Source organism: Gossypium hirsutum, chromosome D10 (genome assembly GCF_007990345.1).
Source record: "Gossypium hirsutum isolate 1008001.06 chromosome D10, Gossypium_hirsutum_v2.1, whole genome shotgun sequence".
Classification (NCBI taxonomy): domain Eukaryota; kingdom Viridiplantae; phylum Streptophyta; class Magnoliopsida; order Malvales; family Malvaceae; genus Gossypium; species Gossypium hirsutum.
The window spans coordinates 37,197,569-37,269,657 of NC_053446.1; the positions used below are offsets into that span (position 1 = coordinate 37,197,569).

The 72,089-nt window shown below is 35.2% G+C and overlaps 1 non-coding gene across 1 annotated transcript; it reads right to left on the bottom strand.

The window, feature by feature from the left end:
* Positions 1 to 18,983: 18,983 nt before the first annotated feature.
* On the bottom strand, positions 18,984 to 19,090 carry LOC121222761 (small nucleolar RNA R71). Its single transcript, XR_005920132.1, has one exon. It is a non-coding gene; the product is annotated as a small nucleolar RNA R71 (small nucleolar RNA).
* Between the last annotated feature and the right edge of the window lie 52,999 nt (positions 19,091 to 72,089).

Here is a 72,089-nt window from a genome sequence, read left to right on the forward strand (position 1 = left end):
TTTTTGATAAAACCAAACTCTTTGATTGCATCATTAAAACGAAGATTCCAACTTCGAGAAGCTTGCTTTAATCCATAAATGGATCTTTGTAGCTTACATACCTTTCCAGCATCCTTTGAATTGTCAAACCTTCAGGTTGTGTCATGTACACATCCTCTTCAAGTTTCCCATTAAGGAAAGCTGTTTTGACATCCATCTGCCAGATTTCATAGTCATGAAATGCAGCTATAGCAAGCAAGATCCTGATGGATTTAAACATAGCTACAGGAGAAAAAGTTTCATCATAGTCAACACCATGAACTTGGCGAAACCCTTTAGCAACTAATCGCCCCTTGTATGTTTGTACATTACCATCCATGTCTGTTTTCTTTTTGAAAACCCACTTGCACCCTATGGGCTTAACCCCTTTGGGTGGGTCAACCAAAGTCCATACTTGGTTTTCGTACATGGAATCCATCTCAGATCTCATGGCTTCAAGCCATTTCTTAGAGTCTGGGCTCGTCACCGCTTCTTGATAAGTCCTAGGCTCATCTTGATCTATAATTAGAACGTCACCATACGTTGTAATGAGAAATCCATATCTCTCGGGTGCTTGGCGTTCTCTTAAAGATCTACGTGGTGGTTGTGTTTCTACAGCAATTACTTGTTCCTCAATCCCTTGTGGAACTTGCTGTTGTTCTATCTCTGGTTCAGTGGTATTTTGCGATTCTTGAACTTCATCAAGTTCAATCTTTTTCCCACTTCCTTTTCTAGAAACAAATTCTCTCTCTAGAAAGACACCAGTCCGAGCAACAAGTATTTTGTTCTCAGTGGGATTAAAGAAATAATATCCCTTGGTTTCTTTTGGATACCCCACAAAAACACATTTTTCAGATTTGGGTTCAAGCTTAGTAGACGTCTGACGTTTAACATAAGCTTCGTAACCCCAAATTTTCATAAAAGAAATACTGGGACGTTTCCCAGTCCACATCTCATATGATGTCTTTTGAACCAATTTAGATGGAACACGATTTAGTGTGAAAGCAGCTGTCTCAAGTACATGTCCCCAAAAGGAAGTCGACAGATCAGCATAACTCATCATGGATCGAACCATGTCTAACAAAGTTCGATTTCTTCTTTCAGAAACTCCATTCCATTGAGGAGTACCAGGAGGAGTAAGTTGTGAGACAATCCCACATTGCTTCAAAAGATCATCAAACTCTAAGCTCATATACCCCCCACCTCGATCAGATCAAAGTGTCTTGATAGTTTTTCCTAGTTGATTTTGTACTTCATTTTTGAATTCCTTGAACTTTTCAAGGGATTCAGACTTATGGCGCATGAGATAGACATACACATATCTACTGAAATCATCAGTGAAAGTAATGAAGTAGTGAAATCCTCCTCTAGCCTGTGTGTTTATTGGCCCACATACATCAGAATGTATTAAGCCCAATAAATCACTAGCTCGTTCACTTTTACCAGTAAAAGGAGATTTAGTCATTTTTCCCAATAAGTAAGATTCACATACATCAATTTGTTCAAAAACAAATGAATCCAAGAGACCATCTTTATGTAGCTTGGATATGCGTTCCTCACTTATGTGGCCCAAACGACAATGCCATAGATAAGTTTGATTTGAGTAATTTATTTTTGGTCTTTTAGTATTTATGTTTTAGATGGGATTTGTTTGATCTAAAATATAGTGGCCATTAATCAATTGTGCCGAACCATAGTAAACATTATTGAGATAAAAGGAACAACAATTATTCTTAATAATTATCTCAAAACCAATTTTGTCTAAACAAGAAATTGAAATAATGTTTTAGTCAAACTGAGCACATAATAACAATCCTCTAAACATAAACCAAGTCCACTAGGCAAAGATAAATTATATATTCCTACAGCTAATGCAACAACTTTTGCTCCATTTCCAACTCGTAGGTCCACATCTCCTCTAGCCAAATTCTTACTCCTTTGCAGTCCCTATACAGAAGTACAAATGTGAGAACCACAACCAGTATCTAATACCCATGAAGTAGTAGTTGATAAATTAATATCAATAACATAAATACCTGAAGCAGACGTTCCACTTATTTTGGCCTTCTTGACATCCTCAAGATAGATAGGGCAGTTCCACTTCCAATGTCCAGTCACACCACAATGAAAACAGTTTCCTTCCTTAGCCACCCCTCCTTTAGGTTTCAATGCAGCCTTAACTTTTCCAGGCTTGGGCCTACCTTTTCCCTTGGGATTTGTTTGAACTTTGGCTTTTGTAACACCCCGAACCCGAGGCCGTCGCCGGAGTCGAACACGAGGTGTTAACAGACTTCAAACCACTTAAAAAAAATTTCCCAGACAAGCTGCCAGTCTGCGTACTAGTCGCTTTAAAAATCATATCTTGAGTTCTGAAACTCGAAATCCAGATCCATAAATTTTCCCTAAAACTAGACTCATATGCCCATCTAAATATTTTTTTCTAGAATTTTTGGTCTGGCCAATTAGTACAGTTTATTAGTCAAAGTCTCCCATGTTACAGGGATCGACTACACTGACCTTTGCGCATTACGACATGGATATCTCCCTGCACAGAGCTTCAATACTGATGCCGTTTGTTTCTATAGAAATTAGACTCAGAGAGGAATCTATAAATATATGGCATGACTCCTAATTATCTCTGGTTAATTTATAATGAATTTCCAAAGTCGGAACAGGGAATCCAGAAATAGTTCTGGCCCTGTCTCACGAGAACCTAAATATCTCTTAACATACTATCCATATGATCGTTTCGTTACTTTCCTATGAAAATAGATTCATCAAGGTTCCTTTACATAATTTATTCATTATTTAATTCCAATCCTACTATTTTTAGTGATTTTCCCAAAATCTACATCACTGCTGCTGCCAGCATCTGCCTTTAAGGTAGACTTTACCTATTTCATAGTTTCCATGATTCAACTAGCCCTTTTTGCATAAATAGCACAAATTATGATAGTGATTAACCATTCCATACCAAATGATTATAACATTATGCTCAAACATATATAAGCCATTTTCGCATGGCTATATACATTAACCAAAATATTCTTCCGCCACTAGTCTATTTTATACATGCCATGAGATAGTTCAAAACATAGCAGTACCAAACAGTGGGTAGTGATAGTGTGACTAGTTGCTGACGATCCCCGAGCCTGTAGCTTCGCAATGAGATCTATAAAACAGAGTAAACGGAGTAAGCATTACAATGCTTAGTAAGTTTTAAGCAGTGTCAACAGATAACAATCAAATTATAACGTAGTTGTTCGTATTTTTATTTCACTCTTCCTTCGGGCATACCATCCCTTTACCGAATATGCACATCTCATCATATACAATAGGCAGATAAACTTTCACATAAAAGTGAGCTCATGTGACATAGATATATCGTATGATTTCACATCACCTCTCACACTGATCCGATGTCACATAATCATAGGAATAGTCTCATAGATTGCTCTCGTATGCATCACATAACTACCTTATGATTTAGTGCAAATCAAGCTCACATATAAACTTGGAGTACATACCTGTCTAACCTTTCGCATTGAATATATTTATAAGCAATTCTTATTACGAAGTCTTACCCGGACATAATCTCCACACGAAATTATCGGGTCTTACCCGGATATAGTACGAGCACGAAGCTTACGGACATTAATCAGTGATAATATTCTCGCATAAAGCCTGCGGGGTTTTAACCCGGATATAGTACTGACACAAATGCCCTTCGGGACTTATCACATTTATGCACTTTCACATCCATCACGTTGGCCACTCGGCCCCGTCACATATATACACTTTCACATTCATCACATCGGCCATTAGGCCTTATTACATATATACACTTTCACATTCATCACATCGGCCATTAGGCCTTATCACATATATACACTTTCACATTCATCACATCGGCTATTAGGCCTTATCACACATATACACTTTCACATTCATCACATCGGCTATTAGGCCTTATCAGGCCTTATCACACATATACACTTTCACATTCATCACATCGGCTATTAGGCCTTATCACACATATACACTTTCACATTCATCACATCGGCTATTAGGCCTTATCACACATATACACTTTCACATTCATCACATCGGCCATTAGGCCTTACTATCATTTCATATTCGAATACTCATAAACTTACAATATCACGATTTAGAATTCAAGTATGGGTTTAATCAATAGCTTATGAGCAACTAAAACAAGTTTATCAAGGTTCACAACATAATCTCAAATTCAGCACAAGCTGTTTTTCCTGAGCAATAGTCACTAAATTATTTATAACTGGAGCTACAAAACTCCAAATCACTTTCCGTTAATTTTTCCTGAATATAGACTCGTATATCTTCCATCCATAAAATTTCAAGAATTTTAGTTTTGGCCAATCGATACCAGATTTTTCTTAAAGTTTCCCCTGTTTCACTGTTTGACTAATCTGACCACTCTTCACTACGAATCAAATTTCTCATTTTACTGAATTCAAATGTGTTGTATTTGATTTCATTTGAAACTAGACTCATTAAGGAGTCTAAGCATATAAATTTTATCTTATAACCATTTTTGTACAATTTATAATGATTTTCTAAAAACAGAACAGAGGATTACAGTGTCATTCTGCGCTGTCTCACACAACTTTAAGTATCTCATTATCGGAAATTCCTTTGCTTACACGGTTTCTTTTATAAGAAACTAGACTCATTAAGCTTTAATTTCATGTCTCATTCAGCCTCTAATTCAAATCCATAAATTTATGGTGATTTTCTAAAGTCACGTTACTGCTGCTGTCCTAAGCAGACTATTTCAAATTACCCTTGAATTCCCAAGCTCAAACACTTAAGAACTTACCATTTGAGCTTAGAACATATCATGGCCACATCATATCTTATTAAATCAACTCATCATGTCCTATTATAATTGAATTTACTCAACGTTTAATCACTTAAAACTTACCTCGGATGTGGTCGAACAATTTCGGCGGCTATTCGATCACTTTTTCCTTTCCCTTGTTGGACGCCTCTCCTTTAGAGTCTGGAGCTTAAACAAATAAATTAACTCATTTAACCGCTTTGCTACATATATTGGTATCCACATTTTAATGATTTTATGACATACAAAACGACATGGTAAAATTTTCATCTTGCTACTTTATGTTCTTAGCTATTCGGCTAATAACCTCATGCAATTACCATACTATCAATAATCTAATCACACATGCATATGCATACTTGGACATTCGGTAATCATCTTTGCTAATTTTAAACTCAACATCACATAAGCTCCCAAGTGATGGCCGAATGCTTCATTTGTTACCCAACTAACCATTCAACAACCTCAACCTCATTACCACCCTTTTATGCCTAACTATAGCCGAATGTGCAACATTAATCTATCATTTCTATCTCATTTAACACTTAACATTTACCACATATCGATTCACCAAACTCTCCATCTATTCATGCTCTCATATTCGGTCACCCATACCCATACTAACCATATAACTAATTAATCCTAGGGTTAAACACAAGTGCAATATTGAAGCACCATGGCCGAACCTTCATGAAGTTGCTAAGACCCCTCATTTCTACTCCTCACACACTCTCACATCCAAACTTTTTTATTAAACACTCAAGCTCAATCATCTTCATGCCTCATCACCACAACATCAAAACACCAACCAAGAAAGACAACACCCATGGCAGAATATCATCTCCATCACATAGCAAGATTTAGACCATGGGCTAGGTAGAACTCAAACTAACAACTAAAACATGCATGCATCTCATGGAACATCATCAAACATACCTTAGTCTAGTTACATGCATGGCCAAATCTCTTCAACCTTTCTTCTTCCTTCCTCCTTCAAATTTTCGGCCAAGGTGTTAAAGGATGAACACCCTTTCTTTTCTTTTTTTTTCTTTGTCTAGTTACGGCAAATGGAGGGGGGGGATGGATGAGACAACTTTGTTTTCATCACCCCTCCCTTTTCATTACTTAATTACTAACCCTTTATTTATTCTTTCTAACATAACACACTAAGCCAACATGTTCCCAACATGTTTCCACCCATAGCATGGCCGGCCACTAGCTCAAATTTTGGGTAATTTGACATGCAAACCCATCATTTTCATAACATGCATTAATAGGCCACTTCACATTTGCCTAGCACATTTCTAAATTTTCTCACATAAGTCCTATTTAATAAAATTCACTTACAATTAACAAAATTCAAACATGAAATTTTCACACATGCATATATACATATAATAGACATAAAATATTATATTCAATTATTTCTGCAACTCGGTTTAGCGATCCCGAAACCACTTCCTGACTAGGGTCAAATTAGGGGTGTCACAGCCTTTCCCTTGCCCTTATTATTACGGACCATCAGTATAGGCTTGGTTCCAACCTTTTTCATGTTGCCTTCAGCAGTTCGTAACATACTGAGCAACTGTGGCAGAGTCTTATCAATTTCATTCATATTGAAATTGAGGACAAACTGGCTATAGCTATCCGGCAACGATTGCAGAATAACATCAGTGGCCAACTCTTGGCTCAATGGAAACCCAAGCTTAGATAGGCTTTCAATATAGCCAATCATCTTATGGACATGAGGTCTTACTGGGCTTCCTTCAGCCATCTTACATTGGAATAGGGCCTTATAGATATCGAACCTCTCTTGCCGTGCTTGCCCCTTATAAAGTTCTTTCAGGTGCTCAATCATTTCATAAGCAACCATGTCCTCATGTTGCTTCTGAAGCTCAAGATTCATAGTGGCAAGCATAAGACATCAACATCTACCATGTCATCGAGATGCTTCTTGTAAGCATCTCTATCAGCCCTCGAGGAATTAGCGGGTGGTTCGTTAGGAACTGGTTGTTCAATGACATATAATTTTCGTTCTTATTTGAGGACAATCCTCAAGTTACGGAACCAGTCAAGAAAATTTAAACCATTCAACTTGTCCTTCTCAAGGACCGATCGTAATGATAGTGTATTTGTGTTTGCAGCCATAATATATCTACAACAATGAAATTATGCGTGTAAAAATTTATCAAATTTATATCAATCATTAAAAGGACTTAATTAAATGATGTTCCCACTATTTTATTACAAAACTAATACCCTCATAGATTAGTTTCGGAAAGACTTTCTCGAAAAGTATTTCAAGTGGGTTAAGGATCCATATTTCACCTCCTCTTAAGTCAGCTTTGGCTTTACTCTCAAGATTACGGTTATCTAGGTAAGCAACACTTTGCTAATTACATCATATGTAATTCCTAAAATTTGGTAAACAACTCTTATTCTCATCATCTTATGATTTATCCAAATTACTCGCCTCAAGGTTTCTAATCCTATTAGAATAACCTAGTTAAGTCATTAACCAATTTTAACCAGCAAATATCACTTGTTTATTCTTCGCGTTTAACCAAGATAAATACTAGTACTTCGCTTTAGCAGAACCTACACAGTATTGATCGAGGCCTTAACGAGGGAAAAATTGGAAGGCTATGTTGACTTAATATTTTAATAGAGGGTTTTATTAAGATCATTCCATCTTTCCAATTATGGTTTACTTTAGTCTATTTAGCCATTTAATTGATCTCATCAATTAATGTGGTTCAATATTATCAAATTTTAACATGCTTAAAATTTGGCATACTTTTGACATCCATAGTATCTCATACATGAATAAAGCAATAAATAAATGTGATAGTTATAGCCCATAAACTAAGGTGGCACAACCCAAGCCAATGGGTGAACCAAAAGGAAACCTAAAGGTGTAAGTCGGTTTTTAAGCTATCAGTCCACACTTGTTGGCCCATCTTCCTTCTCGGCTAGCCCACAGCAACTCTTGCAGATTACAATATGTAGAAACTCGTTTTACATACGAGGGAGTAAGATGAGAAGAGAAATACAAGAGAATAGTAGCAAGGCACGACACGCAGGCCGTATTTATAAAATTACAACCTTTTATCAAATGGGCTGTCGGGCTATAACTATGCATTTCAAACACCGTGCATATCAAAAATAGCATACATAAATAAACACTTTTGTTACAACAGAGTAGGTGAGTACTTCGTGGATCGTACCCAATGGAGACTAATGCTAGATCAATTTTAACCTAAACATTGAAGGATCTAATTAGTACTCTAAATGAGTTATAGTATGAACAAATAAATAAATGGGATTTTAGGGTTTTTATAATAGTAAAATAATAACAAAGAAATAAATAGCAAGAGATTGAAAAGTAGAATTAATCAAATCTGATTATAGGTGATTAGCTTGCTTCAGAATCCATATCAACTGTCGCTTTGAGTTTATCGTCAACCAACTAGTCGCTATCCCAGCAGGATCTTTCAATCTTCTACTAAAATAACGAGTCGACAATGACTATTTATCTTCCGACCTTATAGTCCAGACGGGCTTGGGGTAAAGGTATTCACGGATAGGCCATGCCAAATTTGGGTTAATTCTCACCTTGATGACTTCCTAGGGTTGTCAGGCATAGGGTTTAGGTTCTTACTCTCCCAAACAGCTGATTCATTTAGTAACCCTATAAAACAATTAATAGATAATACTTCCACTTAGTAATCTCCCATAGAATGATTAGTTCCTCATGGTTTTCAGAAACAATATAGAACCGATATAAATAGTAAACATGATAAATGAATTGAAAGTGTAGCGTTTAAGAAAAATCCTAATTTGTATTAAGAATGAGTGCGAATCCATAAGTTTGATTGTCTCCACAAATTAGATCTCTCGAGATAAAACAAAGAAAAAGCTGAAAGTAAATCTGAGTCCAAAGTAAAGAGAAACACTAAACTGAAATTAAAAGAGAAATTATAAGCTAAGTAATTGGAGTCCATAATGTGTGGAAAATGAGCTTATTTATAGATTTTAGGTGGTCGTCGTCCTTAACCCTAGGTTGGCTAAAGATCTTGAGCTTTAAGTTTGATTGTGCAAACCAAAACGCCCCGCCCCCTAGCTCAGGTTAATTCCCATCTAGAGTCGATGTCATGACACATCAGGATCTGTGTCACGATAAAGGAGTCAGTATATTCCTCTTGGGATGTCTTCAAGGGTATGTCGTGACACCCTTCAGCTATGTCGCAACATTGAAGGCAACCTCAGGATTTCTCCATTCTACTCCTTATTTTGTGACATCAAACCCTTCGTGTTGCAACATAGTGACCAGTACCGGTTTAGTACGCCTTTTAATTATCTCCTACATACTTGCAAAGTTCATTAGCTCACCCTTAGGCCTTATTCGGCCCCTAAGGTTGATAAAAGACTCAATTTGCACATATTATTGAATTTAATAAAACTTACAAAAACATAATTAAAATTTAATGATAATGCTTGTTTTCGAGCTCCTAAAGTGAGAAAATTAGTTTAATTTGCTACACCAAATTACGGTAGATCAAACTCTTGCACACTTAAGTCATTGCTTGTCCTCAAGCAACATGAACAAAAACAAAAAAATAGAAGAGACGACCCTTGAGCAAATTGAATGCAAGTATTGATTTTGGACCACATGACTAGGCATTTCATATTTACGAATAACTTTGACATGATGAATAATTGATTTACCACTTTTGACCTCAAACATCTAAGTTTACTGCATTACAAAGTATATAAGCATTAAGGGCCCCAACTGTAGGAATCCATCAACAAATCATACAAGTAATTTGATTATCCTAGCAAAATACAAATAGCAGTTTATGTGATTCTTTAATATAATGTCCATTCATGCATAAGGATATTGAGGTCACATAGGACTTTTTGGATTGTAATGTTTTAAGGCTTAGGACAGATATAAAATTAAAAAATAGTAAGCATCAAAGGGGCAACAGACACAAAAATAGTTTGGCACATTGAATCGATCCCTATTCTTCCCCTTTAACGACCCTTACCCGCTCACCACCTTATTTTTCCTTCACTCACCTTCCTTGTTTCTCTATATAGGAAATCATAGCATAACATAGTAACTATGGCTAGCCTACAAGTTTCTATGCACTTAATGAACGAGTTTTTCTTATTCTTATGACTTTGTCACTTTCTTTTTCAATTCATCTCACTCACAAATGCTTGCTTCTTTTCAACAACTGTTTCTACTCGTATTGATTTTCTTTTTGATTTTTTTCTTTCGTTCTGCACTTTTTAGGCTAACCTATAGTTCCTATATCACAACAATCTTTCATATTTTACTCTATTTTTACAAAATTTACCGTGATATATCTACTTAACCCTCAATACGTATAACCAAACATCTATAGTCGTGCAGTTTAGGATAAAAGAAAAAAGGTAAATACAAATTAACGTTTCAAGCTCAGGTTTTGTAATAAGGTTCATCAAGAAATGTTTTTAGGCTAAAAAAATGGTACTAAAGGTGAATAAATATAAGTAAGCTTTTTGGCTCTAGATGTGTTCCAAGCACTGCCTTAGGTCATCCCTAAATATCTTAATATGCACAAATTTAATCAACCAAACAAACTCAAATTCAACCATTTATCATTCATATTAGCATGCTCGTTTCCTTGTATTTTTTATATCATTTGGTACAGTTAATTGTTTAATGCCTAATTACAATGTAACATATAGAACTTAGTAGCTAATAATAAAAATTTTAAAATCACCTGTCATCATGCCAAATTTATTTATAAACATAAGCAACCTATGTACATGTTCTTAACCAATCACTTGTATTTCTACAAGCTCAAGCACACAAATGACAAGAAAAATCAAAAGAAAAACATAATTTAGACAAATTTTCTATGTTACCCCCACATTTTAGTTAGCACATTGTCCTCAATGTGTAGCCCGGAAAAGAATAAGGAAAGAAGTTACCCGATTGATCGTGGTTGTGTTATCTGCTATTAGTGGGTGCTTCTTCTTTTGCTCGTCGATAGTTCAAATTTGTTGTGTTTCCTTCATGTGGGATTCTTACAAAGAAAAACAAAACCAACCACAAAACAAAACAACTAAAAATTTATTTATGTCCTATTCCTAAAAACAAATTGAAATCATCTTTAAGTTTAATACAACCCAAAACAAAATTAAATTCTAATCATCCTCATAATCATCCATCTCCATTTTCTTCCTCTTCACTCTCATGCTCTCCTTCTTCTTGTCTAGGTGGCGTAGGCCAAAACATGTCTTACGTGTTGTTAAGGACCCTGATATTGTTCTACCTTGCAAATTCTTGAAATATTGGCTCTGACTCTTTCATCCACTATATCATCCAGTCCAGTTTAGGATGGCTACTCTCACCAACTTCCTATTGAGCTCGTGCCAACCCTTATGGCGAAGCTGGTGTAGCCGTCGCTTTTTCTTGTTGTTTGTTCCAATATTTTATTTGTTTGACTCCTAGCTCTTTGTACCGTTGAAACAAAGTATCTCCAATAATACTTTGGGATGGTTTTAGCAACTTCTTGATGGATGCCATGGGCACGCCTACTCTTTTGCATAAGGTTGTCACTAAGTGGGGAAAGAATACTCTGACTTTTTGGCCACTAATACAGCTCTTTATGTTTTAATGGATCCACTTTTCAATACATACCTACTTTTTCTACAGAATAACATAAAGTAAAACTACTCGAAAGGTATTAACATTAGACACATTGAAAGTAGAGACTCTTTTGGTGCATACAAATTGAATCAATATTTTGGCCTCTGTAAACATGATAGCTTGATTGAAGGAGGTTGGGATACTACTACCTGGGCAGTATTTCCATTTGCCTCTTCCCTCTGTTAAGTAATTTATAATATTGTCCATATCTTTGTCCCTAAAGTATTCCAAATCAGTTTCATCGATAAAATCTTGGTCATATAGTGAAGCATTGTAAAAATCGTAAATAATTTGAGGGGTTATTTTAACTTCTATCCCTTGCACTGATATAGTATCCTATATATGGCCATCAGTATTTCTAAACTCATAATCCCACAAAGATGCATAGAATTCTTGAACTATCGGGACCATAGCGATATCTTTTAGGATTGTCCAAAAATGTTCCCACCTATGGTACCGAACTAAAGGCCATATCTCCTTACACATGATCATCGACGGATCAAATCCCCTATCTTGAATGAATGTTTTCCCTTGAAGTTCATTAAAATATTTTCAATATTTGAGTTCAAAAAACTAGAGGGATTTTGACCCGTCAATGGTTTAGTTTCATTAGTTCGCCTAACTTTTCTAGGAGGCATTATTGTTAAACTAAGAACGAAATCGAAATATCAAGTAAAGAAATTCGGTGGAACAGTAAAAATCTAAGTTAGGAACCCTTAACCTTGTAGAGTTTGTTGAATTCCTCGTTTCATGTGGTGTCTATTGTTCCTTGAATGTTCCCATTTTCCATTGCACCAAATATGATTGAGAGATGGAGTTTGTAAACCAGAAGAAGTGAAAACTAGGTTTTTAGGGTTTAAAAAAGTTTAAGAAATTTAAGAAGGTTGGGGAGATTTAAATGGTCAAGAAGTGTTTAAATAAGTGAGTAATGAGTTTTTAGGATAAGAAAGGTGTGATTATATGGTTAAAAATTGGCCAAAACGGGTTTTAAAGTCGTTGGGTTATGCTGTCGGGTTTGGTCACTTGTAGAAAATTGCAGCGACATCGCAACATAGGGGTTCCATATTGCGACATCCCTACCAGTGTTCTGACTTTGCGACACAGCACCGTCGTGTAGCAACACATATTATAGATTGGAAAACTTGGTGAAACTGTCTTTTATGTCGCAACGCAGAAGGGCCATGTTGCGACATTGAAGTGCTTTTCCCAATTCTAGCATTCTCTGCAGAATGTTGCAACATGGGGTTGTCGTGTTGCGACACCAACTCTGTTTCAGCCCAAATTTCCATCTTGATGATGTCTTGATCTAAAAATAAACATATATCAACAAAAATTTAGAATCTAAACTATATGGCTAGTTAAGTATACAATAATATATAGGAAAATTGAATTTTAAATGTCATCTTGTTTTACTGTTGGATTCATCTAGTAGTTCCACCGTTGTATTCCCACTTGCGTCTCTTCCTGCATTTGTCCACTTGCCATCATGTCCTTTCATCCTTTTTTGCCTGTATCTTTCTTTAACCCTGTATTAATCATATTAGGCATATCCTTGGATTCAAAGGTTAATATGGAATGACATTGCTCCCCCAGTTTCCTACGGTTTGCCTCACTTTGGTGAGACCCGCATTTGAAAGTTTTAGTTTAACCATTAATTTTCATTTTTAACTCATTTTTCTCTAAATCAATGGTGGCTCTTGAGGTGGCTAAAAAGGGTCTTTCTAACAAAATGGGTATCTCCCCATCCTTTTCAAAATCTAAGATGACAAAATCTACCGGGACAATAAAACTACACATCCATTCTGTTTATACTAGCTCCTAAATCACATAGAGCTCTCGAAAAATGAATGCTCCCTATCTCTATCATTATTGTAAAGCTTCCTAGGTCTTTTAGTTTCTAGGGTACCTGTTTAGAGATAATAACACTACAGGACGCATTGATGTTAACTTGCTCTTCTACCTTAACTTTCCTATGCCAAGACATAATTTCTTTTAAAAATTTGGCGTACTTTGGAACTTTCTCGATTAATTCAATTAACGGTAGGTTGACATTCAATGTTTTGAACAAGTTTAGAAAGCTTATAAACTTGTCCTCATCTCGTTGGTGTTTCTTTCTCATCTGGAAGGAAATAGTATCTGTGTGTTATTGGCCAAGTCTTCTACCTTCTCATTTGGTTCAATTACAGGTTCGATGGCCTCTTCTCGTTCTGGTTCTTGATCAGCCTCTTGGGTTTTTTTTTGAAGAGCCTTCTAAATCCCTCTTGTATCCTCTGGTATCAAGTTTGTCGGGGTACTCATGATTTTACCCAAATAGAGTACGATCACTTTGACTTGCTCCTTCCCTTATTTTTGAGGATTATTCTCCATGTTGCTGGGTATGCCTGTGCCAATTTGCCTTTTACTATCTCCCATCATACTAATTAATTGATTCATTTGGTCCTCCAGTTTAGTCAATGTTCTCGATGAATTAGTGCACTCAGATTGCACCTATTTTACTTCTATTCTCATTGACTACATCTCTCCTCAATTTGATCCAAGCGTTGGCCACATACAATATGGTCATTTGGGTTGATCCTATCTTGAGGTTTTTGCAAATAAGGAGGTTGCTAAGTAGTGGTTTTAACTTGATTCGAATTACCTCGTCCCTGATTTCCTCCCCATCAAAAGTTTGGGTGACCTCTCCAACCATGGTTGTAGGCATTTGAATAAGGATTTCCACCCATATTCTCGATGTAATTCACATATCAGTAGGATTGTTGATGTAATGGAAGAGTGATTTGTCTTATTCATACACAGACGGTACACTATTTAAAGATTCAATACAGTTAAGTCTATCCATTAACTTCTGGTATTTATCATCTTCTTGAATAGATTTTTGCCGTAGCTGGTTTTTGGCTATATGTGAATCATTCAATAGGCCACTGACAGGAGTTCAATGCCATGTTTTCTATTTATTCGTACGCATCCTTCTACGTTCTAATCCTAAGGGCTCCTCCTACTACTCCATCTAATTCAGATCTTGTATTTGCATCCAACCCGTTGTAAAACACTTGCAATCGCATCCACTTAGGAAATCCGTGGTGCGGGTATTTTTGGATCAACGTTTTAAAGCGTTCTCAAGCCTCGTGAAAAATTTCCCTTCCATTTGTCTAAGAATAATAATTTCTCTTCTTAGTTGAACCATTTTGCTAATAGGGAAAAACTTTTGTAAAAATTTTCCAGTGAACTCATCCCATGTCGTGATAAAACCTAGTGCCTGGGTGTCTAACCAAGGAAAGACATTATCAATTAAAGAAAAGGGGAACAATTGAAGACAAATAGTGTCATCAATGACCCCATTGTTCTTGAAAGTATCACAGAGTTGGAGAAACCATTTTAAATGTTAACTCAGATCCTCTATCATTGTGCCCCTAAATTGTAGATTATTTTGGACCATCTGAATTATTGTTGGTTTGATCTCAAAATTGTTAATTGTAATAGCCAGCCTCCTTATGCTTTCTTGAACCATGTATTGACTTGTTAATGCGTAATCTCTTAGGGTTCTCATGTTACGAGCCATCTGTAAATCTGTAGGTAACTGTGGTGGTGTTGGTGGATATCCTAAAGTGTTATTGTTAGCTTCGTCGAACAGCGGGTTCTCGTATGGTACATTGCCTACAACAGGTGCTGGTGGATCATGCATTTGCTGTTACTACTTCTGTTGTTATTGATGATTTCTACGAATTATTCTCTTCGCATCTGTAATTGGCTTTATAGGTGTTTCGCTACTGTGAGTCATACACTAGACCCAAAAAGAAAAAAAATAGTAATAACAATTAAAATTGTAGCTATAACCTAGAAATTTCCTAACTATTCCTATTGAAGTGTAAAAATTAAAATTAACTAGTAAGGTTGCCTCCTAGCAACAGTGCCAACAACTTAATCGCCTCCGAACATACTAATGTCTAGGGTGTGAATACTACAGTAAAAGATATATAAATGAGGCGATATCCGCAAGTATACGGGTCCAGTTGTAATATTGTTACAACGGAGTAGGTAAGTACTCCGAGGATTATACCCAAGGGAAGCTAATGCTTGATCAATTTGAACTTAAACACTAAAAGATCTAATTAGTACTCTAAATTAGTTATAGTACAAAAACATAAATAAAAGGGATTTTTACGATTTTTATAATAGTAAAATAATAACAAAGAAATTAATAGCAAGAGATTGAAAAGTAGAATTAATAAAATCTGATTATGGGTGATTAGCTTGCTGCAGTAATCATCATTAATTGTCGTTTCGGGTTCCTCGTCAATCAACTAGTCACTATCCCAGCAGGATCTTCTGATCATCCACTAAAATAACGAGTTGGCAAGGATTACTTATCTTCTAACCTCATAGTCCAGACCGACTTGAGGTGAACATGTTCACGGATAGACCATACCAATTTTGGGTTAATTCTCACCTTGATGACTTCCTAGGGTTGTCAGGCATAGGGTTTAGGATCTTCCTCTCCCAAACAACTAATCCCCCATAGAAGGATTGGTTCCTCATAAATTTCAGAAACAATGCAAAATCGATATAAAGAGTAAACATGATAAATGAATCGAAAGTATAACATTAAAGAAAAAGATTGATTTGTATTAAGATTCGAAAGTATAACATTAAATAAAAAGATTGATTTGTATTAAGAATGAACGCGAATCCATAAGTTTGATTGTCTCCACAAATCAGATCTCTCGAGATAAAACAAAGAAAAAATTGAAAGTAAATCTAAGTCCTAAGTAAAGAGAAAAACTAAATTGAAATTAAAAGAGAAATTCTAAGATAAGTAATTGGTTTCCATAATGTGTGACAAATGAGCCTATTTATAGATTTTAGGTGGCCATCATCCTTAACCCTAGGTTAGCTAATGTTCTCAAGCTTTAAGTTTGATTGTGCAGACCAAAACGTCCACTAGCTTGTGTTAATTTCTATTTAGAGTCGATGTCGCTACACATCAGGACCTGTGTTGCGATAAAGAAGTCAGTATATTTCTCTTGGGATGTCTTTAGGAGTATGTCGCGACACCCTTCAGCTAGGTCATGATGTGGAAGGTAGTCTCAAGATTTTTTCGTTCTGCTCCTTATGTTGCGACATCAAAACCTACGTGTTGTGATATAGTGACCATCATTGATTTAGTACGCCTTTTGATGGTCTCTCATATGCCAAAAATTGGTGTAGCAGATTAAACTTAAAGAGCCTAAATACAAGCATTTTCATTACATTTTAGTTAAGCTTCTTTAGTTTTACTTACATGTGCAAATTGAGACTTTTATTGACCCTAAAGGCCGACTAAGGGCTAAGGGAGAGCTAACGTACTTTGTGAGTGTGTGCAAGAGACCATTAGAAGGCATATTAGGATGATATTGGACACTATGTCACAACACAAGAGGATTGATGTCACAAAATAGGGAACAAAATGAAGAAAACTCAAGTCTACTTTCGACGTCGTAACACGGACTGAGGGTGTCGCGACATACCCCTAAAGATGGCCACAGAGGAGCATACTGGTTGCTATGTCATGACACAGGTCTTGGTGTATCACGACATCAACTTTGGGACAAAAACTAGACACGAAGTAGGGGCATTTTGGTCTACACAATAAAACCTAAAGCTCGTGAGCATTAGCTAACCTAGGGTTAAGGATGACGACCACCTGAAGGCTATAAATAGGCTCCTTTGGAACATGTTAAAGACACATTTTTAATTAACCTAGTGTCTTCCTTTATATTTAGTTTTATTTTCTTTCATAGGTTTCTATAGTTTAGTGTATTTGTTCATTGTTTTCATTAAAGAGATCTGAATTGTGGAATCATTCAACTCTATGGGTTTACGCTTAATATCAATACAATAAGGCTCTTTCATTTACTCTATCTTCTCGATTTAATTAGAATTCTTTCTCTTTACATCGATTCTATATAGTTTATGAATTCCATGAAGAACTAATCCTTCTATGGGGGACTAGCGAGGGAAGGTATGATCTGTGAACTATTTTGTAGGGTTACTCAACAAATCAACTATTTGGGAAAGAGAGAACGTGAAACAAACCCTAGGCCTAACAATCCTAAGAAGTCATCAAGGTGGGAATTAACCCAAAATTTGTATTGCCCATCCGTGAACACCTTAACCCCAAACTAGTTTTAGCTGTGAGGTAAGAAGATAAGTAGTTCTTACTGACTCATTATGTTAGTGGAAGATCAGAAGATCCTGCTAGGGTAGCAACTAGTTGGTTAATGAGGAACCCAAAGTGATAGTTGATCAAGATTATCGAAGCGAGCTAATCACCCATACTCATATTTGATTTATTCTTCCTTTTTAATCTCTTGACTTTTATCTTTTTATGCTTTTTTGTTTTTATCATTATAAAAACCTCAAAACTCCTTTATTTTATATTCTTCATACTATAACTGAATCTAAAGTACTAATTAGATCTTTTAGTGCTTAGGTTAGAATTGATCTAGCGCTCGCCTCCCTTTGGTACGATCCTCGAAGTTCTCAGCCACTTCATTGTAAAACTATATTAGAACTAGACCCGTATACTTGCGTATACTACCTCATAATTATATATTTTATTGTAGTATTCACTTTCTAGATGTTAGTACATCTGGAGGCGGTCAAGTTGTTGGCGCCGTTGTCGGGGAGGCAACGTCAGTAGGTTAATTTTAATTTTCGTACTTAATTAGAATAATTGAAAATTTTTTATGTTATAGGTACGCTTTTATTTTATTTCATTTATTGTTACTAATATTTTCTTTTTGGGTTTAGTGTATGACTTGCAGTAAGGGAACACCTATTGTAGTAGCCACACATCTAGAGAGAATAATCTAAAAAAATTGCCGATAGCAACAGAAGCAAATGTAAGAACCACCACCACCAGCTGTGGGTAACGTGCCAAATGAAACTCCACTGTTTAACGATGCTAACAATAATGCCCTAAGAATCCCACCAACAGCACAACTTCTTGCAAACATACATATGGCTCGGAACGAAAGAACTTTAAGGGTTTATGCCTTACCAAGTCTGGACATGGTTCAAGAAAGTATAAGAAGGCCGACAATTACAACTAATAATTTCGAGATAAAATTGACTATGTTTCAAATGATCAAGTACAATTTGCAGTTTAAGGGCAGTGTGACAGAGGACCCTAATCAACATTTAAAATGGTTCATTCAACTTTGTGATACTTTTAAGTATAATAGGGTCACTGATGATGCTATTCGTCTTCAGTTGTTCCCCTTCTCCATGATTGATAATAGTTTTTCTTGGTTAGACTTACAGGCACTAGGGTCTATCACAACATGGGATGAACTCGTTTGAAAGTTCTTACAGAAATTTTTCCTAATCAGTAAAGTAATACAACTAAGAAGAGAGATTGTTGTTTTTAGACAGATGGTGGGAGAAAGTTTCTATGAGGCACGGGAACGGTTCAAAACTTTGATTCAAAGATGGCCGCACCACAGATTCCTAAGTGGATGCAACTACAAGTGTTCTATAATGGGTTGGATTCAAATGCACGATCTAGATTTGAGGGAGTTACAGGAGGATCCCTTATGAACAAAATATATGAGAATATGTACGAGATCATCGAGAATATAACAGTAAACTCCTACTAGTGGCCAATTCAATGATTCACATATGGCTAGAAATCCGCTACGGTAAAAGCTATCCGAAAGGATGATAAGTATCAACAGTTAGTTTGTAGACTCAACTGTATCATTCGACTTCTACACCGTCTATGCATGGGGGGACAAAGTGCTCTTCCACTATATCAACAACCTGGCTGAAGATGTAAATTACGTTAGAAACAGGGTCGAAACCCTTATTTAAATACATACAATCCTGGTTGGAGAGATCACCCAAATTTGAGATGGGGGAAACCAAGGAGTATGTAATAATTTAATTTAAGTTAAAAATACTAATTACCAATCTCCCTATTTGTAGAAACCCCAAGATTGGAAAAAATTGAGGGAGAAATGCAGTCAATGAGAACTAAAGCGAAACATATGCAGTCTAAGTGCACGAACTCAGCAAAAATATTAACTAAACTCGAGGATCAAATAAGCCAATTAATGAGCATGATGGATGACATTAAAAGAAAAATTGGCACATGTATTCCTAGTAATATGGAGGATAATCCACGAAGAGAAGGTAATGAGCATGTGAAAGAAATTGCGCTCTAATCAGGCAAATTACTGAGTAGCCCGGAAACCATTACTCTGGAGACAATCGTGGAGAATAATGACGATCGGTATCCCTAGAAGTGGAAGATGAGCCAGAGCCAGAGGAGGTAATCACACCGGCAACAGAGATAGAGAAGGAAGTAACTAAAGATTTTGTCGGTACAAAAATCTCATTCCCTTCGAGACTAGAAGAAAAGAAAAGGTGGGATTAGGATGAATTTGTAAGTTTCATAAACCTATTTAAAATATTGAATGCTTTCCTACCTTTAATTGAGTTAATTGAAAAGGTTCCAAAGTACGCCAAGTTATTAAAAGAGATGATGGCTAGGCATAATAAAATTAAGGTAGGAGAACAAGTGAATTTAAATGCTTCTTATAGCGTGATTATTTCAAGACAGGTACCTCAAAAATTAAAAGGCCTAGGGAGTTTTACTATTTCCATAGAGATAGGAAGTATTCACTTTAATACAGCTCTATGTGATCTAGGAGCTAGTATTAATTTAATGCCTCTATCGATTTTTCAAAAACTTGGGTTAGCGGATTTGAAAACTACTCAAATAACATTACAATTGGCTGATAGTTATTTGTTATGTCCAAACAGAGTATTGGAAGATGTGTTAGTCAAAGTGTGAAGTTTTATTCTCCCCGTAGATTTTGTGGTACTTGATTTTGAAGAAGATCGTGAGATATCGATTATATTAGTAAGACCCTTTGTAGCCGCTTCGAGATCTACCATTGATTTAGAAAAAAAATGAATTAACTATGAAAATTAATGGTGAGATTGAAACTTTTAAATGTGGCCATCAATCCAACGATGAAGATAAGAGGAAGTTAGAGGAACAATGTAAAAAATTATTTACCTCTAATGTCTCTAAGTTAAGGGACACACTTTCTTTTATGCATGCAAAAAGAATAAATAGGTTTAAGGAAAGGGACAAATGGACACAGGTGGAATGGCACGATGGAAGATGGACCAATACTGACAGAAGATGGACCATGTTTGGGGTAACAAGGAACCATAACATTGCGGGAAAACAAGGAATTCAAATGAACTTTGATTATTTATTAAAGGTTAAGGGTTCCTAAATTCAACTTTATATTGTTCCATTGAATTTTCTGCTTAGTATTGTATTAGAATATCATGCCTTCTAGAAAATTTAAAAGAACCAATGAACCTAAACCATTGATGGATCCAGACCCTCCTAATTTTGCAAACCTAGATATTGAGAAATATTTTACGAAACTTCAAGGAAAAACCTTTATCTAAGAGAGGGGATTCGATCTATTAATGGGTATATTTAAGGACATATGGCCTTTAGTTAAATATCATAGGTGGGAACATTTTTGGACGAGCTTGAAAGAGAATACCATGGTTCCCATTGTTCAAAGTTTTATGCGTCTTTACGGGACCATGAGTCTAGAAATATTGAAGGTCGTATGTGGGATATGATACTTGTATGGGGGAAAGAAGTGCGAGTAACCGATCTTGAATACTTCTGAGATATAGATATGGATAGTATTATAAACTTCTTGATTGAAGGTAGGGGTGAATGAAAATATCGTGCATATACCAATATCCCTGTATCCTTTCACCAATCGATCATGTTTCCTGAGGCTAAAATGTGGGTCAAATTTTTTATGCACAAGAATCACACCTACTTTAAATGTTTCTAATATTAATACTTTTAGAGTAGTGTTACTCTATGCAATTTTGTAGAAAAAGCAGGTATGTATTGGTAAATGGATTCATCAGAAAATGAGGAGATGCATTGGTAGCCAGATGGTGGGAGTCTTCTTTCCCCACCTAGTGATGGCATTAAGTAGAAATGTGGGTATACCTATGACATCTACTGAATAGTCGCTAAAACCATCCAAAAGTATTATTGGTGACACCTTTTTCCAATAGTATTAATTAGATCTTTCAGTGTTTAGGTTAGAATTGATTTGGCACTTGCCTCCCTTGGGTACGATCCTCAGAGTACTCACCTACTTCGTTGTAAAACTATATTACTACTCGACCTGTATACTTGCGAATACTGCAATGTCTTTATATATTTTTTTGCAATATTCACACTCTGGACATTAGTACATTTGGAGGCGGTCAAGTTGTTGGCGCCTTTGTCAGGGAGGCAACATCACTAGATTGATTTTAGTTTTTACACTTTAAAAGAATAATTAGGAAATTTGTAGGTTATAGTTATGACTTTAAATTTATTTTGTTGATTAACATTTCTAACATTTGTTTTTTCTTTAAGAATCCTAGACACTGTCAACCAAATAATCAGTCAACAAAAAATCATGGATGACTTTTATTATATGTGGTCCAATGATGACTTCGATTATGATGAAGATGTTTACGAAGAAAGAGTCTATGAAGGTTGGGAGATCCAGAAGAATCAATAATTACTAATGCTTGAATTAATTCAACCTCGAGGAGAAACTCAATTCTTCCCCAAGCTGATAATGACCACGATGATATGCAATTAGAAAGGTACCAAGAGGTGCTAAGTCTGAAATGGAGCAGAGAAGAGAATCTCATCATAGATTCTTGTGAAGAAGGAGAACTTCCAGATTATTATCCTCTTCAGTAGACAAAAGACTATTCAGACGAATCAAACGAAACTTTGAAAAGAGAAGATATGGAGCTAGTAGAGGAAATAGACAGTGAATTGAAAATTCAAATAGACATAGAACTCATTGTCCCAAAAATCTTGAACAATGCTGATGAAGTTGAATTACAAAAACAATAAAATAGGCTAAAAGGATCAAACTAAAGTTTCAGGGGTTAAATTCATATGGTAGGCTTGAAAGGATCAAACAATCCAAAGAAAATGTGCCTATATCATGTTTAGATTCTTATGCCTCCTAGGATTTCGTCTCAAGAAAGTTACTAAGTCAATTCTAAGGACTTAAACCTTCATCCATATCTATTTCTAAGGAAATCAAATTTTCATGAAAAAAGAATACATAATACCTAAGAACATACAAGCACTCCATAACCTAAGATAACATAAAAAAACTCAGATAAAATCATAAATCATGGCTGCAGTTGAGCTAACTTATGAACAAATTTTTTTTCTGAACACCATTTTATTTTAGCATACTTTTGTTTAAACATTGAATCATACTTAAGAAAAAAATTAAAATTCATAAAAATATTGCCTTACCCCCTTTAAAAAGAAGCAATATCCTCGTTGCGGAGAAAAATAATGAATAAAAACTGAACACCAGGTATGGTTGCAAGAAAAGAGAGGTGAGTCATGAAGACTGTTTAAGAACCAAGTCTTTCTTAACAATCCAATCCTAGACATGTTCATTCACATTATCACACTACTTTGCTTTTTATTAGAAAAGAGGCATTGAGCTTAATTTATTCATGTTTCCAATTTCCTACTTATTGTGCGAAAGCAAAATACTAACTAAAAATATAAATGCTTAAAAATAAATACTAAAGAAAAAGAAATAAAAGAAATTCCTCCCCTTTTTATTAATTTGTGTTATCCTTTTTTTTTCGAGATTGCTGTAGCATGGGGAAGTGATTTTGCGACGAAGGGAAAGGGGAGCGAGCGTTGGATATTTTTCTCCTCATCACTGTTTTGGGCTTTGAGTCCAAAATTGCAGAAATTTTATTACCTACAAAAACTTGACAGAAATAAAATTATTAAACCTTGGGCCAACTTGACCATCTTATTGAACATAAAATAAAAAAATTGGAAATAAAAATTAGAATGAAAATGAAAAAATTTCTTTTGGGCTACTTAGAAAATTTCTTCTCAAAAAATTACATCAAATTAAATTCTCAAGAGAGGATGGAGGGGCCACAAATGGTCTTGCTTAAGTTGCAATCTCTTTAGACAGAATTTATTTCAGTACTAAATCAAGAAAAATAATTTTTAAGCATGCTATTTATTCAAATGAGAGAAAAAAATTAAAAATAAATTAATGATAGAGAGAGTGAAGAGAAATCCCTCAATGTTATAGTTGATTGTCACTGACAAAGGTGATGTCAAACGACTATTTATCCTACCAATCGTATCCATTTAGAAAGAAGAGATAATGTTGCCTAATAATTATATTCAACATTTGATCAAAGAATAGCAGTGAGAGATGGTCTTTCTACTTTGCTTTGTTCGACTTTTTGTCATTCATACAAATCTGCCTACCCGTGATGATCCTTAATGAAATCAATTCAATTTCTGTTATACCTTCTTTCTTTGGTGCAAGTCTCACCCATTGAATGTCATAGATGGGGTCTATGATCCTTGCTTTTAACCATTGAGGCTCGAGTTTCCCAGGATCGACTACTCAAGATTGATTCAATATCTTTTGTCCCTCGACAAAACTCTTTTTAGTATCTAATGACCTTTTCAAAACCGTTGGGTTTCTTGTACTCATGTGATGATAGCTCTAATGATTCGAATTGAGATTTTTAATTAAATCTTTCCGAGTTAGCTTCCAAACATATATCATCCTTATCTTGATATAGAGAATCAGATGAAATACCTTCCAATGGATCATTATATTCTACTTTTGCAAGAACCATCAGATCTTCCTTGGAGTTAACAAAACAATCTTCAACCTCATCAAAATATCTTACGGCCTTAAGCATATTAAAGTTCATCTGTTTATCTTGAACTCACATGGTGAGTTCACCTTTCTGTACATTGATTATCGTCCTGCCAGTTGCCAAGAAAGGCCATCCTAGGATGATTGGTACTTTTTTATCTGCTTCAAAATTTAAGATAATAAAGTTAGCAGGAAATATGAATTTATAAACACGTACCAATACATCCTCAATCTTTCCTTCTAGGTATGCCAAAGATCAATCCGCCAGTTGGACTGTAACTGTAGTTAGTCTATCCTTACCAATACCTAATAGTCTAAACATAGACGTAGGCATCAAGTTGATACTCGGTCCCTGATCGCACAAAGCCTTACCATAATAGGATTATCAAATATTGCAAGGTATGTTGGATCGCCGGCACCCCTATGGCGTAGCGAAAAATAAAAATCCGGCGATCCTAACCAGGGATCCATGTGTGACGAATGAATCGGGGTGAAAGAGGTTGCGAAATTACCTAATGTTTATTCAGAGTAGACAGCAACACCTTAACAACGAGTAGTCTGATCTGCTGTCGAACCAAACCGCAATCTATCGTGATTCCGGCCTCTACGTAATCCACCCAGTTGACTACGAACGGAAGGAATCCCCAAAACAGTTTTGAGAGTTATTTTTCTTTGAAGGCTGCTAGACTCAAACAAAGAAAAACGAGATTATATATATCCTTTTATTTTAGGGTTTTTTTTAAGAATTAAATAAATAAAATAATATTTTAATCCGAAAATTATAATTACATTAATTATAATATAAGTTTGGTAAACCATATATTTATTTGAATTCTTATGCTAACCAAATTCATGTCCTCACTATACGTGCAACAACCTTGTACATAATGTGTTGGAAATTTGATTACCGAATTAAGTTAATTCTATAATTAATTTAATTCAAGCGACCCCAAAAACAATACCAACTATGATTTATTCCGTTCATTTCAACTATAGGGTGTGACCCTGTAGGTTCTTGTAACGTTAGCAGTAACACTAGAACGATTCTAATGCTACGAACAATGAGTGGCATCTAGCAATGCATCATTGCTACCTAAGTCACAAGAGATCATGATTCGACATAACCTTTTATATTAACCTTTTATGCAATAATCCTTAAGTCCTTTATCTCTGGATTGGACACAAGTCATGGAATAGTCACACTTGCATTGTCCATTCCATGTTCCTTGATATCTTAAGCAGACTACGATATACAAATAAGTATGACATCTAATATCAACTTATTTGAGCATGGCCATGCATTTCTAGTCTCACTTAATCAAGTGGCCTAAGATATTACTCCCATTATGTAGGAGGGACTTATCCTATATCGACCAACCATATCCCTCTACATAGATTGTGGTATATCCAACATCAGTCTTTATAGAACAACCAGTTACGGTGTACGTTTGACTGTATCAAAATATACAACTCACGATGTTGGGATTATGATGATCTCAAGTCTGAGGATTATATAAATATTAATCATTATGAGTAATGTCGTGACAATTACATAATAATCCAAGAAACATACTCATAACGGGTCAGTCCAATATGTTGTTCTCTAACACACATATTCATGTAATGATTCTGACATTCCATATCAATGGCAACTCTTTATCATCAATCAACTACATGTTAGTCTTAATGCATTATCGTTGTCCTATCCAACAATAATACTTGACTAAGGAACTTTTAAGAATAATCATATTATTCTCAGGACATTATTATAAAACAGTTTATTTATATACACAGAAAAGAAACTGAAATAATAATGGTAACGCCTTATATTAATAAACATGATAAATCAAGTATGTTATTACAACCATCTCATGATTGATCTTTGGGCATACTCTAACAAGGTATGGTGAAACTTCCTGTATCCTTCAATAGTGGAGGCAACTTGTTTTGACAAAATAGGCTACATTCTATAATTAGGGCTACAGTTTCAAATTTCCCAAACCTTCTCTTCTTAGACAAAAATTCCTTCATAGCTTTTGTATAATTCGACATTTGCTACAAAGCTTTCACCAATGGAATGTTGATACATAGATGTTTCAACACATCCAACATTCTCTTAAATTGAGTATCTTATTTTTTATGTTGCTTGAGTCTTTGAGGATGTGGAGGTTGTGGAACTATAGCTCTTTCAAGGTAATATTTTTTTATCTAACGAAGAGGTTAGCTTATCAGAATTCACTATTTTAGATTTTACCCCTTCAGAATTTGGCTTCTCTGGTGTAGGAATTTCAATTGTTGGTTGATTTTCCTCTTCTCTTGAGGTTCATCTTTAACCTCAACCTCCTTGGGTTCAAAAATCCTTCTAATTCGTAAATTGACCGCTTTGCAATTCTCCTTGTTCAGTTTTCTTAAGTTCTCTGTGTCACTAGGCAAAGCTCCTTGTGGTCTATTTCGAAGTTTGTTGGCTAACTGCCCCATCTAGTTCTCTAAATTTCTCAAAGTCACATCATTCTTCGTCATGTAAGCTTTTAATACGCTCTTAATATTACTGGAAGATTCAACTGGTAGAGGATTTTCTATGTTGCTTGATGCAACACCTTGGGGTTTGCTTTTAAGCTCATTAGCTAATTGTCCCACTTGATTTTCCAGATTCCCTAATGTTGTTGCTTGGCCTTGAATCAAGGCATCATTTTTAGCAATGTACGCCTTCAACAAATTCTCCACATTATTGGAATATTCAACTTGCAATGGTTTTTGAACTTGTTGATTGAAACCAAAAAGTTGATTTGATCTATGCTACATGTAATTATTGTTTGCCCTAGCTCTTTGGTAGTGGGTTGGTGGTTGAGTTGCAACATGATTTAAATTGTTAGTAGTAAATTGTTTCAACATTGAAGAGATAGACAATACTTGAGTTGATATTGAAGTAAGGACATCTACTTCATGCACTCCGACTATTCATCTCCCTGAAGCTACTTGATTTGTCAGCCATTATTAATTGTTACTGGCCATTCTCTCGTTAATCTCGTAAGCCTCATTATAAGACTTCGACAAGAGAGCACCATTCACATAAGCATGTACCACCAACCTTGTGTGTGCATTGAGACCATTATAAAATGTTTCCAATTGGATGCAATATAGACTCTTGTGGTGTGGGCATTTACGTAGTAGCTCTCTGAATCTTTCCCATGCCTCGTATAGGGACTCATTATCCATCTACTGAAAAGTGGCGATCTTATTCCGTAACTTAGCAGTTTTGCTAGGTGGGAAATACTTTACCATAAAGCTTTCAACTAATTCTTGCCAAGTAAAAATTTAATTGGATTGCAACGAATTAAGCCATGCTTGTGCTTGATCTGGTAATAAGTATGGAAACAACTTCAAGCTCAATGTGTCATCAGTTGCACTGGCTATCTTGAAGGAATTACTCACCTCCATAAAAAATTGAAGGTGAAGATGTGGATCTTTTGTGGGCATTCCACTTAATTGGCCTATTGTTTGAAGCATCTAGAACATCACAGGCTTTAATTCAAACTGTGGTGTCTCAATCTCCGGTCTCCTAAATCTTGGGTTTAGTTCATTAAAAAGTGGCACGCCATACTGTCTTTTGGGTCGATCCTTATCATCAACAATAAGGATTGGATTTCGAGCATTAGTTGCTCCATCCCCTTGAACATCATTTTGATTCTCAAGATCCATGTCTACGGCTTGTCTCTAGGCTAATCTTTCTCGTCTTCTTTGTCTAAATGCCCATTCGATTTAAGGGTCTATAGGGAGCAAATCATTAATTCGATCTAAAATCATGAAGACCTGGAAAGAAAATAAAAAAAATTAAAGAAGTAATTAGTAAAGTTAGAAATTAAAAAAAATAAAAGAAAAACCATATTGCAAAGAATAATTTCACAAAAATGACTAGGGAAACAATCCTTGAAAACGATGCATAAAACTTGTAACGCATGGTTTGTACAATTGTACATAGTTGTTATCAGGTAATAAGTAAGTATAAGAGTTATCATCTCCACAGAGACTGTATATTTTCACCAATATTTTGTAAAATTAAAGTTAACAATTTGGTGAGAAAAACACAATAGTTTTGATTGGTTGATGTTAAGTAAAAATAACTATCTAGATGCAAAATGATCCTTAAATGCAATGTATGCAATAAAATGAATGAGATCGATTTCGCAGCAGAATTCACAAGATTTTAACAACGACAACATGAATAGGCTGGAGTAATCACATCAATTAACTTAGTTCATTTTCATCATGTTAATAATGTTTTGGAAAATATTCCATGGCAACTCAATCTTTCATGAGTTTGAAACCAATATTAAGTCCTTCTGAAATCTTTTACTTAGAAAAAACATGCATTTTACTAATCATATTCTACTAAGGGTTTTTTAGAATTCATGTGAAGTAACAAGGAAAGGTTAGAGTTGAAACAGTTTAATCACATAAACCTAAAAACTATGCAATATAATAGATCTCTCTTGAGTTATTATGAACCATTAATTTAGTAGAGTTAGGATCTAAATTAAGCATGAACTTTTCAATTATTGCATCAATTAGTCATCGTCTGGTTAGGATCGCTCAACTAATTCTAATGCACTCAATCAAGCATAAATGAAATCCATGCTTGAGTTTAATTAAAAACATGATCGACTGAGGCACAAAACATCATAATATGATTCAAATAAACTTTATTGAATTGATGCAATCATCCTAGCTAAAAATAATTAAGCTACCATTATAAATGAAAAAACATTAAAGCAAATTGCAAACATGTTGAATAACAAGAACAACAATAAAAATTAAGGAAGAAAACACTCAGAATAATTTTGGCAATCCTCCGAAATTGGTCATGGTGGCTTCCTCCAATCCTCATAATTTCTCCTTTGCAAGATGTTCCTTAAGGTGGCCAACTAAGAGAGAATTTTCTTAAAGAATTCCTAACTAAATGAAGGTGAAAATGGAGGGTTTATGAATGAGAGAAAATGAGAGGTTAGTGAATGATGAGAGGAAATGAAGGATGAATGTTAAATGAGGGATGAGGGATGAGGGATGATTTGAAATAGACAATGGAGGTGGGTATTTATAGTGAAGTTTGGTGGATAAGTTTACTAAAAATAGTGTGAAAAATCCTCCCATTTACTCTTTTACTTGGCTGGCCACATATTGTGGAAGAGGGAGTTGTTTGGTTGCTTGATTCATGCAAGTGTAGGGATCTTCAGTAAATCTCCCAAAAAGGAATTTTTTAGTAGTCCAAATGCCTTTGCCATATTTAGGCTTATTCTCCCTTGTTTGGACAGTTTGGTGACCCAATTGCTTACCAGACTTGTCCATCAATTGATCCATTTTCAATTGGATGAAAAAAAACCTCTTCATGACCCATTTTACATGTGTTTGTCGTCCATGTAAAGTGAACTTGGGCATGTCTATGTAACTTTATTTTATGAATAAATCATGCATAATTTCCTTAGTGCAACTGCATTAAATAATGTCAAGATCAATAAGTAGCAAAAATAATTAAATTATGCATAAATTTAATGCAAAATAACATAAAATCACTTTCCTCATTAAATGATGCCCATTATTGAAGTATAAACAAAATTCACTCAATTAGTGATCAAATACTCAGGATTTATATTATTTTTAAGTTAAAAGGTGCCAAAAAGCATAAAACCTTATATAAATTAGAGTTTACACTAGACATGTAAATAAACGACTATTTGTATTCTGCTCGAATAATCAAAGTACTTGTATGATTTGTTGATGAATTCCTATAGGAGAGAACCTGGATACTTGTATATTTTGTAACATACTGAACTTAGATGTTTGAAGTCAAACGTGGTAAGTTAACTATTCATCATGTTGAAGTAGTTAGGAAACATTAAATGCCTAAGGCATATGCTCCAAAGTCAATACTTATATCATACTTGCTCAAAGGTCATCATGTTTATTTATCATTTTTGTTTATGTTACTTGAGGACAAGCAATGACTTAAGTGTGGGGGAGTTTGATCTGCCAAAATTTAGTGTAGCAGATTAAATTAGTTTTCACACTTAAGGAGGCTGAATACAAGCATTTTCATTACATTTTAGTTAAGTTTCTTTAGTTTTATTTACATGTAAAGCTAATGTACTTTGTGAGTGTACAGGAGACCATTAGAAGGCATTTTAGAATAATACTGGATGCTATGTCGCAACATGGGAGGACTGATGTTGCAACATAGGGAACAAAATGAAGAAAACTCAAGTTTATCTTCGGTGTCACGACATAGATTGAGGGTGTCGCAACATACCCCTGAAGATGGCTACAGAGGAACTGGTTGCTATGTTGCGACACAAGTCTTGGTGTGTCGCAACATCGACTCTGGGATGAAAATTAGACATGAAGTAGGGGTGTTTTGGTCCACACAATCAAACTTAAAGCTTTGAAACGTCAGGTGACCTAGGGTTAAGGACGACGGCCACTTGAAGGCTATAAATAGGCTCATTTGGCACATGTTAAACCCACCTTTTTAGTTAACCTAGTATCTTTCTTTATATTTAGTTCCATTTTCTTTCTTAGTTTTCTATAGTTTAGTTTATTTGTTCATGATTTTCTTTCAAGAGTTCTGAATTGTAGAATCATTCAACTTCGTGGATTTACGCTTAATATCAATACAATCAGGCACTTTCATTTACTCTATCTTGTCGATTTAATTAGCATGCTTTCTCTTTACATCGATTCTATATTGCTTATGAAGGCCATGAAGAACTAATCCTTCTTTGGGGGATTAGCTAGTGGTGGTATGATCTGTTAACTATTTTGTAGGGTTACTCAACATATTAGCTCTTTTGGAAAGGGAGAATGTGAAACAAACCGTCTGACAACCCCAATGATACGAGCTCGTTTCGGATGTAAAGACGAGTCGTAATCTTTCCCGATCGAAATTAGGTAGTATCAGAATTGAATCAAATTCAAGTCTTGGTGTTTGAAGTTGGATGGCTTTAGGAACAAAGGAGTTTAATGGGTTGTTGTTTGCTGGGTAATTCGATGAAACAAGATCGAACCCTTATTATCAAATAAGGACCCGGGCTTAAGGTTTCAAAGAAAGAAATGGAAATAGGATAAAAACCGAGACCCTCTATTTAGCAAAATAGGAACCTACGGTATGAAGAACGCCACACCAATGGGTGATAAGTTCGAACAAAGTCAGATTGACGCCACTCGTTGAAGATAAGTCAATTTGAGCTTTGGAGAATAAAGAGAGTGAATTTCTCACTAAAATTATGTTTCATTCAGAAATTTGGCAAAAAGTCCTTTTACAAGAAATTCAGCAACTATTTATAGCTTGAGTGACTAGTAGCCGAATAGACAAGTTCAAGACTTAATATCTAAGCAAACATTGAAATAAATTCAGCTTAAATCCATGTATATTGGCCAATGTAGATTCGGCTGAATGGTGACCAAAAATTAAAGCTTCCAAATTGATCAAATGAATTTCGGAGATTCATGTAGCAGCCAAGTTCACCTAATGAGTTTAATTGACTCATTCATTAGGCAACTCTTGATAAAAAACGACCAGCATTAAAAGAGGAATTGAGCAGCCTTTTTGGGGTGTGAATGGAAGGTTTTGAAGAGTCCCCATGGTGTGAACATGGCTGAACCGAACAGCCATGGTGTGAACATGGCTGAACCGAACAGCCATGGTGTGAATAGCCTTTATGCTCCCTTGAGAAGAGAATCGGCCAAGCTTGGAGGGATGAACAACTTGGACACTTTTGGCCGAATAGTTGCCTTGAAAAACACTAAAATTAATCAACTTTAATGCATTAAACCAGCTGCACATGCACCTTCACATTCATTGAATCTACATGCATGAATCTGCCCAATGTATCTTCAAATTTGGGTGCACCTACATAACACAAATGAACTTAATTAAAAACATAATGTGAACATCCTAATTATCATTGTGACAACTTGAATATTAATAAACATGACACATAAATTCGGCTGGACAGATTTAATGCATGTATAAATTTAGACAAACTAAATAAAATCAAGACATCTTTAATTTAACTAGATCAAGACAAATTAATTAACTCAACTTATTAATGCCGAAAATAATAAGACACATTAAATGACTTAAAGGCACAATTAACACCTAGTTAAATTAGTTAATTAGCTTAAACTAAATTAACTAAAATTTATTCCAGCAAAATAAAAAAAATGCAAAACTAAAAGAAACTAAAATGAGTTTATTGAGCTAGTTCGAGCTCATTGAGGTTGTAAAGAGCTGGAAATAAGCTAATTGAAGCTCCACAAAATAAAATTGAGCTACGTCCAGCTTGCAAACACGATGAACCTCGCTTGTAGGCTGAAACAATAGCCGTTCCCGGGGGCGGGTCGTATCATCCCCTCCCTCTTTAAAGCGATTTGTCCCCAAATCGGGCCATTTGCTCGCGAAATATCCTTCCTTAACAAAGCCCCCTTGGTTGTTAAATTTAACAAACTTATGCCCAACAACCTGAAATTCATGAATAGATTGAAAATAACACCGATTAGTTACTTGCCCTCCCTCTTTAGGGCAAAGCCACTTCAAGGTGTCACCTACACAATAAAGAAAATTATAAATGACACGATGAACTAAAAACTTGCAAACTCTTACCAAATTTTCAATCACAATTGGAGCAGATAAGCTATTGTCGAATTCAAGAATATAGATAAGCCTTACCTTTCCAAATGGATTTTCCAATTTCATCAATGACCTAGTCATGGGAAATAATTCTTCAAATATGAACAGTTCATTCAAATAAACACATATCCCAACCCACACTTGATCAAAAGGATTCAAACACTCGTGATTCAAACAATTAAATTGATTTATCACACCTTTACCATGCAAAGTCTCATCCAATGAAGAAAATGATTTTAAAGAGTAACCACAAGTCGACAATAATTCATTTGAGCCAATATGTAGGACAAGTATTAGTCGGCCCAAACAAACAAGATCACTAAATAGAATCAAGTTTTGCACATTTAAATTTAACAATGGCCAACAACCTTTCACTTCTTCATCAAACTCATCATAGTCACGAACATCATCACTTCTTGAGCAAAACAGAGATGTTTTTAGTTTTTCAGAAATCAAACCTTGTTTATCCTTGAAATTAGGGATTTGAAGATCGGTTTTACCATTCTCTCGCAATATGAACCTTCTCTTCTCAGGAATATAATGTAATCGTAATTCCTTGCTTGGTTTAACCTGAAAAAATGAAGAGATAGGAAGACAACGATTAATCAAAACATTTTTCTTTCTCTCACTCAAATTTCTTTCACTTTCTTTTTCTTTGATCTTGTTTTTCTCACAATCTAGATTCTTTTCTTTTTCACTCTCTCTCAATTTCTTTTTTGTTCATTCAATTCTTCCAAAGATTGCTTTAATCGTTGTTGATCTTCCATCACTTGTTGTGGAGACAATGGGGCCAAAGTGATATTTTTGCCCTTGTGCTTGAACGAATATTGGTTAGAAAACCCATCGTGCTTGACTCGCCGATCAAATTGCCACGGCCTCCCAAGCAGTAAATGGCCCGCATGCATGGGCACAACGTCGCACAAAATCTCGTCTTGGTACTTTCCAATTGAAAAGGAAATCAAGGCTTGTTTGGTTACCTTAAGTTCGACTCTTTCATTGAGCCATTGCATCTTATAGGGACTTGGGTGCTTAAGGGTCGGCAAAGACAACTTCTTGATCATAAGTGTGCTTGCAACATTTGTGCAACTCCCGCCATCGATCACAACGCTACAAACCCTTCCATTAACATAACATCGGGTATGAAACAAATTCTCGCGTTGCGGTTCACCTATAGAGCTTTGTGCACTAAGACTTCTTTTAACAATGAGCATTTCACCTTCAACAGCAAATTCTACTTCATCTTCATTTTCGGATGGATGTTGAACTTCTTCTTCGTTTTTGTCTACTTCATCCTCCGATTCAATCTCACCATTGGGAAGCATGATCATTGTGTTACGATTTGGGCATTGGCTTGCGATGTGCCCTCTCCCTTGGCACTTAAAACACTTAATATCACGTGTTCGGGATTGAGTATTTTCAATGGCCTTACCTTTGCTAGATTCAGCCACAGACTTGTTGGACTTCATGGGCACCACAGTTTCTTTTGATTGATTTGTTGAAACATTCTTACTTGCCCCTTGGTTCCACTTAGATGCATTCGAAGAGGAATAACCACGTACGGCTCCTCTCATTTTGAGTTGCTTTTCGACCTTGATCGCCATGTGAACCATATCGACGATCTCTACGTAGTGTTGCAACTCAACTATGTTGGCAATTTCACGGTTAAGTCCGGCTAAGAAACGAGCCATAGTTGCCTCTCGATCTTCCTCCACATCAGCTCGAATCATGGCCACTTCCATCTCCTTGAAGTAATCCTCCACGCTTCTCGTCCCTTGTGTAAGATTTTGAAGTTTTTGGTACAACTCCCGATGGTAGTACGAAGGGATGAAACGTCGTCGCATTACAGCCTTCATCTCGGACCATGTTTGGATAGGACGCTCGCCATTTCGCCTTCGGCTAGTTGTAAGTTGGTCCCACCACACCATTGCATAGTCCGAAAATTCGATAGCAGCCAACTTAACTTTCTTGGCCTCAGAATAGTTATGGCATTCAAATATAAGCTCGATCTTTTTCTCCCACTCGAGATAAGCTTCGGGATCCGATCGGCCTTGGAATGAAGGGATTGACAACTTAATGCTTTTCAAGTCATCATCGAACCTCCTTCGATTTTGTTGGCCTCGGTTGCGTTGGCCTCTTCGTTGAACATTCGCATTGGACCCTTGATCACTTTCGTGTTCAATCGACTCGAAAGATTCATCATCTAAATCAGATTGTCGTCCTCGATTTCTTGGAGGGCTTAAGGGAGTTCTCCTTCGTTGGGCTCTTCCTTCCACACGATCAAGTCTATCTTGAATCGGTTCTAACTTTTGATCGAACAATCGTTCCACCTCGCGTAGCAATGCTTGCAAATTCAAGTCCGACACATTTCGAACAGGTTGCCTTTCTGCCATGTTTTTTGTAGGATTTCTTGATATATGAAATTATAACCTCTCAACAAAAACTCACAATTCACTCAAAAAGAAAAAATAATTCGGCACTCCACTCGTGTTTACACTCTTTAATGGCTTTTTCTTGATGTACTCTCTTGCCTTTTACCTCTCAAATCCAACTCTCAATATTCTAAAAAGCTACCTTAGACTTATCCCACTTGTGGGTCAGCTTCAAAGGCTAAACAAGGGAAAATCGTATGGTTTAGGGTAGGCTCGAAAGAAAGAAAGGTTTAAAGATGTGGCGTATAAAATGAATTCACGAATTGAAATTTTTTTTAATAGTGTGAAATTTCACTCAAAGGGGTATAAAAGGGTGTATAATATGATTTTGGAAAAATTTTTGTTGAAGTGTTTCCAGACTCTTTTTTTTTTTACGGATATTTCACGTTCTTTTCGTACGCACCTAGACCGTATGCAATTTTTTTTTGCAATTTTTTTTCCTTCTTTTTTTTTTGGATTTTTTTTTTCAAAACCTTTTTTTTTAACTTTTTTTTTTCCGAAGCTACGATTTAAGTACCTAATTTAGCTAGCTCTGGTACCAACTGATACGAGCTCGTTTCGGATGTAAAGACGAGTCGTAATCTTTCCCGATCGAAATTAGGTAGTATCGGAATTGAATCAAATTCAAGTCTTGGTGTTTGAAGTTGGATGGCTTTAGGAACAAAGGAGTTTAATGGGTTGTTGTTTGCTGGGTAATTCGATGAAATAAGATCGAACCCTTATTATCAAATAAGGACCCGGGCTTAAGGTTTCAAAGAAAGAAATGGAAATAGGATAAAAACCGAGACCCTCTATTTAGCAAAATAGGAACCTACGGTATGAAGAACGCCACACCAATGGGTGATAAGTTCGAACAAAGTCAGATTGACGCCACTCGTTGAAGATAAGTCAATTTGAGCTTTGGAGAATAAAGAGAGTGAATTTCTCACTAAAATTATGTTTCATTCAGAAATTTGGCAAAAAGTCCTTTTACAAGAAATTCAGCAACTATTTATAGCTTGAGTGACTAGTAGCCGAATAGACAAGTTCAAGACTTAATATCTAAGCAAACATTGAAATAAATTCAGCTTAAATCCATGTATATTGGCCAATGTAGATTCGGCTGAATGGTGACCAAAAATTAAAGCTTCCAAATTGATCAAATGAATTTCGGAGATTCATGTAGCAGCCAAGTTCACCTAATGAGTTTAATTGACTCATTCATTAGGCAACTCTTGATGAAAAACGACCAGCATTAAAAGAGGAATTGAGCAGCCTTTTTGGGGTGTGAATGGAAGGTTTTGAAGAGTCCCCATGGTGTGAACATGGCTGAACCGAACAGCCATGGTGTGAATAGCCTTTATGCTCCCTTGAGAAGAGAATCGGCCAAGCTTGGAGGGATGAACAACTTGGACACTTTTGGCCGAATAGTTGCCTTGAAAAACACTAAAATTAATCAACTTTAATGCATTAAACCAGCTGCACATGCACCTTCACATTCATTGAATCTACATGCATGAATCTGCCCAATGTATCTTCAAATTCGGGTGCACCTACATAACACAAATGAACTTAATTAAAAACATAATGTGAACATCCTAATTATCATTGTGACAACTTGAATATTAATAAACATGACACATAAATTCGGCTGGACAGATTTAATGCATGTATAAATTTAGACAAACTAAATAAAATCAAGACATCTTTAATTTAACTAGATCAAGACAAATTAATTAACTCAACTTATTAATGCCGAAAATAATAAGACACATTAAATGACTTAAAGGCACAATTAACACCTAGTTAAATTAGTTAATTAGCTTAAACTAAATTAACTAAAATTTATTCCAGCAAAATAAAAAAAAATGCAAAACTAAAAGAAACTAAAATGAGTTTATTGAGCTAGTTCGAGCTCATTGAGGTTGTAAAGAGCTGGAAATAAGCTAATTGAAGCTCCACAAAATAAAATTGAGCTACGTCCAGCTTGCAAACACGATGAGCCTCGCTTGTAGGCTGAAACAATAGCCGTTCCCGGGGGCGGGTCGTATCACCCAAGAAGTCATCAAGGTAGGAATTAACCCAAAATTGGTATTGCCCATCTGTGAACACCTTAACCCCAAATCGGTCTAGACTGTGAGGTCGAAAGATAAGTAGTTCTTACAGACTCGTTATGTTAGTGGAAGATCGGAAGATCTTGCTAGGGTAGCGACTAGTTGGTTGATGAGGAACCCAAAGTGGCAGTTGATGGAGATTACTGAAGCGAGCTAATCACCCATACATAGGTTTTATTTATTCTTCCTTTTTAATCTCTTGAATTTTATCTTTTTATGTTGTTTATTTTTATCATTATAAAACCCAAAAAATATTTTATTTTATATTCTTCGTACTATAACTGAATCTAAAGTACTAATTAAATCTTTTAGTGCTTAGGTTAGAATTGATCTACCGTTCACTTCCATTGGGTATGATCCTTGGAGTACTTAGCCACTCCGTTGTAAAACTATATTACAACTAGACCTGTATACTTGCAGATACCACCTCATAATTCTATATTTTATTGAAGTATTCACACTTTGGACGTTAGTACGTCCGGAGGCGGTCAATCTCCTACACACTTGAAAATTTCATTAGTTCACCCTTAGGCCTCATTCGGCCACTAAGGTTAATAAAAGACTCAATTTTCACATTTTATTGACTTTAGGAAGACTTACAAAAATATAATTAAAACCTAATAACAATGCTTGTTTTCAAGCTCCTAAAGTGCAAAAATTAGTTTAATCTGTAATACTGAATCATGATAGATCAATACCTTATCTTCTACCTCAAAGGAGCTTTCTTTCCTTTCCAAGTCGGCATAGGACTTTTGTCGATACTGAGTAGCCTTCAAGTGATTGCAAATGATAGGAACCTTTTCTTCTGCTTCACACTCTAAGTTTGGTCCCACAAGTTTTCTTTTGCTTAGCTCTGCCCAACAAGTAGGTGTTTTGCACCTTTTACCATATTGGGCTCAAAGAGTGATACCTTTAAATTGGCATGGTATCTATTGTTGTAGGCGAATTCAATCAGGGGAACATACTTTTCCCAGTTTGTCCTCAAATCAATTACACAGTAATACATCATGTCTTCTACTACTTGAATCACTCTTTTAGATTGGCCATTTGTCTGAGGATGGAATGTAGTATTAAATCTCAGTTGGTCCCCAGTGATTGTTGTAATTTTTTCCAAAATCTCGAAACAAACCTTATATCTCTATCAAACACAATGGATGATGGCATTCTATAGAGGTGTACCACTTCAGTGATATATAATTTAGCAAAATTTTCCATAGAATATGTGGTGTTCAGTAGAAGGAAATGCGCTGACTTTGTGAGCCGATCTACTACCACCTAAACAAAATTCTTGTTGGAAGAACTAAGGGGTAATCCAGAAAAAAAAGTCAATAGTGATCTTATCCCATTTCCATTCGAGGATTGCCAGAGAGTACAACATTCTTGAAGAAACTTGATGCTCCGACTTTACTCTTTGACACTTCAGACATGTGTAAACATATTTAGAAATTTCTTTCTTCATACTAGGCAACCAGTAAGAGTCTTTCAAATATCTATACATCTTGAGGCCACCGAAGTGAAGTGAAAAAGGACCTTGGTGAGCTTCCCTCAATAATTCCTTTCTCAAATAATTTCTCGCCGGTACAAATACTCAGTTCCTAAATCTGAGTTCGCCATCCTTAACCACACTGAATTGCGATACATTTCTTGACATCATGTTTTGCTTGTATCTTTCACATTAGACGTCCTTTATTTGTTCCTCCAAAATTTGTCAAAGGTGGGTTGGCTTCACTACCAACTTCGCCATTAATGCTCAATTATCAACCATTGTCACTTTAATTCATAGAAACCATATCTGCCTTCCCTAGATGATACTCGATGATCATGTCATAATCTTTTAATAGTTCTAGCCAACTCTTTTGGCATAGATTCAATTCCTTCTAGGTTATTAGGTACTTGAGACTTTTGTGATTAGAAAAGATGTGGCACCTTTTTCCGTAGAGATATTGTCTCCAAAGCTTTAGTGGCTTCCATTCAAGGATTTCTTTTACCTTGGCGGGATCCACCTTAATACCTTCCGCTGAAATCACATAACCTAGGAAGTGCACTTATTTTAACCAAAACTCACACTTACTAAACTTGGCATACAATTGATGCTCGCGTAAGGTCCTTAATACAATTATTAAGTGTTCTTCATGATCCAACTCATTCTAAGAATAGACAAATATATCATCGGTGAAGACAACTCTGAACTGGTCCAAGTATGGTTGAAATACTCTATTCATTAGATCCGTGAAAATTGTAGGTGTGTTGGTCAATCCAGATGCATTACTAAGAACTCATTGTGTCCATAACTTGATCTAAACGTTGCCTTAGGTATATCGTCATTCTTATTTTTTATTTGATAATATCCAAACCTCAAGTCAGTCTTAGAGAACACCACAACTCCGCTTAATTGATCAAATAAGTCTTCGATTCTGGGCAAGAGGTACTTATTCTTAATGGAGACCTTATTCAGTTGGCGATAATTTATGCACAGACGCATAGATCCATCCTTATTTTTTACAAGCAAAATTGGTGCAACCTAAGGAGATACACTAGGTCTAATGAAGCCCTTACTCAACAGGTCTTATAACTGCTCCTTTAACTCCTTAAGCTCTACTGGCACCATCCTATAGGATTTACACGATATAGGAGCTATTCCAGGCTCCAACTCTATTGGAAACTCTATATCCCTATCCTTAGGCATACTAGGTAGTTCCTCAGGGAATATGTCCATAAATTCTATTACTATGGGCACTTGGCTGACTTCACTCTTGGGCTTAGGCGTGTTCATGATATACACCTGTAATGCTAGGGTTTGTGCAAGTGTACACAGTCGTTATCAAGTAATAAGTAAGTATTTGTGCTAAGTCGCTTAATTTGTAAAATTATATTCACAATTTGGTAAATAAAAACACAATATAGTTGAGAAGTGGTGATTAAAATATATTAAACTAAATGCAATGATCCGTAATGCAAATTATCCTAAGTATGCAAACTATATGAATAAAATAGATTTTAGTAAAATTAAACACAATTTGCAACAATTATAACATAAATAAACTAGGAAAATTACTTTAATTAAACTCAATTTATTATCAACATGCTTAATAACATTCGGAAAAAACATTCCATGGCAACTCGATATTTCATGAGTTTGGAAACCATATTAGGTCCTTTCGAAATCCTTTACTTAGTAAATATGCATTTTACTGATCCTTATTTACTAAGGGTTTCTTAGCATTCGTGTGATGTAACAGGGACGTGTTAGGTTTGAAATAATTTAATCACACAAATCTAAAAACTATGCAGATAATAGAGCTTGGTTAAAGTTGTTATACAACCTACAATTCAATCGGGTTAGGATCTAAATTGAGCATGCACATTTCAATTATGTGTCCATTATCCATTGTCTGGTTAGGATCGCTCAACTAATTCATGTGTAATTCAATCACGTATGAATGAAATACAAACTTGATTTTAATTGAAAACATGATCGATTGAGGCACAAACATTATAAGCATAAATCAAATAAATATTATTTAATCAAAGTAATCATCCTAGCTTAAATAAATTTAAGCTATCATTGTTTTAAACAAGAACAAAGAACACATAACAAAAATCTTTAAATTTAATTTAAAGAAAAGAAAGATTAAACCCAATTCAGAGTGGCTGTCACCCAAGACTCTGACTGATGAGGCTCCTTCGCTTCTTTGTGTTGCTCCTTCGCTGATGGCTCTCCAAGGTGGCCATCTAAAGGGTTATTTAAGAGGCTTAATTTCTAAAATCCTTATGCAAGAATTATGAAGGGGAAAGAAAACTAAAAGAGTTGAGAGAATGATGAATGAGTGAGAGATGATGGGATGAGGGATGATTGAAAAAGTGAGAAATGAGCTCTTATTTATAGGTGAGGCAAGGGAGCTAGTTTGGTAAAAATAGGAGTGTTCATCCTTTGAAACTTCCTCCAAGAGTGTCCGACCATGAATTGAGAAAAGGTGGATAATTTTTCCTTGATTTTTGGTCAATTTGAGTGCTACAACAACTCGGGACTAAGACTCAGTCATCAGCAAATCTTTAGGAAAATCTCTGATTTCTTTAACTCTTTAAGGACTTTGTATAATTAAACCAAAAAATGATTTATGACATCCATGTGCAGCCGAAAATTGGGTTGACTTGGTCCCCAATTTGGATGGTTTTGCAATTAGAAGAACTCTCAGACCTGTCCAAAAATAGTAGATAGTTTAGAGGACCAAATAATATAATTTAACCACTTTAATTAATAATTTTACTTAATTAATTAAAACCTAATTTATTAATGAAATATTAAAAATTAATTATTAATTATTAAATATAAATTTATATTTTATTATTTAATTTAATCATGAATGGCCCACTTTATAGCTCAAAAATATAATATGCTCAAATTAATATAAAATAAGCCATTTTATGCATGAAAACTATATAATAAAGTATAAAATCATATTTTAATAATTTCTATGTCCTAATTCATATTTTCACATATTTCATTAATTTATTGAACAATTACTTGGTTTTAACAACAAATTTAAGTAAAACGGTGATGAATTATATAGGAAAAATCCTATATATTTTTCAATTTACACAACCCTAAACTTAAATTATTACTCGTCCCGAGTAATGTTCATGCACAACACAAAGTCTTGCTAAGGCAAATTTTGCTAAGAGTGTAAGTAGCATTAATATTTGTCTCATAATCATGCATCAATAAATTCATGCTCATAGACCTTCTTTATTAACAAGTAACTCATATACACAAATTTTGAAAATTTTATTCTATGTTTGAAGATATGCCAACATGAATCATAGTTTGCATGTATGTCACAGCCATAGATAATATTCTTCATTCAGCACAATTTCTTATCAATCAAGCAAAACAATCAGAAGGCTTATTTATGATCTTCATATGTTGAACTTAATACTTTCTCTCCACTACTGTAGGTGACATAATTATCAAATCAATAGGTCTTTTATAAGGTTGTAATGGGACTTGATTAAAGGTAGGGATTTTAAGAGATGGGACATTTTGGTTTCAAAATCTTAACCTTTAACTTGTCTTGGACTTCTCAATATTCAACCTTTTTCTTTAAGTGAACCTTTGGAACTCCCTCAAACTTATTTTGAACTTATACTCATATATTTTCTTCTTGGAGACTGATCCTCGAGTTTGGGCCAATCTCGGTGGCATGGAGTTGTGTCGTAACATGATGAGGTCGGGATCGCATTAGAGACTGAGCAAACTTTTCTTCACTCTTTCTTTGTCTTTTTTTAAGCATGAGCACATATATATTTATGAAAATTTCCTCAAATGTTGATTCCCAAGACAACTTTAGTTAAAATAGGTGCACAAAATTAGGATAATTTTAAAAAGTTGGTACTAGTTTATAATGTAGGTTTGTTACAATGAACAGGCCTTTAAGCTCAAAATTATAGTTTCAATGGTGAAATATCATAAGGTGGGCTTGAAAAGGCTCAAGCGATTGAAAGAAAAATGGTGCCTATATCATTTTAGATTGTTATGTCCCTTAGGATTTCGCCTTAAGAAAATTACCAAGTCAATTCTAAATATATAAACCTTCATGTATGTCTAATCTCAAGAGAAACTAAGTTTTCATGGCAAACAGTACCTAAGACTAAGATCATAAAAACATTCCATTCTTCATGATAACATACAATCACTCAGATAAAATCATCATTCATGCTTGCATACAAGCTATCTTATTAAAAATAATTTCTCTAAACATTCATTTCTTAAAACATACTTATGAAATAAATGACTTGAAACATACTTGAAAATTTTAAAAATTTCGAGCAATTATTTGCCTTACCCCTTTTAAAAAGAAGCAATGTCCTAATTTCAAGAATAAAGTAATAAATGAAAACTAAACACCAGGCAGGGTTGTAAAGAAAGAGAGGTGAGTCATTAAGACTGCTTAAATACCAAGTCTTTCCTAATAACCTAATCCTAGACATGTTCATTCCCATTGCCACATCAGTTAATCTTTTTCTTTCTAAAGAAGTATTTATTCATGCTTGCTAAGTTTTATTTTTCAAAAATAATTTCTAATTACTAAAGAAATAAATTCCTAAAGACCTAAAAATAATTAAATAAATAAAAAGACAAGAATCCCACCTTTTCTTTTTCTGACTTATTCCCTTTGTCTTCTTTAGCTCCATCTTCGCTTGCATCGTCAGTCTCTCTTGTCCATGTCTCAAAGACAGCATTTGGGAACTCAAGAACAAAAGTATTAGAGATATTCTTAAAAGTATTTCGAATTGAATCATCTCTAATTTTTGCATATTTCCAATAAGTTTGTTGCTGATTGTGCATGAACTTGCACGTATCCATCAAAATTAACAACTCTGATTTCCTTGAAGTACTTGCAAAAGTTGACATGGGAGTCCTTATGATGTAGGCGACGATATGGGGACAAGTCACTTTGAAGGGGGAGAGGATGATACGATCATGGCTCAAGACTCCACCAAGGCTGTTGAAGAACCCATGGAGCTACCAACGGGACCGATTACTCATGCTCGAGCTAAGAGGTTCAAGGAGGCTATTGCAGGTCTTATCGATTAATCATGGATTTGCATTTCGAGCGTGCCATGCAACCTACTCAAAGCTCAATTCTAGTTCAATTCTAGTTTTTTTAGCTTGAAAGTTTAATTGCTGGAATAAAGAAATTAATTCGATTATAGTTATTATAGTTAGCTAATTAAATTAGTGTAAGGTTCATAATTATGTCATGGCTTGAACATTAATAATTTGAGTTTTAAATGTGTCATAATCTGAACATTTTAAATATGTTTTAAGTTCATTAATAAGCTTTATTATTTGTTTTAAATTTGTCTTAGTTCAGACACTTTTATTGTGTCTATTGTTTGGACAAATTAAAGTGTGTCTAAATTAAGTCTTTTGATAATATTTAAACCAAGTATTAATTTTGTCTTGTAGGCTGAATGCATTGGCTGCTCATCAACAAATTCATTGGATGGTAGTAAGGGAAGACATGCACCTGGACGTACATGCACCAAGAAGCTGTTGTTTGCTCTCTCCCAAGCACCTCTTCGTGGAAGCCAATAGTCAAGAGTTTCCTCACTTGATTAAATAGCTGAATAATTTCAGTTCACACCTAAGAGTCCACCCAATTTTGGTTGTTCACACTTGCTGGTTGTTCGTGCGCCACAACCAGCAATAAATCCATGATGCTTGTTCGACTACCCAAGGAAGATTCATTCATGTTCATACATCCTAGCTGATAAGAAACTTGCATGATTCAGCTAACTTCCAAGTTCATCTAGTTATCTATTCGGGAAATGCAAAAACCATGGCTGGTGGCATCTTGCATGCTGAGAAACATTCAAGAAAATTATTGCTCAATTTAATTGGCAACCAGCTCAATTAAGCTGCTTCAGTTCATGTCCATTTGGCTGGACCTTGTAATTGCCTATAAATATTTGCTCTAAAGCATGTAATCAGAACTTTGAACCCTTTATGAATTTTAAGCAAATTGTGAGTTATTCAACTTGCTTTGTTCTTTCGTGACTCAATTGACTTATCCAGCTCAATCTAGTGGCATCAATCTAAATCATTTTGATCTTATCACTTCCATCAAGTGTGGCATTCACCCATATACCGTTTGGTTCCTATCTTTTTAGATAGTGGGCCACAGTTTGTTATTTTCACCCATTCCATCACTAAGTGTTGACATAGGAATTTGGTCAATACTCACCTATAATATTGGTTCATTCTTCAACCTTATTTTAAACCCAACTTAGCCAAATTATCCATTCTAACATCCCTTTGAGAACTGACCATATTGAAACCATTTCAGATTTTAGCCTTCAATTGCGATATTTCGTAATTTTCGATTGGGAACATTCGCAACTCGTAATCAACTCTGAGCACGGCTTCACATCAACGATCACCCTTATACCATTGGTTCGTATCTCATTTATAGATAGTGGGTCATGGTTCTTCTTTGATTTCCCAAAATTTTTGAGACATACTGTGACACCCCAAACCCGATCGAGACGAATTAGTCCAAATTTGAAGCGTTACATTAGCCACCTAAGTGACTCTCCAGCTAACGACCACCTAAGATACCCCCAACCTTATAACACCTCAATCTTATCTGAATATTAGTTATCTCTTAACGCGGAAGCAAATTATGAGCCAATTTTTAAATTTTTCTAGGTAATTTAACGTAAGGGCATTTTTGTTATTTTAATACCTACGGTAAAACTATCTTGATTTTAGATCTAAATATTTACAAGCCTTCGTTTAGTCAAAATTTTGTATTCCTAAAAATTTCAACTTAAACTGACTTAATTTGCTATGTCTAATTCAAGTTTTACTATTATGGACTAAATTATAACAAATATAATCTATCAGAATCTATTCCAAATTACAAAGTAAATGTGTTTCTAATGAATTTTACCCATTATGAGACTAATCATAAAATTTTACCAAGTTTTCTTATCATCTAGGGCTCTAATTAGACTAATCAATTTTCACGACTAAATAGTAACTTTAACAAATTAGAATACAAATTTAAAAAGACAAAAATTCAAACCCCCAAAAACCCACATGGCTGTGTCCCCCAGCCCGTGTGTCATTAAATGACTGTGTTCATGTTGTGAAAAAATTTTTAGCAGATCGCACACGTTCGTGTAGAAATTTCATTTGCTCGTGTCACGTACCACACGCCCGTGTACACGGGCACACACCCGTGTGAAAACCACTGCACCTATTTTTGTGAAACAGTCATTTTAAAATCGGATTTTGCATATTTTAATGGCAATTTAAACCCGATTTAACTACGATTAATTAACGTACATATACATACAACTTCAATTCAATTTATTGACACCAAGTAAGCCTTAATTAATTACAATTAGATAATTAATTTCATGCACATCAAACACTGAATAAATCCTGATTGTACTAGAAAGAACATGTTTTCTCCTTACTTATTGGTTAATTTGTTCCCATTAGTTACCCTTAGCATGCATTTTAGCATGTTCAGTTTTAGTAAATTGCATTTTATAACTCAGTGAATCCTAGCCTATTTTATCTTTAATTTTGCTATCTTTCTGCACTAATGTCGCTCATGAGTTAATTCCAAATTGCGTCTAGAATTGTCGCCACAGTTGACAGTTGTCTGCTAAGAGCCAACCATGCGTGAGCTGTCCAGTCCTGTGTAACTACCCTATACAAACACAGACTGAAGAATCCTAAGGGAAGGACACTTGTACTGTTGAGGAAAACATAAAAGGATAACATGAGAAGAATGAAGAAAGGATTTTTTGTTGGACCACCATTCTCTTACCCTATTTTGAAGCTTGCAGCCATGGTAGCTTGAGCCTCCTTTGGGTGAGCCAACGTGAAGGCTGATGCAGATCAACTCCTTGCGAGGAGATCTAAGTGCAGAAAAAAGGGAAATGGAGAGATTCAATCGAGTAGCCTAGGAATAGTATTCTCTATTCGATTCTTTCTCATTTCTTTGAAAACACTGGTGATTACTCTTTGTTTTCTACTGTATGGAAGTACAATGAATGCTTTGTTAAATGTTATCTTATTAGATCTTACTTTTATTATTTAATTTTGGGGGTTTGAATGTTGTAAACACAGAAGTGTTATTATAGTCACTAACACTAGAAGGTGCAGTGACAGTTTGAGCTAATAAGCATTTCAGCTGAAGTTGAGTAAGGACTAAAGGAATTTACTCCACTTGTTCTTAATAGTGCCATATTTCCATCATCGGAAGGTGAGGTTAATGTGCATGGTTAAGTCTCAAATTAATTAAAAGAGTGGCATTTGGTAATATATACATTAAATTTTATTGCGTCGACAATCACCTCTCTTTTATACCTTGTGAGTACTTAGTATACTGCTGAAGATTCATGTTGAGGATCCTAGTTTATCCATAGCATACTTTATCTTATTTTTTTTGAGTTATTTCTTCGACAACTATCCTCACAATTTATCTCGTTTCTATCTAGTTATTGCACCGACATTAATAGAAAAAAAACAACCATCCCTATGGGATTGATATCCAACAGACTCACATCTTTCTATTATACTTGCACTGGTAATGTACGCTTGCACATTATTGTTGTGACATTTATAGCCAATCACGTACCTTAGTCGCTAGTAAACCACTCCATGGAAGCTTCAATTAAACAATCGTTAGTATAAATTTCATGCTTCACCCACTGTGTTATCAAGCAACAATACACCGTAAATCAATCAATAATTAAACTCAAACATGCCTAAAATGAATATAAAACCATCCAAAATAAATGCCCAATGTCCAAAGTCCATTTACAACCAAAATCAAACTAATTCTCGGGAGTTCCACAATACCCAAATACAGTCTCTAAAATGTGTAATAAAGTCTCTACCAAGCCTAGATCTATTAGAACTCTCTTGCTCAGCTCCTCAGCTCCTCAATCCAGACGAATATTTGCATGAATGAGAGGGTGTGAGCTTTAAAAAGCTCAGTGAATGTTAATAAAAAAACAAGTAAATTAACATCCAATTCATGCTTAATTCACAACCAATCATTCACCAATTGTCAGTCAAAAATAATTAAACATGTCAATTTAATTTCCATAAGCATTTTCAATACGAAATATCAATTATTCATGGATTTCAATCATTAATGGATATAGCAACAATCATATATAAATATATATAGGCATACACTTCTCATGGCTTAATTGGGTGATCATACATTGGATAAACGGATCTCCGAACTCCCACAAATATTAAATACAGTCCACCGATTTGAACGGGTCAAAGCATGTGCTCCCTTATAACACCTCAAATAACCCATTGAATGGAGACTCATGCTCAGCACTCCTTTATCTACTCCAAACAAATTAGTCCACCTAGAGCCATATGCTCACAATGTCACAAATAAAGGTGAATATCCACAAATTCTATGGCATGCCAAATATATCCAATGTATCCACCATGCATGTTGAGAATATATGCAATCAAACATAACATATAAATCAACCATTGGTGTGTTCAATTTAATGTGACAAGATGCTTAGGTGTAACATGTAACACAACATGTAATATCCAATTAAATCAAACAATTCATTTGCCAATTTTCCATAATCAATTACCAGTTGAAACATCAACATATCATGATAAAAATTTTCAGTACACATGCTTAAAATCATCCTTAAAATTAATTTAATTAAATAGCACAACACCACCCAAAAATTCACTTACCATTTTTTTCAATACAAATTCTTTTTTTTTTTTGCACATTTAATACCAATCTTGCAAAATCAACCATTCACCCATAATTAATTAATTTTAATCATTAATTAAGGTACTAATTAAACATAATTGAGGGTTAATTTACCAAATCGCCCTTAGAAACACTCACCAAACAATTTTATTCTATCACAACAAGTGATCAACTAGGCAATTTCGAACTTCAATTTTAGTTATCTCAGACCTCTTTAAGATTCAGAGCTTCAATAGAGGTAAAGTAGACATTACCACCTTTCCAAAGCTATATTAAACACAATTTTTAATTAACTATGCTAATAGAAATTCACTCACAACGATACCTTATCGACTTTATAACATCAAGTCAAAAACTTGATTCCTCACAAAATCGACCTCTCCAACCCTCCTAATAACTTCCAAACATCAATACTAAACAAATTACACATAAACTAAGCATCAATTTAACATAAAAATCAATTTAACAAAAATTCAAAAAATTAATTCAAAAAGATGATGAAATTCAGATTTCGTCAAATTACCTCACAAATCATGTTTAATCTTGATAAATAAAACCAAAAACCTTCTAGCAGATCCATTTTGAGTTGGAAAATCCATTGATTTGTGGATTTCCTCTCAAAATTCAAGATCCACCATTAAAAAGACCTTAAGCTTTTGAAAAAGAAGACATTGATAAAAAAAATCCTTTAATTGACTTTCAAATCATGTAAAAAAGTTTCTAATCTTCAGAAAAACAAGTTTAGGAATAATAATTACCTTTGATTCGTTCTAAATCCTTTGATTGAAAATCTTGATTCAAGAATCTTGAGAAATTTTAGACTATTTTTTGCTACTTGTGAGAATAATTTTGGGTGAATTGATAGAGTATTTTGAGAAGGCCAATGGTTGGATCTATTCTCTGATGATAGATCTTTAAAACCATGTAAAGAAAATGAAATTTATAGCTCTCTAATATGATGTAAATGGTGTGAAAAGTAGGCTAGATGCATTGTTTTTAAAGGTGAAACAACCCACCAAAATTTAAAAATTGAGGAATTTGCCTAATGGGCACTCCTACATTTCCCTTCTTAATTCTTTCCCTCCCAAATTCCAAATTTTAAGGTTTATTTGCCAAATAAATACTCTAAATTTTCCCTTGCTTTACAATTAAACCCAATTTAATTAATAATTAAATTTAGCTCAAATTAAACCCTAATAAAAATTATTTTAAAGTTCTTTTTTAACCCAAATTAATTATTTTCACTAATAATTATTTAATTACTTTAAAATTAATTTTCCAATTTTTATTTTATTTTTTTGGATTATTGTTTAATCGATTTTAGATGAAATTAACCTCCTAAATTAAATTAAAATGACTAGAAATCCCATAAATTCATAGTTTGACGCTCAAAACCTAAAAAATATACCCGAAACTACTAGACCCGATTTAGGGATATTACACATAAACATCTTTATAGAAACCAGGTCTAGGTCAATTATAACTTAGGTTCGTTCAAGAGATTGTGATCGTCTTCGGACGTATTAACGTCTAGAGTGTGAATATTGCAATAAAATATAAAAATACGAGGCGATATCTGCAAGTATACAGGTGGAGTTTTAATATAGTTTTACAATGGTGTAAGTGAGTACTCCGAGGATCGTACCCAAGAGAGGCAAGTCCTAGATCAATTCTAACCTAAACACTAATGAATCTAATTAGTACTTTTAATCAGTTATAGTACGGGAACATAATAAAAAGGTTTTTTAGGGTTTTTATAATGATAAAATAAAATAACATAAAAGAAATAAAATTCAAGAGATAGAAGAGAAGAGTGAATCAAATCTTGATTATGGGTGATTAACTCACTTCGGTAATCCAAGTCAACTGTCATTCCAGGTTCCTCGTTGATCAACTAGTCACTACCCTAGCAGGATTTTTCGATCTTCCACTAACATAACAAGTCAGCAAGGGCTACTTATCTTCTGACCTCAAAGTCTAGACTGGTTTCGGCTGAAGGTATTTACAGATGGGCAATACCAAATTTGGGTTAATTCCCACCTTGATGACTTCCTGAGGTTGCTAGGTCTGGGGTTTGTTTCACTTTCTTCCTTTCCCAAATAGCTGATCAGTTGAGTAACCCTACAAAATAATTAATAGGTCATAGCTCCACTCGCTAATCTCTCACAAGAGGATTAGTTCCTCACGGCTTTCATAAAAAAAATATGGAGTTTATGTAAAAAGAAAACATGATAAGTGGATTAAAGCCTAGAGTTTAAGAAAACATCTGATTTGTATTAAAGATGAAAAATGAATCCATAGAGTTTGATGATCTCCACAAATCAAATTTCTTGAGAAACGACAACTAAAAATAAATTCTAAAAACCTAATAAAGAAAGAAATCTAAACTAAGTTTAAAAGAGAGAATCTAGGCTAAGTGAATGGTGTCTATAAATGTGCCAAAGGAGGCTATTTATAGAATCTAAGTATCTGTCATCCATAACCCTAGGTTAGCTGACGTTCTCGGGCTTTAAGTTTGATTGCGCAAACTAAAATGCCCCTATTTCGTATTTTATTTCCATTCCAGAGTTGATGTTGCGACACATCAGGACCTGTGTCATGATATGGCAGCTAATATACTCCTCTTGGAATATCTTCAGGGGTATGTTGCAACACTCTCAAGCTGTGTCGTGACCTTGAAGGGAGTCTTGAGATTTCTCCATTCTACTCCCTATGTTGCGACATCGATCATCCGTTGTTGCAACATAGCGACAAGTATCAGTTTAGTATGCCTTCTAAAAGTCTCCTGCACACTCACAAAGTGCGTTAGCTCACCCTTAGGCCTCATTTAACCTTTAAGATCAATAAAAGACTCAATTTGCACATTTTATTCACTAATTAAAAACTTAAGAAAACACAATTGAAACTTACTAAAAATGCTTGTTTTTAAGCTCCTAAATTGCGACAATTAGTTTAATCTGCTACATCGAATTATAGCAGATCAAACTCCCTCACACTTTAGTAATTACTTATCCTCAAGTAACATGAACAAAAACAAGAAATAAAAATGACGATCATCGAGCAAATATGATACAAATATTGACTTCGGTGCACATTACGTGGGCATTTTACATTCACTCACAACTTTAACATGATTAATACTTGATTTACTGCTTTTGACCACAAACACCTAGGTTTAAGATGTTATAAAGTGTAGAAGTATTAAGAGTCTCATCTGTAGGGATCCATCAATAAATCATACAAGTACTTTGATTATCTGAGCAGAATACAAATAGTCGTTTATGCTTATGTTTAGTATGATGTCCACTCATGTATAATGATATTTAGGTCACATAGGTTTTTTTGGCTTTATAACGTTCTAAGGCTTAGGACAGGCATGAAATTCTGAGATAGTAAGCATTAAGAAGGTTACAAACACAAAAATAGTTTGGCACATCGTAGTCCCTATTCTTCCCCCCTTAGTGACCCTTACCCATTCACCACCTTATTTCTCCTTCCCTCATCTTCATTGTCTCCCACATATAGGAAATCATAGCATGACATAGTAACTATGACTAGCCAGTGAGTTTCTGTGCACTAATGAACTAATTTCTCTTTCTTTTGTGACTTTGTGACTTTAATTTTTAGCTCATCTCACTCAAGTTTGCTTTTTTATTTATTTTTCAAGAACATTTTCTACTCGTATTACTTTTTCTTTTTGCGTTATTCTTTTGTTTTGCTCTTTCAGGCTAACCTATTGTTCCCATATAACACTAATCTTTCCTATTTCACTCTATTTTTACAAACTCCACCATGATGTATATACTTGACCCTTAACACATATGGCTAGACATCTACAGTCTTGCATTGCAGGACCAAAGAAAAAGGGTAAATACAAATTATCATTTTTTAGCTTGGGTTTGTGATACGAACCCGGCCAGGGACGGCCATGATTTCAGCTTGAATTCAGCTCCTCAAGCTCCATTTAGCTTGGTTTAATTCTTTGCTGTCGAATTTAATGTGTCCACAATGGATTTAATTTACTGAATCAATTCATGCCGGTACATCCTCCCATGGACGACATTAAAGGAGCTGCTGGTGTTTTTCTTTTTCATGTGGCTATTTAATGGATGCAAAAACATGTATTAAAGGAGCTGTCCAACATGCAAGGGACGTCCATTAATGAATTGCTGAAGAGGGAATACATGAACAATATTAAAAGCGGTTGAATCATCCTTTCTACCTTTTCGTGGAGATCAATGCACAAAGCATTCAATTCCAGCTAGTGTTGCTTCGTGTACAGCAAAGAGCTGCTATTTGGTACTTCCAAGTGACCATTCGGCCACAAGCATGCATATTGTTTAATTATTCAAGGCTGAACATTTCATTCTCCCAAGAAGCATGAAAGCTCTCTTAAGGTTTCCAAAGCTGAATTAATGGTGCTAATTAAAGTCCATTGTTGCTCAACCATTGAATATTTCATCAGCTCATTAATAAGCTGAATTGGGAATTTAAGCTGCTGCCATTTCGATTTTCAAGGCCTAGAACATTTCAAAAAGATTGAACTTAGTTCTTAAGCTATTTAGTTTATTAATTCAACCCATTTAAATCTGTTTATTGTGACCATTCGGCTGGGCACTTCCTAGACTATAAATAGTTTGCTTTGTAATCGTTTTGGGGTTAGACAATATAATTTTGATCCTTTATGAATTTTGATTACTTTGTGGGTTTGTTTTCAACTCTCATTGTTCTCCAAAGACTCGTCTGACTTATCAAGTAACCCTTGTGGCGTCAACCCATCTTTGTTTTCCGAACTTATCACTTTGCACCTAAAGTGTGGCGTTCAAATTATACCCAGGTTCCTATCATCCTTGATAGCGGTTCGAGGTTCCATTTTATTTGCTTTCCATCCATTTAACATTTATCCTACCTAAGTATTCATATAAGTCCCGGGTTAACACATTTTTATTGTGTTAGTTCGATCTTGAATTCTTAGTTGAATTCCATTCATCATTTCCTTAATCATTCCAAACCCCCATTGAACCTACCTGAACCAAAAATATCATCTATATTTACCTTGTTCCTTGAAACTCTTTTAGCTTACTCAATTCACGATCGAGCACATCAATGACTCGACTCACATTCTCGAGCCGGTTCACATCAGTTTGTAATGAGGTTCATTAAGAACTATAAATAGGCTCAAAAAAGTTGGTACTAAAGGTGAACATGAATAGGTCAACCTTTTGGCTCTGGATGTGTTCCAAACAATGCTTTAGGTCATCCCTTAATATTTCAATATGAAAAAATTTTATCCACCAAACAAACTTACATTCAATCATTTATCATTTGTACTAGCATGTTGTCCTTGTATTTTCTATATCATTTGGTACAATTGATTGCTTAATTCCTATTTACAGTGTAACATATAGAACTTAGTAGTCTAATAATAATATTTTAAAATCACCTATCATCATTCCAAATTTATTTGTAAACAAAACTAACTAATGTACATGCTCTAAACCAATTACTTATATTTCTACAAGCTCAAGCATACCAAAGACAAGAAATATCCAAGAAAAATCTAGAAATTGAAAACAAATCAACAAGTTTTCTATGTTACCCCCCACACTTTAGTTGACACATTGTCCTCAATTGCAGCCCCTAAATAGATAAGGAAAGAAGTTACCTAATTAATCGTGGTCGCTCCAACTACTAATGGTGGGTGCTTCCTCCTTTGATCGTGTAAAGCTTGAATTGTTTGTGTCTCCTTCATGTTGGGTTCTTGCATAGAAAACTTAAACAAAATGCAATATAACTAAAATCTATTAGTAGTCCTACTCCTACAAAGTTTAAATCAAAATCATCCAAAAATTAATACAAGTTTTTTTAATTAAAAGTTGTTCAATCTTCTTCTTCAAAATCCATCTCATCACTTTTGTTGTCCTCCTCATCCTCTCCTTCCTCTTCGCTTTCATGTACCTCTTCTTTTTGTTCTTTATTTGTTGGCCCAAACATGCCAGGTGTATAATTGGGGACTCGAATGTTGTTTTTCCTAGAAAATTCTTCAAAAAGTGGTCCTGACTGTTGCATCCATTGAATCATCCAATCTAACTTTGGATTACTACTTATACCAACTTCCTATTGAGCTCGTGCCAACCCTTTGTGACGAAGTTGGAGTAGTTGTTGCTTCTTGTTGTCGCTTGTTGGAATCTTTTATTTCCTTTGCTCACAGTTTAATGTACTGCTGGAACAAAGTATCCTCGATAATACTTCGGGAAGGTTTCAGTGACTTCTTAATCGATTTCATAGATACACCCACCTTTTTGCATAAATCCGTTACTAGAAGGGGAAAGATAATTCCTACCTTCTGGCCACTAATGCATCTCTTCATGTATTGGTGGATCCATTTACCGATACAGACCTACTTTTTCTATAAAATAACATACAATAAAACTCCTCTAAAGGTACTCTAGTTCGTATAGCATCAAATGCATGTTTTTAAGTACGACATCTGAATTGTGTCTTAGCTTATTACAAATTAAAATCATGTTTTATTTTGTCTTAATCGAGTGTTTTGTTTTACGTGTTATTCAATTAGGCGACTGGACATTCATGGATTGTTCTAGATTCATTAAAGTCGTTTATGGAGAAACATGCACCCAATTATTCATGCATATTGGAGTTGCTGGACACATTCTTCCAAGTGACTGTTCATGAAAAGCTATGCCAATCATTGATCCTTAATTTAGCTGATCAGCCAGCTCCTTCTCTGTTCACACTATTGAGTTCTCCAACTCCTAATGTTCACACCTAGAGGACTATCCAATTCCTTGTGTTCACATCAAGGGCCATTAGAATGCCACAAGATACATCTCCTAGCTGATTATACTTTTGGTGAACCAGGAAGCATTAACTTTAGCTCTTAAACAACATTGACCAATCAAGTTAATGATTCTTTCAGCTCAACTATTAAGTCCACTTTAATGGTTGTTTGGGAACTTCAATTGACAAAGCTCCAATGACTGTTCGGGGACTTCAATTGTCAAAGCTGATTAATTAAGTTCTTCAAAAACTAATCAGCTGAACTAAATTGAATTTCAACATTCTTTAATTGTAATTATTTTTTCTCTATTCGACTGGTAGTTAGCAGCTTATAAAGAGTTTGCTTGTAACCTTTTTTGAGAACTTTTGATCTTTGACTGAATTTTAACATATTTGTGAGTTGTTCAACTCTCGTTGTTCTTAGTGATTCAAATTGACTTATCTAGCTTGCTAGTGGCATCAATCTTTCAAACTTATCACTCTTAGAACGTGGCGTTCAACCCACTTATACCGATTGGTTCTTATCTTTCTAGATAGAGGGTCACTGTCCTATCATTCTATCCAATCTTTTCCCTTGATAGCCTTATAAGAATTGGGTCTCTATTCTTTAATAGCGGTTCATTCTTCCACTATTGAGTTCAAATTCCATCTTTCCATCAATTTATCTTTCATTCATTATCTTTGTTTAAAACTGTCATCCCTTGAAAACCGTCTTTTAATAAACCAAAAATGTTGTTACTTAATTTTATGATCAGGCAAAAAGCGACTTGATTTCGTCAACAAATACGATTTCGCATCATTAATCATATTGAAATTGTAATTAATTGACACAGTATTTAATTGATGCATATTTAATCTTATAAGGTAGCTGAAGGTTAAATTAGCAATAGTATTAAAACGGTACATTAGCCTTGCATAACTTGCAAGATTATTGTGATTAAATTGTTTCAATATAGGACTATGTTGTTACTTCACTTAATCTTGGACTTGCTTATGAAATTAATCAATTGTTTGAATTGACATAGTAATATGTTCAAGAGCTTAATTGGTTTAGTAAGTTTGTATGTGCATTAGTTAGAAAAATACCATGTTGCTCTAAAATTATTTGTAACAGCATGAACATGAGTTTATTAATTTTAAGTTGAAGAATGTAATTGATCTAACATAATTATGCAATATTGATTAAAACTCATTTATTAGAAAATGCGAATTGGAATTTTTACTTTTTATTTTTCTTAGTTTAATTACCTAGTTAATTTTGTAACACCCCAAACCCGACCTAGACGTTATGGTCGAATTTGGAAATATTACGAAGAAGGGTTTTGAAACAAAACTTATCATATTAAAACCTTGTACAGTTTATAGCTAAAAGAGAGAAGGAGAAACATATTGTTATAACCTTTAATGAAACCATCAGTTGCTTTTTCCTTTAAGTAAAACAAAAATTTGCAGTGGAAGTTTGAAGGTCGTTATATTTAAAAACTGAATTTGTATTATCAAAAATATTAGTTTGCGTAAAATGTCACAGGATAAAAATCATAAACGCATCCAAATCCAAAAATTGAAAATCAACAGTCCAGAGAGTCCAGAGAGTCCAGAGAGTGCTGAAATAAATTCTTAATTATTTAAAACTGTTTCCAGAATAGAGGTCACTTTGAGCCTCTGTCGCACCGACCTACCTATGTTTGAGGATTACCTGAACATAATAGACAAACAGATCTGCAAAACTCAGTGTGTAACTTAACATGGATATACATACACATAAACTCAGATTTCTCATGTAGCAGATCAAATACAGACATAAGTCCTTAGCAGAATTAGATAATAATAGAGTCATACAGATATGCAAATTCCTACCCCATCCTTTACACACCAACTCCGACCATCCCAACACACCAGGTGGGGTATGAAACACCCACCCATCCTTACACACCACATGGTGTCTATACGACACTTATCTGAATAGTTTGTAGCCAAGCTGCCAGTATATCAAAGAAATGTCACCTCATAGAATACTTCCACAACATATACAAATCCCACCCCATATACAGATACAGATAACAGATAAATAGATATAACAGAATTAACATGTCTCACATGCTCATATACATTATCATACATATTTATAGAAAACAGTCAAATCATACATGTCGATTTTCTTAATACTATAACAGTTTATTGGAATAACAGATATCATGCATTAAGGTTTGGTTTGCCCTTACCGACCCTACGGAAGGCCCATAGTTGATCGTAACGACGTGTGAGACCTTAGGGAAAATTTTAGAATTTTGGGTCTACATGCTTAAGTGGCTTGCTTGTGTGTGCCCACACAGCTAAATTGGCTTTGCCCGTGTGACCCACACGACCTGGCCCACGGCTTACATGCCTAAATCAGCCTAGGCCATGTGACCCACATGGCCACACACTCACCCATTACTCTGCTGTGTGTCGCACACACCCATGTGGCGTTGATAGACTACTTTTTTGGCTCTTGCTGAACCTCATTTTCCCACATTTTCGTTACACACTTGGTTCATTTTTTATGCTACAGCAGTCCTGAGACCTTCGAACCCTAAAAATAGTACTCCAAACACAGATTTAGCAAACAATTTATTAATATAACTTCATTTGGTCTAACTTCACATACGAACTTACCGCTAACAAATACGACCACAACCCCGAATCAAGCCATTGGAGCGAAGTCTACTGCTTCACTGCCTTCACCTACAACACAAATTGACAAAAAATTAACTTCGCTAACTACACCATTATGCCAATTCCAAAGAAAAGAAAAGTGACCAAGACAAATCTTCAAAACTTACCCAAACGAATGAGGAACCACTGAAAAACAAAAACAAAATTATTAGAACAATCGATTGTCGAACGGAGTAGAGAGAAAAGAACAGAAAGGAAATGCATAGGAAAGGAACAGGGAGAGAAGAACTAACGTCAGAAATATTTTGAAAAAGGAAAAAAATTAAATAGAAACAAATTAAAATTACACAAAATCCCAACTCCTCCATTAACCACATCCAACTACCTCAGAATTTCAATTCCATCCAAACTCTATCAGACAACCGAAACAAAAATTAACATCCATGCTCACACAGAGATTCGAACACGAGACCTTCGACAAGCTAACACCTTACCACTCAAACCAGCAAGCTCATTCTGATATGATTTTAATAAAGATAAAATAAAAGCCCAATCGCTAAGGAATAGGCTAAGATAAAAAATAGTTTATTTCCCCAAAAGTGAGACTTGAACCAAAGACCTCAAACATACAATAAAAACACAAAGGCACTAAAGCAATTACATATTTATGATATAATTCACAGAAAAAAATTTAAACAATCAGGGCGTTACAACAATACCCTCTAAAAGAAATTTCAGCCTCAAAATTAGCTAATCCGAATAGATGAGGATACTATAAACGTATCGAGTCCTCAGGTTCCCAAGTGGCTTCCTCGGTGCCATGATTTCGCCATAGCACCTTAACTAATGGAATAGACTTCCTCCTTAGAAATTTTACGTCTCGATCAACAATCTGAACCGACTCATCCTCAAAAGTCAAATCCGATCTAACCTCAATCTCCTCAACAGAAACGTGAGGTGGATCAGACCGTTACTGCCTCAACATAAAGACATGAAATACGTCATGGATACGGTCTAACTTCGGAGGTAGCTCTAACTGATAAGTGACCGGTCCCACATGCTTTAGAATCCAATATGGCCTAATGAACTAGGGCTCAGCTTGCCCTTACGTCTAAACTGCAGATCCTTCTTCCATGGAGATACCTTGAGGAAGACAATGTCACCTACAAAATACTTGATATCCCTTCTATTCAGATCAACATATGACTTTTATCTATTAGAAGTTGCCTTAAGATGATCCCGAATCAAGCTAACCTTGTTTTCAGTCTAAAAAACCAACTCAGGACCAAAACCCATCACTCACCCAACTTAGTCTAACAAAGTGGAGTACGAAACTTACGACCGTACAGAGCCTCGTAAGGTGCCATCTCAATGCTAGACTGGAAACTGTTGTTGTAGGCGAACTCAGCTAAAGGCAGGAAATCCTTCGATCTCCCTCGGAAATCAATTACACATCTCCGAAGTATATCCTCCAGTATCTGAATCACCCTCTCAGATTGACCATCAGTCTAAGGATGGAACATAATACTAAAGTTCAATCTCGAACCCAAAGCCTCATGAAGCTTTTTTTCAAAAATCAAGAACTGAAGTGAGGATCCCTATAAAAAATTATCGGAACCGAAACACCGTGAATCTCACAATATTAGAAATGTAGAGCTTGGCTAATTTTTGTAGTGAATAATCTGTCTGAACAGAATGAAATTGGCAGTCTTGGTCAACCGATCCAGGATAACCCATACAGAATCCTTCTTAGTAGGGTTAAAAGCAACCCACTAACGAAGTCCATCGTTACACTTTCCCATTTCTATAAGGGAATCTTAACGTGTTGGAGTAAACCCGAAGGCAACTGGTGCTCATTCTTAACTTGATGGCACGTTAAACAACGAGAAATAAAATCTATTACCTCTTATTTCAAACTCGGCCACCATTACAGTTCACGAAGATCCCGATACATCTTATTTCTAACGGGATGTATAGCATAACAGCTACTATGCGCTTCCATCAGAATAGACTGTCTCAAATCAGAGTCATTCAATACACAAACGTGTCCTCACAAACACAGAACCCCATCATTATTCAACCCAAAATCAGATGTACTACAACTCTCTACCTGGTGAAATTGCATAATCAAAGAATCATCCCCCAACTGCTTATCTTGAATCTGATCAATCCAAGTCGACTTAACTTGTAACACGGCTAACAGACTCCCATCCTCAAACAAACTTAGGCGAGCAAACATCGCCCTCAAATCAGACATTGCTCTACAACTAAGAGCATCGGCCACCACATTGGCCTTATCGGGATGATACTCTATCATGCAGTCATAATCTTTGAGTAGCTCAATCTATCTATGCTGCCTAAGTTCAACTCCTTTTGAGTAAGGAGGTACTTAAGGCTCTAGTGATTGGTGTCGATGATACTCCTCTCACTATACAGATAATGCCTCCAAATCTTTAAGGAAAAAACCATGGCAGCCAACTCGAGATCATGCGTCGGATAATTTCTTTCATGTGACTTAAGCTGTCGAGACACATAAGACACAACCTTACCATCTTGCATCAGAAAACATCCCAACCCTACATACGACGCATCACGATAAACCACAAACTCGATTGTTGCTCTGAATAGGAGCCTGAGTCTAAATAGACTTGAGCTTCTGAAAGCTCGATTGTTGTTCATCAGTCTAGACAAAAGAAGCATTCTTGCGTAACAGTTTAGTTAAAGGAGCTGCAATTAACGAGAACCCCTCAACAAACCTCCGATAATAACTTGCAAGACCCAAAAAACTACAGATCTCAGAAATGTTCTTCGGCTGCTTCCAATCAAGTACAACCTCAATATTTCTAAGATCAACTTAGATCCCCTCAGCAGAAACCACGTGCCTTAGAAATGTTACTTGTCTTAACCAGAATTCACACTTGCTTAACTTAGCGTAGAGCTGTTTCTCTTAGAGTATCTAAAGAACTACTCTAAGATGCTCATCATGCGTACCCTCGGTCTTAGAGTACACTAGAATATTATCAATAAAGACTACAACGAACTGATCCAAAAATGACTGTAAAGCCTGGTTCATCAGATCCATGAATATAGCTGGAGCATTCGTCAAACCAAAGGGCATGACTAGGAACTCGTAGTGCCCATAAGGAGTCCTAAAAGCCGTCTTAAAAATATCGGCTTCCTTAACCCTCAGGTGATGATACCCAGAATAGAAATCTATCTTCGAGAATACTGAAGCCCCACGAAACTGATCGAATAGATCGTCGATCCTCTAAATTTGGTACTTATTTTTCATATTTAACTTATTCAACTGTCAGTAATCAATGCATAACCTCATGGTTTCATCCTTTTTCTTTACAAACAAAATCGGTGCCCCCAACGGAGGCACACTAGGATGAATAAACCCACGATCTCCTTCGGTGCCAGTTGATAAGGAGCGATGGACACTGGAGCTGTACCTAGTAGAAGCTAAATGCTGAACTGAATTTCTTGATTCGGAAGTAAAACTGGTAACTTCTTGAGAAAAAATCCAAAAATTCCCTCATTGTTCTGGTGTTCCCAACAAAAGTGTCCCCAAAAACTTAAACACTTACGTAGGCCAGATATGCTTCACACCCTTTTTGAACCAATTTTTCGGCCATTAGAGCAGAGATTACATTAGACATGTAATCCCAACACTCACCAATCACAACAACCTCCACACCATCCTTAGTTCTCAGAACTACTCTCTTAGTCACGCAATCCAAATTTGCTTGGTGCTCTACAACCTAGTCCTTACCCAGGATCAAATCAAACTCCCCAAACGATAGCTCCATCAGATTTTCTGGAAACACAACCCGTTTTACTTCTAGTGGTACATTCCTATATAGTCTGTTTACCTGAACCGATTGACCCAGTAGAATCGGTACAGAAATCTCACCCGAAGTACGCTCAATAGTAATTCCCAAGTTACCAGAGACAGAGCTAGCTGTGTAGGAGTGTGTTGATCCTATATCTATTAATGCAACATAATGAACATCATAAATAAAAAACATACCCGTAATCAATCAGGGGCATCTCTGTCCTCATGATGTCGAGCAGCATATACAAATGCAAGTTGTCTCGTCTTAGTCTGATTAGCACATCTGCCCGATGCTCTCTGTCCTCTGCCCAAACCATTACCACCTCTGGCCGGACCACGGCCTCTAGGCGGCTACTGTACTGCCCTCTTAGGCTAAACAAAACCCGGAACCAAAGCTTGCATCTGTTCAGAATGCTGTGGGCACTCTCTGATCCGATGGTCCATCGACCCACAATGCCAACATGCCACCAATCTCCTCTAGCACTCTCTCAGATTGCGCCTACCACATCCACTACATGGCTGAACCCTAATAGGAGCAACTGGAACTCCTACTCTAGAAGGCTCATCAGGTTTGGCCCATTTCTTAGGCTTCTGATTAGAATTAGAGGGCTCTAAATCCTTTTTATTCTTGCCTCTCTCACTATCCCTATTTTAGCACTCAAGACGCTTAACCTCTTCGACGATCTTCGCCTTGTCTACCAGAACGACAAACTCCCACTCCCTCTACGGAGCAATCAGAACCCTCAAAATGTCCCTCAGACCATCCTTAAAACGTACACACTTTTTGTACTTAGATGCCACCATCCCGTGAGAGTATCGACTTAATCTCAAAAATTTGGCCTTATACTCGGCCACTAACTTATCTCCCTGAGTGAGATTCATGAACTCATGCCTGCGAGCATCCACATAACTCGCTCCCACATACTTCCCCTAAAAGGCGGTCTTGAAATAATCCCACTTGAGCAATCCGATTGAGTACTCTCCTCAACCGATAAAAACCATTGGTATGCCTCATTGCAAAGTAAAGATACTGCACCCTTTAGTTTCTGCTCAAGAGTGTAGTCAATATCGTTCATTATCCTTTCTATAGCCTCTAACCAGTATTCAGCCACAGTAGGGGCAATTCCAGTGACACCCTTTAACAATTCAACTCAATTGGACTAGAGTCGTTCAGTTACTGACCCACAGCCCCCAAATCAAGAATAGGGTCTGGTGACCGTATCCAAAACTCACAGCATGGCTTGGGACAGTGCGTCGCCCCTAACTGAGAGGCTTTGAGACCTAGCCTCGGTAGTAGGTGTAGCCGGAGTCTCCCTTGTATCCTAATTTGACATATTACCTAAAGAGAAAGACTCAGCTCGAGTCCCCTTATGGCGCTCGACGTGCCCACGAACACCACGACCAGTCATCGTAATTACTGTTTTATCTACATTACAAAATTTTATGTATCAATTCTAGTGTTCATTACCAAGTGTTTTATGCTTCAAATATTTAACAGACGTTTCAAAAATCTTTCAAAAGTCTTAATTTCTAACTAACTCAATGCAGTTTCAGAAAGTTTAGAGTTTTCTAACTACAATATTTCTAAGTTTAGAAGTACTTATAGGATCAGCGCTGGAGACTCGATGTACAACATACTTACTCAAAAAAAATGAAACAAATTTTTTTGAAAACAATTTCTTTTACAAATAAAATTTTGAACCTAAAATTCACAGCCCGAGTTTTGCCACATAGCTCTAATACCACTAAATATAACACCCGAAAATTGGCCTAAATGTTATGACCAAATTAAGAAATGTTACAAAGAAGGGTTTTGAAACTAAACTTATCATGTTAAAACTTTGTACAATTTATAGCTAAAAGAGAGAGTCCTCATTTTAGGAGAAACATATTTTTATAATCTTTAATGAAACCATCAGTTGCTTGTTCCTTTAAGTAAAACAAAAATTTGTAGCGAAAGATTCAAGGTCGTTATATTTAAAAATCGAGTTTGTATTTTCAAAAACTTTTGTTTGCGTAAAACCATGGTTTTGTAAAACGTAGTAGGATAAAATTATAAAAGAATCCAAATCCAAAAATTTAAAACCAACATTCCATAGAGTTCTAAAGTTAACAATCTCTCAAAGAAAATCTAGAACCTTATATAAATTCTTAATTATTTAAAACTGTTTCCAGGCTAGAGGTCACCGTTGAGCCTCCGTCGCACCGACCTACCTATGTCTGAGGATTACCTGAACAGAACAGACAAACAGATGTGATTTTTCAAAAGTCAATGTGTAACTTAATAGGGACATACATACACATAAACTCAGATTTCTCATGTAGTAGATCAAATACGGACATAAGTCCTTAGAAGAATCATATAATAAGAGAGTCATACAGATATGCAAATTCCTACCAGCATCCTCTACACACCAACTCTGACCATCCCAACACACCATATGGGGTATAAAACACCCACCCTTCCCTACACACCACATAGTGTCTACACGACATCTATTTGAATAGTTTGCAGCCAAGCTGCCAATATATCAGCGAAATGTCGCTTCACAAAATACTTCCTCCAAATATACAAATCGCACCCCATATACAGATACAGATAACAGATAAACAGATATAATAGAATTAACATTTCTCACATCCTCATATACATATATCATACATATTTAGAAAAAAAGTCGAATCATACATGTCGGTTTTCCTAATACTCAAATAGTCTATCAGAATAACAGATCTCATGCATTAGGGTTTGGTTTGCCCTTACTGACCCTACGGAAGGCTTACAGTTGATCGGAATGATGTGTACGACCCTACAGAAAATTTCAAAATTTTTGGCCCATATGCTTGTGTGGGCCCACCCGCCCAAATCGACCTAGGCCGTGTAACCCACACAGCTAGACACTTACCCGTCACACAGTCGTGTGTCGCATAGGGTCGAGCACACACTGGTGTGGCATCGATAGGCCACTTTTTGAGCTTTCACCAAACCTCATTTTCTCACTTTTTCATTACACACCTGGTTCATTTCTTATCCCACGCAATCCTGAGACCTCTGAACCCCGAATAAAGCTATTGGAGCGAAGTCTGCTGCCACCGCCTTCACCTACGCCACAGATTAGGAGAAAATTAACTTCCCTAACTACACCATTATGCCAATTCAAAAGAAAAGAAAAGCGACCAAAATGAATACTCAAAACTTACCCAAACGAAGGAGGAACTACCGACAAACCAAAACAAAACAATTGGAACAATCGATTGTCGAACAGAGTAGAGAGAAGAACTAACGTCAGAGAAATTTTTAGAAAAGGAAAAATAAAATAAAAAGAAATTAAAATTAAAATTACACAAAATCCCCACTCCCCCACTAACCACTAACAACATTATCCCATAGAATCCTACACATTAACCACATCCAACTACCTTAGAATTTCAACTCCACCCAAACTCTATCAGACAACCGAAACAAAAATTAACATCCACGCTCACATGGAGATTCAAACACGAGACCTTCGGCAAGCTAACACCTTACCACTCGATTCAGCAGGCTCATTCTAATATGAGTTTACTGAAGATAAAATATAATCCCAATCGCCAAGGAATAATAGGCTAGGATCAAAAATATCTTATTTCCCCAAAAGTGAGACTTGAACCCAAGAACCTCAAACATACAATCAAAACACTTTGCCACTACAGCAGATACATATTTATGATATAATTCACAGAAACAATGTGAAATAATCAAGGGGTTACAAATATTTTTAATTTGAAATTGCTTCTTCAAATCAACATATTTTTCCTTCATTAAATTGTTTCAAGTTGCATTTCATAAATATTTTCTTTCACAGTCCTTGTGGGAATGATAACTCCACATTTACTTGTCACTTTATAACTTGATAACAATTGTGTACACTTGCACATTTCCATCATTCCAACATGCACCTTCATAATTACGTCCACTACTGGTTGGATTGTTCATGGGTTTGTAGCATGTATCGTGTATATTCATCCTCCCAATTGTGCATGCATGTTTACAGTTCAATGTGTCGAATTTATGTAACACTTCCCTTTTGGATGTTGATAAATGTATGCATGCATGAATGTCAATCGAATGGCCAAATTAAGCTCCTTTAGTTTCCACCGTCCATGCACTTGAATGATACATGTATCTCTTTAATTTATGACCTGTATGAATGCAAGAATTCAATTAATCCTTACAAATGATCATATGCACCAACATTGACAACATGAATTTTGAAGATTCTAGAACACTCTTATGCATGCATTTGGCTTAATGAAAGATCTTGAATAGTCTTGCAAGGCTCAACCGAACAACCACCTACACACATATAAATAGAAGTTAAGAACTTGCAATAATCTTGACTTAATCTTGACAATGTCTCTTAAGCTAAAACTAGAATCTTAGCTTAGACTCTAGACACATACACATATATTAAGAATAATAAACAAACTAAACATTTAAATACAAGATAACATATGAAAACACTTAATTAAAATGCATAATAAAATTTGTGAAATGAATCAAAATGCAAACTTATTAAAACAAATTGAAACTTGAAATAAATTAAAAGTCTTAAAGTGACTGATATATTAAATCAGGCCCATCAGAAATTTCGTCTATCACTTGGAACAATTTTGAGACAATTTTAGACTTGGGCTTGGCCCATCTTGAATGATAAGTGTCATTTGCACTTGGGCCCTTCTCGTTTGGGCCAATCTCAACATTGTTGAACTACATTGTAACATGATGTGACCAGAATCACATCATACCCTCCCTCTTGAGGATGATTTGTCCTCAAATCAGACCATTTACTCGAAAAGAAACTTTGTTACTCACAGTCTTTTAAGCTGTAATTTTCATCCATTGAGTTGATAACAACTCTTTTGGGAACCTAAAACACATCTCGACAAGCAAAGTCGATATAAGCTCGATCTTTCAATTCATCAACTACACGAAATTGAGATAATTTAAAGATTATGCAATTTGTGTAGACATGATGAATATCAAGGTATCTTTTAAATTATTGTAAACACACTTTAACTTTGGGGTCAAAGACAAATTTTTGCATTATCATCTCATCACAAAACACAAACTTCGATTTCGATAACAAAGATGAAATAATTAACAATCGAAAGCCTTTCACAAAAGCATGCAACACAGACATCCAATGCTTTAATCCTTTTAAAAAAATGATATAATATAATAGACTCTAGATTTAAAACTTAATTTTGTTCACTAAACTCAGAATTCAACAATGGTCCTACTATCAAAAATAGTTCACACACGTTAAAAAAATATTTAAGTATATGCATGTTCAAACAATCAAAACTATCAAACTTCTTTTGAATAGACATTTATATCCACAAAATTTCACCACAACGATTTAAAAAATTTACATAATAATTAGAATAAAAAAATTAAGCTATTTATGTGAATATTATTTATCACTTACAACAATTGATTTGGTTGGACAAAAGACATCAATGGATACTTCAAATTGTGGTTTAATGTCACTTAATCCAAAACGAGGCATGTCATGAGAAAATCATTTTAACATGCTATTGAAGACAAAATCATAATCATCTTTCAAAGAATAGCAACAAGACAGATTATTGTGAAGAGATCCTTTAAGAACAAGATCACTAGGAGCCTTATCATCAACATTCAAAGAATACCAACTTGGTTGAATATCAAAGAGTTCCTTACCTTTTTGTTCTCGAATAGCAACTTCACTTTCTCCCACATACAAAAATGCCTTTTGTTGGGAAGTAATGAAGTTGGAACTCTTTAATTGGTGGAATTTTGTAAACCTGAAATAAAGAGATATCACAAAACAAACATGCATCTTTAGTTAAAACATTCCTAGCCTTTGTTGGAACACTCTATTCTTTTTCGCTAGTTTCTTTTTAGTCTCCTTTTCACTCTCACTTCCCTTTTTCTCAATGACACAATTATTAGTTACACTTTCTTTTATTTATTCCTTCTCATTCTTCTCTCTAGCACTCTTTCTGAATTTCCTTTTTCTTTTGACTTTCTTTTTTCTCAACTTCTTTTTCTCTTGTTTCTTTTTTGCTCAAATTTTTTTTCTTCTTCTTTCAATCTCTAGTAATTTTCTTTCATTTTCTCTCAACAACAAATTTTCTTTTTCTTTTCTTTCAAACTCTTGTATTTTTGAATCTCTTACCAACCGAACTTGATCTTTACAATAGGGTGTTAAGACGTAAGAATCGAAAAAGTTGGACTCCTTTGCCACCGAAATACGGAAAGCTACATTTGCCACCTAAATGACCCAAAATTTTTTTTTTAATTTCAAACATATTTTTTAAAACCATTTGTGTAGTTCATTCAAAACTAGTAAAATCAAATGTTCAACTTTAATTTCAATCTGAATTAAAAAACTCTTTGTCCACAAAAATGGCCGAAATAAACTTTCAAAAAACTATTTTAAAACTATCGGCTAATGAATTCAAAACAAATGAAATAAAGTGTTTATTTTATGTTCATCAAAACTCTGCAAATTTCAAGAATTGAAATAAATAATATCTCAATTGTAAACATTCAATCATGTAACACCCCTAACCAGTATCTATCGCAGGAACAGGGTTACACAACATTACCGAATTTATAGATCAGACAAACAGAAATCTTAAACATTTCATATCATTTAACATTCATGTCAAAAACCAATTGAAATCATACATATTGTCTCTTATATGAGCCCTTGAGGCCTAAAATATGCACTAGAAATAATTCGGGACTAAATTTGATACTCAAAAAAATTTTCAAAAAACATTGAAACTTTTCAAAGCTGCAGGGGTCACACGGCCAAGAGACACGCCCGTGTGGGAATTTGAAATAGGGACACACGGTCGTATCCTAGCCCGTGTGCTAGGTCATGTGAGCATATTGACTTGTGCTCTTTTAAAAGATCCAGGGGACACACAGCGATGTCACTAGGCCGTGTGTCACACATAGCTGACACACGCGCCTATGTGGACAAAAATAGGCCATTTTCCAAGCCATATTTCTCACCCAAATTGGTACCAGCATAAACACAACGATTTGCATATATCCAAGTCATAAATAGGCATCCAAAACCAGCTAAAATCAAGCTTAAAATATATAATATCATCACAAACAACCAATATGCCCACAGACACCTCAAATGACAACTTAAAAACATGTCAACTATGTATCAAACTTACCTAAATGACCAAATACATATATGCATATTTGTACCAAAAATTAACATGTAGGTCACTAGTAAAGCTCAACTAGTTGGTACCCAGAATACTAATTCACAAGTTAAATCATTTAAAAACTAACATCATTATACATATGTGATTTCCACAACAAGTACTAAATCACTCCAAATTATAATACATACTCATATGCATAATCAACTATCATTTAAATTTCATCCATCAAACATAAATCAATTTACATTTTAACCATACCAAACCACACATCAAACATGATAAGGCCATTTATATATACATAGCAAAATATACCAAAACACAAACCAATTTAAATGGCCAAAAACATAACAAAACATGTAGGCTATCATTAGCCAAAATAACCTATACATGCCATTATAGCCAAAATTAGATAACCAAATGTACCAAAAGAGCTGATAGATAGTGTGATATAGCTCTGACAAGCTTCCAACCCGAACGAGCTTCCAAACCACTATAAAACATGAAAAATAACATAGAGTAACCATTTAAGCTTTGTAAGTTCGTATAACACAGAATTTAACTTACCATTTAACCACAATTTAGGTAATTAAACCAAAGTATATCACAACTCAATTTGGCCAAAAGCCTAACACATATTCATCAACCAAGTTACCGAGAATCATGTATGAGTTCAACAACTATTTAAATTCCATATACATGTAACATTTATACCATGTATCCATATATCATATATAAACCATTGTCATGTAATTCATGTAAATACTTGTACTAGTTCGAATCGAACACATATAAACTCATAACAGAATTGTGCCTATTAAACCATTTAGAATATCGTCACATATACAGGTAGTACACAAGAGGTGTACTGAACTGTAATCTGTCAATTCCTATACATGTATGCTCATACGAGCTGTAAACGGTAAGCTCTTTCGAGCTGAATAACGATAAGCTCCTCTGAGCTGAATAACAGTAAGCTCATACGAGCTGAGTGCTCGTAAGCTCATAAGAGCTAAAATTGGTAACCCTAATGAAATGCCATTTGTCTCATACGAATTCTTAAGGCTCAAATGGGCTCAGTAACCGTCGTACGTCACCGGATATGTGATCGATACTCATATATGATAGTAATGCAAATAACATACATCTAATTCAATCAAAGCATATAATTACACAATTTAATTACATGAACTTACCTCAACGAGTGTTCGTAGATATGAAGGGGACTAATTCGAGATTTCCTCTTTACCTCGATCTAACTCCATACGAAGTCTAATCGAATCAATATGAATAAATTTAATCAAATCAATATAACTCATATACAATTTTGTCCAACAACCATTTTTTAAAAAATTACCATTTTCCCCTATATTTTTAATTCTTTGCAATTTAATCTTTAGGCTCAGAAAATGAAATTCATTCAATTTTATCCCTACCCAAGCTTAGACGAACTATATACATGATTTTAGCAGCCCACATATTTCACAAATTTACAAATTTAACCATGAATTTATCACTTTTTTCAATTTAATCCCTATTTGGCAATTTCACTAAAAAATTCCTTAACAATGTTTATCTATCAAGAGCCATTTAATTCCTACCATTAAAATTGAAAAACCTAACATATTAATCAATGGAAATACTCAAATACTTTAATATTTTTGCAAATTAGTCCCTAGGCTAGCTAGATTAAGCTGCAACGATCTCGAAAACATAGAAATTATTAAAAATAAGACAAAAATCACTTACCAATTGGATTTTGAAGCTTGGCTGAACCCTAGCTCTATTTTCACCAAGTAGAATCGGTTGGTGGTGTATTTTGAAGAAGCTGAACATAATAAAATTGTTTTGTTTTATTAACATATCATTTAATTACCTATTTACTGAATTAAAATTTATAATTAATTCAAATTACAACATTGCGAAGCCATTATCATCCACTAACATATTAATGGGCTATTTACCATATAAAGACCTTTACTTTAAAGTTCCATAGCTATTTAATACCTTTATCTATCAGAACTCAACTTTTGCACTTTACGTGATTTAGTCCTTGTTATAAAATTGTACATGTAAACGATAAAATTTCTTAACGAATTTTTTGTACGATAATAATATCATGCTGTAGATAATAAAATAAATTTTTTACTTTGGATTTGTGGTCCCAAAACCACTGTTTCGATTTCACTAAAAACGGGTGGTTACAACTCTCCCCCTAAAGGGATTTTCGTCCCCGAAAATCTTACTAGAAAAGAAGTTCAGATATTGCTTTCTCACTGCTTCTCCAGGTTCCTAGGAGGCTTCCACTATTCCTTGTTGTTGCCAGAGAAATTTTACTAAAGCTATGTTTTTATTTCTCAGCTCTTTCACTTATCGTGTCAGAACTCTGATCGATTCTTCACTGTATGTCATATCAGGCTAAATCTCGACATTCGTCGGAGAGATAACATGTGAAGGGTTAGATTGATACCATTGCAACATAGGCAGGTTAAAGAAATTATTAATTCTTTCAAGTTCTGGCGGTAAAGCTAATCTGTATGCAATAGGTCTGACTTTTTCAGCAATTTCGTACTGTTTGATAAATCACAGACTCATCTTTCCTTTACGACCGAACCAGAGAACTATCTTTCAGGACAAAACTTTCAAAAATACTCTGTCGCTGACTTGGAACTCTATATCTTTATGTTTAAGATCTGCATACGATTTCTGATGATCTGAAG